This window comes from Schistocerca piceifrons, chromosome 3 (assembly GCF_021461385.2).
Source record: "Schistocerca piceifrons isolate TAMUIC-IGC-003096 chromosome 3, iqSchPice1.1, whole genome shotgun sequence".
In the NCBI taxonomy this organism is placed as follows: Eukaryota; Metazoa; Arthropoda; class Insecta; order Orthoptera; family Acrididae; genus Schistocerca; species Schistocerca piceifrons.
Genome location: NC_060140.1, coordinates 364,985,300 through 365,057,388, shown reverse-complemented (window position 1 = coordinate 365,057,388; position 72,089 = coordinate 364,985,300). Strand labels below are relative to the sequence as shown.

Here is a 72,089-nt window from a genome sequence, read left to right as displayed (position 1 = left end):
ACTTACTGCTCATTATAAATATGTCTGCTTTGATATTATTTACTGAAATGGTAAAGGAGCGGTAAATCTGTATCTTCTTAGGGCAGGATACGTAAACAGACAACTTTACCTAATCATCTCCGAACAATGAAAGTAGCTAACGCGAATGAATAAAGAAAATTCCCACTAGAACTTGGCGCTTTCCGAATATATCATTTATTAAGAGAAGGGAACAATGTTGTAACAACATTTCCCGTCAAATTTTACACATCTCAAATTAATCTTTAGCAAAGATCAATATTATGAAAAGGATAGTTGCTATTCACCATATGGCGATGATGCTGAGTCGCAGATAGGCACAACAAAAAGACTGTCACAAAATAAGCTTTTGGACAACAAGACTTTTGCCAAAAATAGACGACAGACACACAGCTATTCATACAAAAACAGCGCACACACACGTCTGCAGTCTCTGCAGTGTGGCCTCAGCTGCCAGAGACTGCAGTCATATCTGTGTGTGTTACGTTTGCGTCAATGTGTGTGTGTGTGTGTGTGTGTGTGTGTGTGTATGTGTCTGTCGTCTATTTTTGACAAAGACCTTGTTGGCAGAAAGCTTATTTTGTGACAGTTCTGCTGGACCTATCTGCGACGCAGCATCTCCACTATATGGTGAGAAGCAACTATCCTTTTCGTAACATTGTTACATTCCATCCTGGAGATTCCATTGTTTAATCTTTAGCAAATCGTATTTCCAAAATTCAGCATCCTCTACATTTGTATCTATGTGCTCTGTTAGCAACTTCCAGACCGCACAGTAGCGTGAACAACACCTTACTTACTCATCACAGTACCCTGTCGACAAGACAACGCTACTAGCAACTAAAGATTATATTGCTTATACTCAAAACCTCTGTGCCGTAACATATGATTATTAAAAACCTCTGTTTGAAAAATATCCGACTTACAGATATGAAGTATGACAAATCAGATGATAATGTGGAGCTCACATCACTTTTCTAGAACACCAAAAGTAAGCTAGAAATCTTTCGAAAAGCATTGAGGTGTGTTCGAAATTCGGCGAATATGTGGATACGATGATAAGGAAGATCACATTAGGCAGGTCTTTTAAACAACAGTGGAGGGCTATAAAGAGGCAGTCGCAGATGTGAGAAAGTCGAACATAAAAACATAGAGAGTAATTACGAAGGAACCTTGGGTAACAAAAATACTTCAACTGATCGACAAAAGAAGGAGGTACAAAAAAGTTCAAGGTACGATAGGGTTATAGCAACATAAATCACTTAGGAGTGAAATACACGGGGGTGACATAAGCCTTGGGATAGAGGTAGTTTTGGGTAGTGCAGCAACCTGACATGGCATAGACTCAACAAGTATTTGGAAGTCCCCTGCACAAATATTGAAGCAGCCATTCATAGTTGCAAACGTGTTGCCGGTGCAGCATTTTGTGCAAGAACTGACATCTCGATTATGTCCCATAAATGTTCGATGGTATTCATGTCGAGCGAACTGGGTGGTCAAATCATTCGCTTGAATTGTGTATAATGTTACTCAACCCAATTACGAACAATTGTAGCCCTGCTGCATGGCGCATTATCAACCATAAAATTTACATAGTTGTTTAGAAATATGAAGTCCATCAGTAGCTGCAAATGGTCTCCAAGTAGACGAACATAACCATTTCCTGACAATGATCGGTTCATTTGGACCAGACGACGCACTCAATTCCCTGTAAACAGAGTTCACACCATTATCGAGCCATCACTAACTTGCACAGTGTCTTGTTGACAACCTGCGTCCACAGCTTCGTGGTGTCTGCGCCACCCTCGCACCCTATCATGAGCTCTTACTGTCTCAAATCGGAACTCATCTGACCAGGTGGCGATTTTCCAAGCAGATGGTCACGAGCCCAGGACAGGCGCTTCAGGCCATTCCGTGCTGTTAGCAAGGGGCACTCGCTTCAGTCGTCTGCTGCCATATCCCACTAACGCCACGTTTTGCTGCACTGTCCTAACGGATACGTTCGTTGTACGTCCCACATTGATTTCTGTAATTATGTCACCCAGTGTTGCTTGTCTGTTAGCTCTGACAACTCTACGAAAACGATTTTGATCTTGATCGTTAAGTGAAGACCGTCAGCCACTGCATTCTCCGTGATGATAGGGAATGTCTGAAATCTGACATTTTTGGCACGTTCTTGACACTGTGGATCTGTTAATTCCCGTCGTACCGCCATAATCACGTCAGAAATCTTTTGAGATGAGTCATCTGAGAACAAATGAAAACTCCGTCAATAAACTGCCCTTTTATACCTTGCATACGAGATACTACCGCTATCCGTATATGTGCATATCGCCACCAGACGACTGGGCAACCAACGTGAAATGGATGCAGGAAAAATGTGAAGAAATCGAAAAATTAACGATCGTCCCAAGTCAAAATTAAAAGGAGGGATGGTAAGATTATGAGTGTAGTTCGAATTGCATGTTAAATGCAAATGATAGAGCCTGCTTGTATTGAAGGCCTCTGATGACTCGACAGAAGAAGAAATTGGTGTCAGTGTGGAGTACATAGGGTATACAGTATTACAATCAGAGTTTAAAGATCGTTGGAAGACTAGAGATCAGATAAGGTGGAAAGAATACGTAAAATTACATTGGCATTTCTAAAATAATTAGCTGAACTGTCCATCGAACCTCATTCAAGTAGGAATGTAGTAGACATGAGACTGGTGACATAACGTTTGTGAAATATCAGCGACGTTGTACATTGCTGTCCCGAGCACCTTATCGTTGCACCTATGTTTGTTGACTGGTTTGTTACTATAATTACGTATGTAAACTCTTGTTATTGGACGGCTTGTACTTCCTTAGTTTCTCATCTCGATGGCGAAATTTTATGATGCAGAAACCCAGGAATCGGGAACTCGTGGGCTATCGTTGGATGATTCAATGACGCCTTCTTGCCACTGACGGAGAACGGAACTACTACAAGAACAAACACGTGTGACGTAAGAGCGCACCGTACAATAGGCACACTACACGGAAGGTTACTAACAGTGCCCACTGCTCTGGTAACTGAGGAGTTGATAATCACGACCAGCGAAGTCTACTTTTTCCATTAGAAAAATATATTTTCATATATTTATTATTATTTATAGAAAGATATTTTTGTATTGTACTGGACGTAGTAATTGGTGAGATATGGTGAACAGTGCCTTGAAATAAAAAAAATAAAAAAAAACCGAAGGAGGGCGCGAGTAAACTACGACATTACAAGAAGCCAGAGGCAATGGTGTTTTGACAGCTCGCGGGAGTTGGCCCACCAAACACGGAATGCAGGGAAGCTGATGCCGGAGCACCGGACTCAAATTTTTCCCAAGGCACGCTGGGATGAAGTGCGAAAATGACACAATGATTGCCATGGTTGTTGAAATAAAGATTAATATTGTATTCCCAACGATACTACGTAACAGACGCTACAAACATACAGAAAAGCCGACAGACCAAAACAATTGGAGCGATGAGCTCATTGCAGCTTCAAGCATAATGCTATGACAAATGTTATAAAGGTGTAATTGTTTTTAGTTACAATAGATTATAAAATTAATAACAGCTTGTAACAGTAAATTTCTTTATTTGCGTCTGTGAACATAAAATAATAACAACTTGTAACAGTAAATTTCTTTATTTCCTTCTATGACACAAACTTGTTAAGTCCTCAGACTATCGGTCCCGATCAACAATGACCATCTTCAGATCTGTTTTAAAAACATATCCAGGCTCCAGATCTTGGCTGATATAAGACTACGGGTACAACTACAGGACGGCGAGTTTAGTGTTAATCTTTTCCTGTGTTTTCCTCGTAGTATAATGACCAAATTTCGTGCTTGCGTCTCTGGTTAGGTTTAATGTCACGTTTTGTAAGTGTAAATTCCTTTAGTCTGTAGCGCAATAGTTGCTCACCGAGCAGCCAGCTACGCACATCATTAACGCTAGAGCCTCCATTGGTGATACATCAGGAGGGTAGCAAGTTGTACATATATAATTGTCTGCTCTTACAGTTCACTTCTTCAGTTAGTCTTGCTAGGATTGCCAGGATACGTGCATGCTGTGTAGGGACGCAGGAGGGGGCTGCAGTTCGCAAGCAGCTGGATTTGCTTTTGGCTACGGTCAGTCGTCTTCAGGCTACCCGCCAGGGTAGCGAAGAGGGCTAACGCACTGCTTCCAAGATTCGGGTAGGCGCGCCAGCCCCGGATAGAATCCGCCCGGCGGATTAACGACTAGGGCCCGTGTGTCGGGAGCCTGGATGTGGTTTTTAGGCGGTTTTCCACATCCCACTAGGTGAATACCAGGCTGGTCCCCACATTCCACCTCAGTTACACAGCCCGCAGACATCTGAACACATTCGCACTATTCCATGGACTATATTAGACGCAGACAGTTGAGGTACTCTAATTCCAACCCGAGGGGTATGGGGTGGCGGCAGGAAGGGCATCCGGCCACCCCTTAAATTAACATGCCAAATCCGATTAACCATGGCCGACCCTGCGCAACTGCGGGATAAGGCACAAGCGATAGAATAGTCGTCTTCAGGATGCTACTTTGGGATGCAGAGGCGGGGAGAATCTGGCGCATTGCTTGGGACACCTCAGGTGTCGATTGTTTTGCCTTCGGGCTCTGCTTCCGAGGCACCTCCTAGTGCTCCCGAAGTGGTGCATCCGCCCATACAGTAGGGTCAGTGGAAGTGGCAGGTACAAACTCGTTCACGTCACTCCAGGCGAAGGGTCAATGTGTAGTCTGGCTCCCTGGCCTCGCCCATTAACCCTGTGAGTGGACAGGTGCCCTCTCCTTCAGCACGCTGTCCGAGCAGGTACACAGGGTAAGGGGGGGGGAGGAGTTATTAGTTATTGGTATTGGGGGTCCAATGTTAGGGACGTTATGGATCCCCTTATGCAGATAGGGTTCAGGGCTGCAAATAAAGCCAACGTGCACGTGGTATGTGTGCCGTGGGGTCTCATCCGAGATGTGGAGGCGGCCTTCCCTGTGGCTATCGAGCGTGCAGGGTGCAATCGTCTTCATGTTGTGACTCACGTCGGCACAAACAACCGCTGTCGCATCAGTTATGAGGCAGCTGGCGACGGTAGTGCTGGTCTCGTGTGCAAGTTGCAAGCACAGTTCGAAATTTGCAGCAACCTTCCCAGTGTTTATGAAGGTCCTTTGGTTTTTGGAGCCGAGTGGAGGGTCTCAACCAAAGGCTTCGTCTACTCTGTGGTGGTCTTGGCTGCAGACGTCTAGATCTTCGTTATCGTGTGCGGATTTGTAGGATTCCTCTTGATAGGTCAGGGGTGCACTACACAAAGGAAGCAGCTACTCAGGTAGAAGAGTACTTGTGAAGTGCATATGATGGTTTATTAGACTGGGCCGTAGTTGGAGGTACTCTGATGAACACTCGCCAGTCGATATGCAGCAAGGGAACTCAAACGGCGTCCACAACAGACACTTCGACTGTCACAATTTTATCGATAAACTGTCGAAAGTATCCCTAACAAAGTTCCTGAATTCACTGCCCTCCGGGAAACTTTTCGCACTCAAATTATTATTGGGACAGAGAGCTGGCTGAAACCTGAAGTGCAAAGCTCTGAGATATTTAGCGAGTCGTGGAATGTATATCAAAAAGACAGATTAGAGGCCACAGGAGGATGAGTGTTCATTACAACTGACAAAAATATTGTCTGTATTGAGCTCGAAGTTGAATATGAAAGTAAAGTTACCTGGTCGCGTACAACAGGTGTAGGTGAAAAAAATGGTTCAAATGGCTCTGAGCACTAAGGGACTTAACATCTGTGGTCATCAGTCCCCTACAACTTAGAACTACTGAAACCCAACTAACCTAAGGATATCAGACACATCCATGCCCGAGGCAGCATTCGAACCTGCGACCGTAGCGGTCACGCAGTTCCAGACTGGAGCGCCTAGAACCGCACGGTCACACCGGCCGGCGGTGTAGGTGAAACCAAGTTAATTGTTGGCTGTTTTTATCGGCCACCAGATTCTGCTGTGACAGTTCTAGAGTCATTCAAGAAAAGTCTACGGTCAATAGCCTGTAAATATGCAGATCATCCCTTGCTAGTTGGAGGCGACTTTACCCTGCCGAGTATAGACTGGGATGTCTATGGATTCATTGCGAGGGGTACAGACAGACAGTCATGCGAAATACTTTCGAAAATGTTTTCTAAATATTGTCTTGATCAGCTAGCTCGATAGCCCAAACGCAATGGAAATTAGACCTAATAGCTACAAATAGCTCGGACATTATCGACAACGTCAATATAGAAAAGGGGATTAGCGATAATTCTGTCATTATAGAAACTATGATTACCAAAGTTAATAAATCAGTCAAGAAGCCTAGAAGAGTGTTTCTGCTAGATAGAGCTGATAAGCAGTTATTAGCATTTCACTTAGATAGTGAATTGACATCACTTAGTTCCAGTAGAGGAATTATGAGCTAAGTTTAAGCAAATTGTAAATCGTGGTCTTGAGTGTTATGTGCCTAGTAAGTGGATGAAGTGTCGAAAAGACTCATCATGGTAATAGTGCAATTCAGTGAGTGCTGAGGAAGCAAACGTTGTTTGCACTCTCGGTTCGAAGGGGAGTGCACAAATGACGAGAACCTAATGTTAGTATAGATTCGTGTGTCTGTGAAAAGATCTACGCGCGAAGCATACAACAACTACCAATGTCGCACCTTAGTAAACGACCTGGCAAAGAACCCGAGAAAATTCTGGTTTTACACAAAATCGCTAAGCCGGTCTAAGGCTTCCATTCAGTCCCTTGTAGATTAATCGGCTGTGGCAGTTGAAGAATGCAAAACGAAAGCCGAAGTTTTAAGTTTCACGTTCAAGGAATCATTCACACAGTAGAATCGTACAAACATAACGTCACTTGACCATAAGACAGACACCCGTATGGACGACGTAGTAAGAAGCATACATGGCGTAGAGAAACAACTGTAGGATTTGAAAGCAAATAATTCATCGGTCCGGATGGAATCTCAGTTCGATTTTACAAAGATTACTCTACGGCAATGGCCCCTTACCTAACTTGCATTCATCGTGAATCTCTTGCCCAGCACAAAGTTCCAAGAGAATGCGAAAAAGCGCAAGTGATTCCAGTACATAAGAAGGATGAAACAAAGGACCGAAAAAATTACAGACCAATATCCCTAACTTCCGTTCGCTGCAGAATCTTGAACATGTTCTCTGTTCGAATATAATAAACTTTCTTGAGACTGAGAAGCTTATGTCAACGAATCAGTATGGTTTTATAAAGCGTCGATCGTGAGAAACTCGGCTTTCCCTTTTCGCACATGATATACTGTACTGAGAACGGTGGATGAGGGGCAACAGACAGAATCCATATTTCTCGATTTCATAAAGCATATGACCCAGTGCCCCATTGCAGGCTGTTAAAAAAGGTACGAGCATATGGAATAAGTTCACAGATATGTGCGTGGCTCGAAGACATCTTAAATAACAGAACACAGTATGTGTTCATCAAAGACAAGGGTATCGTCAGGAGCGCCCCAGGGAAGTGTGATAGGACCGCCTTTGTTCTATATAAAGATACATGATTTGGCGGATAGAGTCGGCAGCAACCTGCGGCTGTTTGCTGATGATGCCGAGATGTACGGTGAGGTGTCGAAGTTGAGTGACTTAGGATACAAGATGACTTAGGCAAGATTTCTAGTTGGTGTGATGAGTGGAAGCTAGTGCTAAATATAGAAAACGTAAGTTAATGCAGACGAATAGAAGAAACGAACCCCTAATGTTCGGATACAACATTATTAGTATCCTGCTTTACACAGTCACCTCATTTAAATACCTGGACGTAACGTTGCTAAGCGATATGAGGTGGAACGAAGATGTGAGAACTGTGGTAGGGAAGGGGAATGGTCGACTTCGGTTTATTGGGAGAACTTCAGGATAGAGTGGTAGGACGATGGTGCGACGTATTCTTGAGTACTGCTCCAATGTTTGGGGTCAATACCAGGTCGGATTGAAGGAAGGCATCGAAGCAACTCAGAGGCGGGCTGCTTGATTTGTTACATGTAGGTTCGATCAGTACATAGGTGTTGCCGAGATGCTTCGGGAACTCAAATGGGAATTCCAGGAGGGAAAGCGACGTTCTTTTCAAGAAAAATTGTTGAGAAAATTTAGAGAACCGGCATCTGAACCTGACTGCAGAACGATCCTACTGCCGCCAAAATACACTGCACGTAAGGACCACGAAGATGAGATACGAGAGATTAGGTCTCATTCGCATGCATACAGGCTATCGTTTTCCCCTTGCTCTTTTTGCGAATGGGACAGGAAAGGAAATGACAAGTAGTCGCACAGCAGGGTACCCTCCGCCACACACAGTACGGTGGTTTGCGGAGTATCTATGTGGATGTAGATGTAGATGGGACCGTAGTGACATCGTCAAAAGATGAACACACGATCAGCTCAGTATAGTCGCACATATGCTTGTAAGATTGTCGTATGTTTTCTGCCACTGTAAATAATTCAGCTTCACTCTAGTGGGACAAAAATGCATTAGCACGCTTCGGAGTAATGGATAAGATCCTTGATTCTGTTTTTAATGTAATCTGTGGTGTACTTGCTTGCCAGTCGGTTGTGCAGCTTTGGGGCATTTTTATTGCGGCATAGTAAGGAAAAATTTTACAGGAGATTTGGTACTTGTGAATCTGGGAGAAATTATGTGTAAAACTTCATTAAGGAGATGCAAACTTGTTTATGCAGCATTTTATTGGCTGTATTGATGGAGAAGACTTTTGGAGGAGTATTTCAAGGTAACCCATGCTTGGGAAAGAATAAAATGTTTGTTTGTCAGAACTATCAATTGACAGATATCTTTATCCCTTAGATAACTAATAATAATGATTTATGTTAATCTGATCTCTTTGTTCTTCATTAAGTCAAAAATTGTGCAATGAAAGTTACGTGTCTGTTAGAGTCTTGTTATGCTGTGCAGACTTTTTTGACTATAATCAGAGTTTAATTTTTCAAGAGCGTTCTTATTTAACATAAATCCCTCCTCTATCATTCGTAATAAAGCTTAAAAATTTTTGTCGAGTGTGTATTGCACCTTAACGCCACACGCAGCCGCAGATTTTTTCTGACAAGCAAAGAAAAATGTAGACAAGATTATTTTTCTTTAGCTGCCGCATTTGCAGATTTCAACTTGCTTTCGAGAATATCGGCACACTAGACACAAAATGGCATGCTGAGCAAGAGTTAAACTACTTTTCATTCAAGGGAGATCTCACGTTGCATTCATGTAAGTAAATACTACTTAGTGAGAATTTTCAGATGTCGTACTAAGTAAGCAGACTAATTTACAGTGAACAGTAACCGTAAATTTAAACAGTTATTTTCTTTCATGTTGAGCAGTATTTTCTTTCGTGGATATTTCAAACCAGACATTGTATTTCATGTTACGTAAATTTCATATGTACTTCAGTTAAATAGTTTTCAGTGAGGACATGGTAAGTTTCTTTTCGTATTTAATTAGATTCATTCAAATTCCTCATTACATTTAGATTTAAGTTTTGTTTCACGACAATGTTCACATGCGAAACACAGCGCTAACCAACAGTCAATTCCGCTCAGCAGTTGATTATGGTATCTAAAGCAAACGCTACACGTGAAGAAGGATTTTTTTTAAAAAAACGATATTCAGTACTTCAGATATAGGTAAATTACATAGATAAATTACAAACTGAGCTGAACAATCCAACTATATGAACCATAAACTTAAGGCTGATGGTCTCAGTAAACACCGCAATAAGCTACTTTTCAAATCATATTCGTGTATAAAGAGTTACAGAAGTGTTTATTAAAAGATGAAATGTAAAAGTTGAAATGCAAAACCATCACAGTTACAAGTAATGTGAAGGTATTATGAGTATCCTAGATGGTTACCTAATTTTCATGGTGGATAAATACAAACAATTTACTACTCCATAGTCGTCATAATTTTATATAAATTTTGTCAGTTTGAAAACAGAATATGGCATGGTTTGTGAATTTTGTTCATAATTTGTCCGAATCTGCATTGTTGTTTTAATAAGAGGTCACGAAGTGCCTGCAACATTTGTCTTATTTCCTATTATCGTCTATGTATGTTCAGTTAGCTTGAAATTCGAATGATGTTCATTATATAAGTCACATATAATTTAATAATATACACTGCCAGAAAAGATGAAATTCATCGTAAAACACTGTTGAGTGATGGTTTAATCCCGACTGGTTTCTCTGTGTTGAAGCAGCCTCTGCGGGTGGTTAGTACTGTCAGATAGATTTACACACGGAAACTACGAACGTTGGAGGCGTCTCCGTTGGCTAATCTGTCTGACAGTGCTAACCACCTGAAGACGCTGCTTCAACACAGCGAAACCGGTAGGGATTAAATCATCACTTAACAGCTGTCTGCAGTTTCTATTCAAGTTCAGTACACCATTATTCGAGTATCTAACATGAATTCGGTAGTGTCTGACGCCACGGGAAGCACTGAAGGGCGAGCAGTAGGACACACATACCCTTTAGTCATCTTCGAAACTTTCGCCTTCGCTCGGTGTTGCTTAGTGTGTTTTTGTTAACGGGCCGTGTGAGTTACATGCTCGTACTCTAACTTTTCGTTGGACTTCAGAAAATTTTTTGAGCACACGTTAAGTATCATAGCTTTTCATTGAGCATACAGCTTTTTCGGTGATTGACTTTGCTTGACTACAGAAACTTTAACTTCGCTTATAGAACATGAGGCAGCTGTGAGCTTTAATTATTCGCTGCATTTGGTAGTGACTGACTGTGAAAAAGTCCACGTTCAGCCTCTGTCTGCTGTTTATTTTCGTCATTATTGTGCACTCTGTTAGCTCATGTTTCTGTATTTGACGCTCTGATTTTACGTGCACTATATACATTAAATATCGTTTAACTTAATTTTTAAATTTGGATCTGCAGTTGATGTTAGGCCAATATTCACACATGTGTAAACGTAATTCAGTAAATATTTATTTGCTTTAAAATATAATATTCTGGTTTCGTCATCGTCATTAATCCTACGGGATATTTTCCAGTGACATATACAGGGTGTTACAAAAAGGTACGGCCAAACTTTCAGGAAACATTCCTCACACACAAATAAAGAAAAGATGTTACGTGGACATGTGTCCGGAAACGCTTACTTTCCATGTTAGAGCTCATTTTATTACTTCTCTTCAAATCACATTAATGGTGGAATGGAAACACACAGCAACAGAACGTACCAGCGTGACTTCAAACACTTTGTTACGGGAAATGTTCAAAATGCCCTCCTTTTGCGAGGATACATGCATCCACCCTCCGTCGCATTGAAACCCTGATGCAGCCCTGGAGAATGGTGTATTGTATCACAGCCGTCCGCAATACGAGCACGAGGAGTCTCTACATTTGGTACCGGGGTTGCGTAGACAAGAGCTTTCAAATGTCCCCATAAATGAAAGTCAAGAGGGTTGAGGTCAGGAGAGCGTGGAGGCCATGGAATTGGTCCGCCTCTACCAATCCATCGGTCACCGAATCTGTTGTTGAGAAGCGTACGAACACTTCGACTGAAATGTGCAGGAGCTCCATCGTGCAAGAACCACATGTTGTGTCGTACTTGTAAAGGCACATGTTCTAGCAGCACAGGTAGAGTATCCCGTATGAAATCATGATAACGCGCTCCATTGAGCGTAGGTGGAAGAACATGGGGCCCAATCAAGACATCACCAACAATGCGTGCCCAAACGTTCACAGAAAATCTGTGTTGATGACGTGATTGCACAATTGCGTGCGGATTCTCGTCAGCCCACACATGTTGATTGTGAAAATTTACAATTTGATCACGTTGGAATGAAGCCTCATCCGTAAAGAGAACATTTGCACTGAAATGGGGATTGACACATTGTTGGATGAACCATTCGCAGAAGTGTACCCGTGGAGGCCAATCAGCTGCTGATAGTGCCTGCACACGCTGGACATGGTACGGAAACAACTGGTTCTCCCGTAGCACTCTCCATACAGTGACGTGTTCAACGTTACCTTGTAAGCAGCAACTTCTCTGACGCTGACATTAGGGTTATCGTCAACTGCACGACGAAATGACTCGTCCATAGCAGGTGTCCTCGTCGTTCTAGGTCTTCCCCAGTCGCGAGTCATAGGCTGGAATGTTCCGTGCTCCCTAAGACGCCGATCAATTGCTTCGAACGTCTTCCTGTCGGGACACCTTCGTTCTGGAAATCTGTCTCGATACAAATGTACCGCGCCACGGCTATTGCCCCGTGCTAAGCTATACATAAAATGGGCATCTGCCAACTCCGCATTTGTAAACATTGCACTGACTGCAAAACCACGTTCGTGATGAACACTAACCTGTTGATGCTACGTACTGATGTGCTTGATGCTAGTACTGGAGAGCAATGAGTCGCATGTCAACACAAGCACACCAGGCAACATTACCTTCCTTCAATTGGGCCAACTGGCGGTGAATCAAGGAAGTACAGTACATACTGACGAAACTAAAATGAGCTCTAACATGGAAATTAAGCGTTTCCGGACACATATCCACATAACATCTTTTCTTTATTTGTGTGTGAGGAATGTTTCCTGAAAGTTTGGCCGTACCTTTTTGTAACATCCTGTATAAACGACTGGCAAAATTTATGATGATGAAACCAGAGTATTATACATATTACACACCTGTTTAGTTAAAAGTGTTAAGGATTAATCTGTATTAACTGTGCAGGAACTAAAACGATGGTGAGGTATATTTGTATGTATACACTCATGGAAAAGATATCACAACGTAAACGAAAGTTAGTACGCTTGTTTCTGCATCTGAAAGATGGTGTCATTTCAAATTTCGCACCAGTCGCTGTTAATACGGTCGTGAGCATCATTTACCTCTGAGACTGGGCGTGGTGAATTGATGTTAATCAAGAATACCTTTACGGCGACGAAGACGGCATTATCAACACTTCACTACGTTTGAACGAGGACGTGTAATATCGCTACAAGGAGTCATATATTCAGTCTGCGATATTGCAGAAAGACGCGGCAGGAATGTAGCTACAGCACTTGATTTCTGGAAGGGTGGTCACGGGAATGAAAGGTCGCAAGAAGACCAGGTTCTGGATGGCCCCGTGATACTATCCAGAGGGAAGACCATCGTTTTTGGCGTATGGATCTGGCTCATAGTACTGCATCCGTAGGAGCAAATGGAGCACCAGTTGGCACTACAGTGATACAAGAAAGTATTACAAATCGTTTGCTTTAAAGATTAGTTACTTCGCCGGAGGACATAGTGGACAGGATTGTTGCGGCAGCGGGGTGTCTTCGAGATACACCAGGTATCTTTGAGAGAGTGCGTCCAAGCCGCGCCGATGTCAGGCGTGTCTCTATACACGTGGATAAAACTTCGAGCATCTCGTGTACTGGGATTCCATTTGTATCATGTGAAAAAATGATTGCAATGCCATTTAGTAGCCCCGGATAGTCTTTGCGAACCCCGGTTTCTATGTGATTATTGATCCTTGTTGTATACCCGATGTGTCATGTCAGTTTGTAGAAGTTTATTGAATCACCATAACAGAACCAAAGGTCAGAATGACGTCAAATTTGAACAGCACATTATTGATCTAGGGCGAAATGTCGTAGAACAATTTAAGAAAAATTTTACTAACAGATGGCCCTGTAAGAGTTTTAACGTAAATGGGGTCAGTTAAAAATGACAGATGAATCCCAATACTACGGATACGGTTTGAGTTGCACATTAAGCCACCTGTAGTGTTCAACGCACGTGAATACTGAAGTACGGTAGTCAACACTTCTGGCACTGTAAGATTGCCCATCCACCACCGCAAGTTCGTACCACATGTCTAAAATCGCTTTTTAATTATCTTGAGAGCAAAAACCGCGCAAAAAGGAAAATGATGTCGATTTTTAATTGTCTTGGGACCAAAAACTGCACATAATAGTAAAATGACATCGGTTTTTAATTGTACTAACAATGGCGCAGGAAATCTCCAGCATTCTGCCCAGCGTTTTCTGCTAGGAACTGAAATCGAGAGACAGCATGTTCCGCAAGTGGTCGGGTGTCCTGCGGGTTGCGTTCAGAATTCATCGCGCAATGCATCCCTTCAATTGAACTACGTTGGTAATTGGAACACTGAACAGATCTGTCAGATAATCCCACAGCAAGAAGTGATGACCAGGTAATCTGAAAGGCCAGGCTGTAGGGAAATGACAGACGAAAATTCTAGAATTTCCGAAATGCTTCTGCAGCAGCCGCTTCACTGGCCGAGGAGCGCCGTCGTGCATAAAACTGATCCTACCCACACATCCACGTTACTGAAGCATTCGAATGACGTTGGTAAGCAAAAGACTCTCATAGTGTTCACCAATGACGGTACAGGTAGCGGGACCCGTAGGACTCACAACCTCGAAAAAATACATCTCTATGATCAACGATGCCGTCAACTCACCTTCGCAGAGTGAAGTTGTACCGGTTGGCATACGTGACGATTTTACGATGCCCATACTCTGTAGTTCTGCGTGTTGACATGTCCTTCGAGATGCAAACGGGCTTCGTCTGTCAACAGCAGGTTCCACCGCCATTCATTGGCCACTTCTATGAGAGCAAGAAATTCCAGAAGGAAAGTTTGTCTTGCTGGCAGGTCAGAAGGAAGCAGCTACTAAACATTGGTGATTTTGTACGCAAAGCGATGCAGGATGTTTCGTAGGATTTTAACCATCGAGGTCGCAGGCATGTCCAACATTCATGTTTACATACCATCGTTCGAACCCTCCTGCGGTGCTATGACCACATCTTCGACAGACGTCAGATCAACTGTTTTCTCGCCTCTGCCAAAATGCACTTCAAAAGAACCCGTCTTATCAAATTTGCTAAGAATTTTCTCCAGACCTTTAGCAGATATCAGACAATTGCCTTTCTTCATATCCTTGAGTATCCACAACTTCCGCAGGGCTACTGGCACGCAGTCACAGTTGTTGTAAAAGAGCTTTCTGTAGCCTTTTGAAACTGGAACTTGAAAATCATGGACACCTTATATATACAGGGTTATTCAGCTGCCCCTCCCATTGGGTTTTATCGTACCTGCAACACCTTCGAAAACCATGAGGGAGATTTTCATATTTTGTCGCTCCCTATACGAAAACTGTTAGTTTTACAGAAAACTGAAAGAGACCTTTTTGTACGAAATTTAACGTTAAATGTTATACTGGGATATGTTTTCGATAGATATCGTAGTATTTGAATTATTCAAGAAAAATGTACAAAAGTGACCTTAAAATGCGTTTGTCTTAAATAAATCGAAAACCTTGGCCTTAAGCGAAAATGCATCGCAGTACAGAAAGCTATATTAAATTCCCTACGAAAAAGTCCTGTCCATATTTTTCTGTGCGACTAACAGTTAGTACTTATCGAGCGAAAGATTATGAAAATCTAGTTCGTGGTTTTTGATGGCCTTTACGGTTGCATAAAACCTGAATCACCCCATGGGATGCCCCCCCCCCCCAAAAAAAAGCCATCGAAAAGAATTAGTATATGGTGCCCGAAGACTCTGTCTTGAAAATGGAATGCATGTCCGGAAATGCACGATTTGGGTGCTGGAGAGCATCGAAGTTTGTGCGTTCCGCATTACGTCAATAAATCCAACGTGAGTAACACATCGCGCTGTCAACATTACAAACGGGCTTCAAACTGCCTGACTCCTACATCAACGCAGAGGCTACATCGCCGATGCTGAGCCACACTCACATGAGCCAAAACGTGATCTTGTCTTAGAAGCATTTTATCGCTCCGTGGACTCGAGCAATAATGTCCTCCGCTGACGTTACGGATGTGCCATACACGATTCTCTTCATATTAACCCACAGAAAACAACTGAGATGTGTCAGATCTGGCGGCCGTGCTGGTCATTGAACTGCCCGATCCCTACCATTCATCAGCTGTAAAATGCGACACTGAGATGATTTCGCTCATCGACGTATTGTGTGCTGGAACTCGGTTGTGCTGCAGCCACATATACAACCGAATACTTAGCGACACTACATCCAACAGGATTGACAAAGCATCTGTAATAAATGCGACATAGATCGGTCCTGTTTATCTGTTTGCCAGTAGATATAGCTCAATGAGACGGTCGCCAATTACCCCGGTCCTGATATTGATACCAACCCCGTGTTGATGATTTTGAATTATCTGCTCATGCGGGTTTTCGTACACCCAAACATACACTACTGGCCATTGAAATTCCTACACCACGAAGGTGACGTGCCACAGACGCGAAAATTTAACCAACAGGAAGAAGATGCTGTGATATGCAAATGATTAGCTTTTCAGAGCATTCACACAAGGTTGGCGCCGGTGGCGACACCTACAACGTGCTGACATGAGGGAAATTTCCAACCGATTTCTCATACACAAACAGCAGTTGACCTGCGTTGCCTGGTGAAACGTTGTTGTGATTCCTCGTGTAAGGAGGAGAAATGCGTACCATCACGTTTCCGACTTTCATAAAGGTCGGATTGTAGCCTATCGCGATTGCGGTTTATCGTATCGCGACAATGCTGCTCGCCTTGGTCGAGATCCAATGACTGTGAGCAGTATGTGGAATCGATGGGTTCAGGAGGGTAATACGGAACGCCGTGCTGGATCCCAACGGCCTCGTATCACTAGCAGACGAGATGACAGGCACCATATCCGCATGGCTGTAACGGACCGTGCAGTCACATCTCGATCCCTGAGTCAACAGATGGGGACGATTGCAAAACAACAATCATCTGCACGTACTGTTCGACGACGTTTGCAGCAGCATGGACCATCAACTCGGAGACCATGGCTGCGGTTACCCTTGACGCTGCATCACAGACAGGAGCGCCTGCGATGGTGTACTCAACGACGAACCTGGGTGCACGAATGGCAAAACGTCATTTTTTCGGATGAATCCAGGTTCTGTTTACAGCATCATGATGGTCTCATCCGTGTTTGGCGACATCGCGGTGAACGCACATTGGAAGCGTGTATTCGTCATCGTCATACTGGCGTATTGCCCGGCGTGAGCGTATGGGGTGCCATTCGTTAGACGTCTCGGTCACCTCTTGTTCGCATTGACGGCACTTTGAACAGTGGACGTTACATTTCTGATATGTTACGGCCCGGGGCTCTACCCTTTATTCGATCCCTGCGAAACCCTACATTTCAGCAGGATAATGCACTACTGCATGTTACAGGTCTTGTGCAGGCCTTTCTGGATACAGAAAATGTTCGACTGCTGCCCTGGCCAGCACATTGTCCAGATCTGTCACCAACTGAAAACGTCCGGTCAATGGCTCGTCACAATACGCCAGTCACTACTCTTGATGAACTGTGGCATCGTGTTGAAGTACACACCATCCAAGCTCTGTTTGACTCCATGTCCAGGCGTACCAAGGCCGTTATTACGGCCAGAGTGGTTATTCTGGGTACTGCTTTCTCAGGATCTATGGACCCAAATTGCGTGAAAATGTCACATGTCAGTTCTAGTATAATATATTTGTCCAATGAATAGCTGTTTATCATCTGCATTTCTTTTTGATGTAGCAATTTTAATTGCCAGTAGTGTACACGTTGTGCAAGTTCAATTTACCATCTCTAATAAACGTGCATTCCTCCGTGAATAGCACCAAGGTCGGGAATTGTGTCTGGTGTACTCACTGTTACCACTGCACAAGTCGTACCCGTCGTGGGTAGTCTTCCATCCACAATGCCTGGATTTTCTGCACATCGTATGGATGGAGCAGGTGTTCATGGGCAAAACGCCACATGTCACTTTTACCCGTGTATAGTGCCTCCGCCAGCCGAGTGTTGGCGGCTGGATCCTTTTCGAACGTTGTCAGAATTTCCTTCTCAACTGTGATGATCGAGCCGAGCGTGGACGACCCATACCACGTTTTGACCCCTACCAGAGGACAAACAGTAGACACTGGGGATAGTATTCACAAGTACCAAGCAGAAGTCGCTACTACTTTACTGTAGAATTGGCACACCTAAACTTTCCGGCTTCTCTGAAGCGTCTCTCGATGGCCGTGAACGTGAAATGATGTGGGGTATGTCTGTTTGGAAAACGTTTCACGTACACTCTTTCAAAAGGTCTCTAACTCCAGTCCGCTTTCCCGTATGCAAGCACCATCTCGGTCATTTCCGTAGCTGTACTGGCACACGCCGCACTGCTGTCAACAATGTTACTGCCCTGGCGGACCAGAAGAGCTCCACTACGGGATGCTCACAAGAGCTATGTGGAAGAGTGTAGCACATGCGAAGGAATGTTATTAGGCGCAAATCGTCCATCTGAAGTACACAGTTCAATAAAGGGTTGCATAATTTCCACATTCAGGCACCAAAACGAATCGGAACAAACAGTTACAACCCTTCGTTCTCAGACTTCGACGCTATCTAGCGTCCAAGCTGTGAGTTTCCGGATATGGGTTCCTTCTTGAAAACCGAACATTTGTCTTCCCGCACGACATAGTAAGTGTCGTTGGTGCTTGCTGGGACCACCTGTGTATTTGTGTGTGTATTCGTTTACTTACACTATATGATCAAAGGTATCCAGGCCACCCTAAAAATGTACGCTTTTCATATTAGGAGCATTGTGCTGCCACCTACTGCCAGGTACTCCATATCAGCCACCTCAGTGGTCATGAGTCATCGTAAGAGAGCACAAGGAGCGTTCCGCGGAGCTCACAGACTTCGAACGTGGTCAGTTGATTGGGTGTCACTTGTGTCAGACGTCTGTACGAGAGATTTCCACACTCCTAAGCATCCCTACGTCCACTATTTCCGATGTGATACTGAAGTGGAAACGTGAAGGGACACGTACAGCATAAAAGCGTACATGCCGACCTCGTCTGTTGACTGACAGAGATCGCCGACAGTTAAAGAGGGTCGTAATGTGTAACAGGCAAACATCTATCCAGACCATCACACAGGAATACTAAACCGCATCAGGATCCACTGCAAGTACTATGACAGTTAGGCGGGCGGTGAGAAAACTTGGATTTCATGATCGAGCGGCTGGTCATAAGCCACACTTCACGCCGGTAAATGCCAAGTGACGCCTCGCTTGGTGTAAGGAGCGTAAACATTGGATGATAGAACAGTGGAAAAACGTTGTGTGGAGTGACGACTCACGGTACACAACGTGGCGATCCGATGGCAGGATGTGGGTATGGAGAATGCCCGGTGAACGTCATCTGCCAATGTGTGTAGTACGAACAGTAAAACTCGGAGGTGGCTGTGTTATGGTGTGGGGGTGGTTTTCATGGAAGGGGCTTGCACCCCTTGAGGTTTTGCATATCATTATTACAGCACAGGCCTAGGTAGATGTTTTAAGTACCTTCTTGCTTCGCAGCGTTGAAGAGCGATTCTGGGACGGCGATTGCAACTTTCAACACGATCGAGCACCTGTTCATAAAGCACAACCTGTGGCGGAGTAGTTACACGACAATAACATCCCTGTAATGAACTGGCCTGCGCAGAGGCCTGACCTGAATCCTGCAGAACACCTTTGGGATTTCTGGAACGCCGACTCCGTGCCAGGCCTCACCGACCTACATCGGTACCTCTCCTCAGTGCAGGAAAATAAAACTTCCAGTACCTAATTGAATGTATGCCTGCGAGAGTGGACGCTGTCATCAAGGCTAAGGCTGGACCAACACCATATTGAATTTCAGCATTACCGATGGAGGGCACCACGAACTTTTAACTAATTTTCAGCCAGATACCCGGGTACGTTTGATCAAATAGTGTACCTGTTTAGAGAAAAGGGTTAATAATTTACTCAGTATCGACTGTATAGGCTTTAAAACGATGATGTACTTCCGGCCCCTCTGACAATAACGAATGAAGCCAACAAATTAGGGCGTACACTAACCATGCCGATAGCGGCCAATAAAACCGCGAGAGTGCTCGTAACGAGATCTTATTTGTATTGCAGCAGGAAATATACAAGAAAGATACTAACCCTTAATGTCAAGTGCCGTGGATATTTTCATGGTAGTGTGATTAAGACTCGCTTGTGAACTGACAGTTTCGACGAAACATAGGTTGGAAGATAAAACAGAATTTATAATAGCGCCTATCACTTGACAGCGAGCGTGCGCTTCAACGAGCACATCAGGTGTTTGCTGACACGTTGGTGGAAATAAGGACAACTACTAGGTCTTAATGATGGAGCTAGTGGCCTCGCAGGAAAAACATATCACATGATCCAAATATATATATATATATATATATATATATATATATATATATATACATATATATATACCATAGTTTTAAGTAGAAGTGAACGGGCAAAGATATGTCTTCATCCGAATTGTGCCCGATGACTGGCAGGCATAACATTCATTATGCGAGCTAACAGGGAGACTGTACTGCAAATATGATAAAAAAACAGTTCGTCGTGAAGATTCATAGCCGGTGGAACCAACATAGTTTTGCCTTTAATTAATTCAGTGATCTTGCACAACACTCGGAGAGATACGTTTCGTTAGTATTACACTTGTTTCGTTTTTCTTTCCCCCTTGTGCAAAACACGTGGCGCAGTTTTTCATGCACTGTATGCGGTGTGCTGTATCTATATATTATGCATAGGGATGTTATTATTCTCTGAGCAACGTAAAGCTAATCTCAGTCCGCTGGATCTTGCCCTAATATAAGGATATGTTATCCCGTATGAGTAAGCACCACATATTTAAGAAATTACGAAATAATGAGACGAAGAAGGAACTGTAGCTACCACCTCAGAATTTGATGGACAGCTTTATTCTCGATCAACGTCTTGAGTATTTTTCTCCAGGCATCGTGTTTACGCATCTCTTAACTCTCCTGAGATATAAAGTCAACTAACGATGATGCAGATATGTTGAAACATATTTGGATATAACGAATAAAAATTTTGCTTGCAAGGCTGACTTACAGATGTTAAATTGTCCTTAGTTTCCACTTCTGTATCAGTAACAGAAGTCTTTCAAGACACACTTTAATTCTACTATCGACAAAACCTAAAACTGTTTTATCTAACTTCTTTGTCTGTTTTTACTTAATGTGACTTCTGTATGATCATGCTTTCTGATGTGACATCTAAGTAAATGTTTTATTCATTATTTACGCTAACTTATGCCAGTGTAACTTATCTATGGATGCAATTTTAAAAAATAATTTTTTGCTAAATAATGGAAATCTTAAAACTCTACTTGCAGTATTGGTTCATGTATAGGGAAAGCAGATTTGTGATCATATAAAACTTGGATGGAGGTCCCTCCACAATGAAACTGGGTAGGCGAGAAAAGAAAAGATTGAACTGGCGGTCGAACTGCAAGGCTCCTTTGTGTCAAGAGTCAGTCGGTGGCAAGCAGACTAAAAGTGTTCACATCTTGTGGACTGAACGAGGCGAGAAGAGCAGCAACAAACGTATCATAACCTAGGATGTGGAAGTAATGCAGCTTATTGATCATGGCATACTTGGGCTATTGTGCACTACAAAAATCCGATGCGAAGAAGAGAATCTTGGAAACTTGTCACACAACATTTTTTGAATAGCCACAGCGGACTGACACTGCCATCTCCTACATCTCAAATTATCAGTTGAGTATTGCATAATTGCATGGACCATTGATGCAATTTCTATTTCAATAATAGGTTTGTGTGCTGTTGAGCATCCACATTTTATTCTTTGTCGTTTACCTGGTTCTATCCCAACTTCAACCTTATTTTCGAGTATCCTGTTTCATTGAGCTGAAAAGTCATTTCAGTAAATTTTCGCCACAGAGAATAAACTTTGGGGAGTAGTAAATTTCATAATTATTCAGTGAGCATAAGTTTTGACATACTTCACGTATTTTGCAAAACAAGATAGTTAAATATTCACCAAAGTTCAAATGCCAAGGAAAGATTTAAAGTAGTGCAGTTACCTGCAAAAACGTTGATGATTCATAGTAATTACTGGCTAGCAAACTTTGGAGGGCCAGCATAAGGATTAATTATTGAGCAGGTTTGGAAGTAAAGCGTTTAAATTTCATAATTATATAGTAAGTAGTTTTTCTCGTATAGTGCTGTGATTAAAATATTTGGCCTCGATCTATGTCTACTGAGAGATTAGTCCCTGGGTAGCTAATTGTTGAGCTAGATTTAAATTTCCTGTAACAATTACAGCATTAATGACGTACTCTTACCAGCTACCTAACGTTTGTTGCTATAACAAGCTGCTGGTTACATCTATCCAAACTATACTTGATCTAGGTACCGCATGTTCCATTTGAGCTAAATAGAACAATGATGTGAATGGCCTTTGAGAATACAAATAATGATAGGACGAGAGAATGTAATTACCTGACAACCATGTCAAGGACGGTATTTTTCAATTATTAGGCTGACAAAAGAGCTTCTTATGCAAGTTAATATAACTCCATCATTACTAATTATTTACCTTTAATTATCAGTAGTTTTATGTTTTAGTATAAAGATAGTAAGCCCTAATGAGAGCCAGTTGTTTCAAAAACGGTTGATACTTCTTCTGTGTGCTTCATTCCAAACTATCGTTACCTCCCTTGATGGTATCTTATTTGCAAAACATAATTTCAGTAGTTAACTTTCAATATGAACTGTGCTAATACATGAAAAACTACTCTGGCGACCGTTTAGTTTCACTTAATTACAGTTTATCTTATTAATAATAGAGCTTTGGTTCGATTTCTGTTTATTCTGCTACTGCTTCAATAGAAACCCTTAGAGAAATGAAAGTAGTCTGATACTTTAACCGTGACACTCACGAACACATTCATAGGAGTAACATAAACGATGTACTGCTAATCTAGTAGTGGGTGGTAGTGTTATAAAACGATAATTTATCTTAAGTTTGGAAAGTCAGTTTTAATTGAGTGTATCGTACTATTTTAATTAATATCGATCTTCGGAAAATTTACACAAAAATTGAGAGTAGAGAAACGTACATCTTTGATTTGCATTTTCATGTAGTTGCTACATCATGTACTCTTGACTACCTGTTTGAATTACAGATAATTCAATTTTTGTTTAAAATAAATGCCAAAGTGTAATCAGACCTTATCTCATTTTGATATTTCGATGTATAGGTTCATGAAAACAAATTATTATCGAAAATTTATTTCCACATATGAATTTGCATAATATTTTAAATGTATAGGAATTATTGGATGATTATACGTTAGAAACTACATGCAAAACACTATATCTGCTCCTATATTGCTAATGTACTATCCATTTAGGGATTACCATGTACGTTGCTTTAATATTTCACCAAATCTCGTTTCCATCTGAAAATAAGATGACAGTAATCGTATTAGTAATTTGACATCTCAACAATAATATAGATAAAATTCTATTTGACTGAAAACTAAACAAAAATTTCTCAGTAAAGTGCCTGGGACAGATGTAAAAAGAAATTTTTTCTGATAATTACATCTGTAGTATTACATTACCAGCTACTTAAAGTATTTCACTGATGAAATCTTCTCAGTTATCAGATGAGTGGCATTGCCATCTAGAAGAAACGATTCAACGAATTTCCCCTGTGCGTGAAATCAAAGGCATAAATACAGTCACGGGGGTCACCTGGCAACGGGGGTCACCGAGCAAAAGACAAAAGTTGGCCTCCTCGTCCACGACTGTCGCAATTCCAAACCCACCAGAAAGTTGACCACAGCCTGTCTTTCACAGCCCCCTCCATTCTCCTTCCCCCCATCTAGCTCAACACTCCTCTCTCTCCATTTAACCTCCGCGCTCCGCCACACACACACACACACACACACACACACACACTCTGCGCCATCGCACTGTCCGCACTTAGGTAAAATGGTACATTATCCAAGGACAAATTTTTCAGAAACATGGTTTATTTATTATCCCAGGCTAACTGAAATACTGCCTTATCAATATATTCTCTGATATACAAATACTTAAGACAAATCTGCTTGCAATAAAATTTGCCGTAAAAAAATGCACACCAACCACATAAAATCCAAATGAAAATCGAAATTAAAATTTTAGCTATATAACATCTGTTTTCAATTAGAATAAATACATTGAGAATTGCTTCATTACCTCTCATAATAACGTTACAAAACACGTAATACTGTATTGCAAAAATACTACAGTTAAAAAATTATTTTCGATGTCCCGTGTCATTTTATATTCTGTCAGTGGTGAGATCTGCCCGCAGAAAGCGTTTTTCTTGCTGATTTACGTGAATTTTTGCTGTCCTGGGTGCTGGACTGCTTCATTGCTACCGGCGTGTGGTTCATTGGAGAAGGGTTTTGATTCCTCCTTGTGAATGTAATGTGTGTAGTTAGTGAACTAATACTTTTTAATTTAAAAATTAATTTCATAGTTTTTATAACTGGAAAACCGCCTCTTAATTCAGAAATATTTATATTTAGTGTTCTTTCACTTCTGACGACCATGTCACACTGTACCAGATAAACGTTGTTTTTTGTTGCATAATGTATTTTTCAATTATTTTTGTCTTGGATAAAGCAATCTTAGCTTTCCATACAGTCAGTGGTACCAGTACATACATGAGGATGTTTGGTATACGTCAGGGGAATTATCTTTTTGCTAATAGCATCTCTGACAAGTCTTGTACACGAGACAGATTCAATACCTTCCCAAACCACTCACACATGTTGGAAGCTTCGTGAGATAATATCACGTACGGAATCTGTTTCTGTTAGCACCTTCCTGTCTACAGATCCAGTTATCTGATATTCAAGTGCAAATGAAGATTGATGTTTGATATGGGAAAACGAAGTAAATGATCCACACTTTCTGGTGGATTGCCTGAATCATCTTTCATTATTTTATCATATCGGACGAGTTAACTTAACCCGTAGGAGTTTACTGATGTGTTACATCGCAGCAAATACTGGTGAGCCAATGTATATTGGCGAGCTGCTTCATAGCGTGTTTATCCAGCTTTGGGCTCGTCATGTGCTAAACCCTCTGCCAGGCACTTAAATGTGATTTTCAGAGTATCCATGCAGATGTAGATGTAGAAGTAGGTTGCTGGAAGCATGCGCCACCACATGTCTTCGGAGAGGCGGCGCAATTCTCATAAATTACGACCGATTCTACATCTACATCTACATGGTTACTCTGCAATTCACACTTAAGTGACTGGCAGAGGGTTCATCGAACCATTTTCATACTACTTCTCTACCATTCCACTCTCGAATGGCGCGTGGGAAAAAGGACCATTCTTTCCATTCGAGCCCTGATTTCTCTTATTTTATTATAATGACGGCTAACGGGGCTCTGGTGAAGCTGCGATAGGCCTAGCAAGCCAGTAGTGGATAAATCAACTGCTTTCAAAAAGGGAACATGCCTCGGATCACGGAACGGATTTAAAGGAAACGGACCAAGCAATGGAAAAGGATTACGAGATGGTTTACGGCTGGGCACCTTAAACGTAAGGACTCTAACTGGGAAGTTAGAAGAAATTGTAGAAATGATGGAAAGGAGGAAGTTGGACATCTTGGGACTTGCTGAGACTAGGTGGAGAGGAGTTGGTGAAAAACCACTAAGTAAAGGATGTAAACTGTACTGGATAGGGAATGAGAGGGGAAGAAATGGAGTGGCAATAGTGGTCAGAGAGGGCCTGCAGGAGGAGGTGGAAGGTATCAATGATCGAATGATAAAAGCCAGAGTACGGGTGAAAGGAAAAAGCATTGAAATCATCCAAGCATATGCCCCACAGGTGGGGTGTACAAAAAAGGAGAAGGAGGAATTTGAAGATGACATGCAAAAGCAGCTAAATGGAGGAAATCAGATTATAATAGGGGACCTCAATGCACATGTTGGCACAGACAGGAAAGGATTCGAGGAGATAATGGGACCAGAGGGCTGAGGGAACCGAAATAGAGAAGGAAAATTGTTGCTGGAATTCTGCAAGAGGAATGGGCTGGCGATCGCAAATTCGTGGTACAAGAAGAGGAGTAGTCACAAAATAACTTGGTACAGTGGGGACTGGTCCCAAACTTCAGTAGTAGACTATGTACTAGTGGATAGGCAGATGATGAGCAGCCTCACAGATGTTAAGGTCATACCATCTGAGGCCTTAGACAGCGACCATCGGCTGTTGGTAGCCACCCTAAGAGAGAAAAAAGATAGGAGGGCAACAGATATACAGGAGAAAAGGTTGAAGACATGGATGCTGAAAGAGGATGAACGGAGGACCCAGTACCAGACACTGATCAGGAAGAAGCTGCCAAAGGAAGATCAGAGAACAGTGGAAGAAGAATGGGGCGATTTTAAGAGGGCTCTAGTTGAGGCAGCTGAGACTGTGTGCGGAAGAACTAGCACAAAGAGGAGAAGTAGGGAAACCCCATGGTGGAACAACATATGTAAAGAGGCAGTACTTCGAAAGAACAAAGCCTTCAGAGAATGGTTCCAGACCCGAACAGAGGAAGCTAGGGTAAAATATAAGGAAAGCAAGAAAGCGGCACAGACCATAGTAAGGGCGGAGAAGAAGAAGTGGATGGAAAAATGGACAAGAATGTTAGAAGAGGACAGTGAAGGGAACAAAAAAGTACTTTACACCATGGTAAGAAATAAGAGGAATGACAGAAGCGAGTGCCTGAGGATCATGGATAATAATGGAAGAGTTGTGGAGGAAATGCATGAGCTCAAAAAGATTTGGAAGGAGTACTTGAAGATCTGTTGAATGCTGCCAAGCAGGTAACTAACAGCGATGGAGAGCCTAAGGCAGCAGACGATTATAATAGTGGGGAAATTGATGATCTAACTTGGAATGAAGTGGAAGAAGCCATAAAGAGGATGAAAGGGGGCAAGGCACCAGGTTGGGACGAAGTAACAGTGGATATGATACGAGCAGCAGGAGAAGTAGGAACCCAGTGGCTATACAGAGTGCTGAGGGTGGTGTGGAAGGAGAACAGAATTCCTGAGGATTGGAAGAAAGGAATTATAGTCCCGATCTTCAAGAAAGGGGATAAAAGGAGATGTGAGAACTACAGAGGAATCACCCTGCTATGCCACTGTGGAAAAATCTATGAAAAGATGCTGGAGAAGAGAATAAGAAGCAGTATTGAAAGTAGACTGCAAGAGGAGCAGTACGGTTTCAGACCGGGAAGATCAACAACGGACCTCATATTTGCGGTAAGGCAACTGCAGGAAAGGCACTATGAGTACGGGAAGGACTTAATCATGGCCTTTTTGGATATTGAGAAGGCGTATGACAGTATCTGTAGGGACAAGCTCTGGGATGTGCTGAACGCAAAAGGGATAGATGAAGAGATTACACGAAAAGTCAGAAAAATGTATGAGGGAAGTGAGAGTTGTGTGAAAGTGGGGAGGGAACGTACTGCATGGTTCAAGCTGGAAAATGGGCTGCGACAGGGAAGTGCACTTTCGCCTTTATTGTTTATTATTGTTATGGATGAAATCCTACAGCAAGTATCAGATGCAATTGGAGATCATAAAATGAAAGCAGTGCTTTTTGCCGATGACCTGATGTTATGGGGAAATTGCGTGAAGGAGGTGCAAGAGCAGTTAGATGCATGGGAGGCAACGGCAGCACAATATGGAATGCATTTCTCTGCAAAGAAAAGTGAAATAATCGTCACAACAAGGAAGAAGAATAGGCCAAATGTGGATATAACTTGTGGAGGGGAAAAACTACAAGTGGTAGAGAACTTCAAGTACCTGGGAAGCGTGATTGAAAGTAAGGGGGGAAACGCAATGGAAATAAATGAAAGATGCAGAAAAGCAGGGCAGTTCTACAAATGCATTAGGGGGCTTATTTGGAGCAAGGAGGTGCCACAGAAATCCAAGGGAATTATATACCGAACCTACTTTGTCCCCATATTGACATACGGAAGTGAGACATGGGTAATGCACAAAAGCGACAAAAGTAGAATACAGGCTAGTGAAATGAAGTTCCAGAGGAGCAGGTTGGGTGTAACAAGACGAGACAGATTGCGAAATTTGTATGTGAGGGAAAGACTAAAGGAGGAACCAGTACAGGACAGGATAGAAAAATCAAGACTGCAGTGGTATGGACACATGAAGAGAATGGATGAGGGAAGAATTCCAAAGAGGATGTTTGATCTGCAACTGGAGGGGAAGAGGCCCAGAGGAAGACCAAGAGATAGATGGGTGAAGGGAGTGAAGGAATGTGTGATGAGAAGAGGAGAGAACTGGACGAAGGTGGAAGAGGGGGAATGGTGGAAAGACAGAACACGGTGGAGAGGCTTGTGTTCCCGACAGACCCAGCCAGTGGCTGGAAACTGTCCAAGATGATGATGATGACAGTTTCTCCCTACGTAGGTGGGTGTCAACAAAATATTTTAGCATTCGGAAGAGAAAGTTGGTGTCTGAAATTTCGTAAATAGATCTCGCCACAAAAAAACCGCCTTTGTTTCAGTGACTGCCACCCCAACTCGCGTATCATATCAGTAACACTCTCACCCATATTGGGCTATAACACGTAACGAGCTGCCCTTCTTTGTACATTTTCGATGTACTCCGTCAATCCTACCTGGTAAGGATTCCACACCGCGCAGCAATATTCCAGCAGAGGACGGACAAGTGTAATGTAGGCTGTCTCTTTAGTGGGTTTGTCGCATCTTGTAAGTGTCCTGCCAACAAAGCACGGTCTTTGTTTCGCCTTCCCCACGATATTGTCTATGTGGTCTTTTCAATTTAAGTTGCTCGTAATTGTAATTCCTAGGTATTTAGTCGAATTGACAGCCCTTAGATTTGTGCGATTTATCGTATACCCAAAATTTATCAGATTTGCTTTAGTACCCATGTGGATGACCTCGCACTTTTCTTTGTTTAGTGCCAATTGCCACTTTTCGCAAAATATAGAAATTATCTCTACATAATTTTGTAATTGGAATTGATCGTCTGACGATTTTACTAGACGGTAAATTACAGCGTGATCTGCAAACAATCTAAGAGGGCTGCTCAGATTATCACTTAGATCATTTATGTAAATCAGGAACAGCAGAGAGCCTATGACACTTCCTTGCGGAACGCCAGCTATCACTTCTGTTGTACTCGATGATTTACCGTCTATCACTACGAACGGTGACCTCTCTGAGAGGATATCATGAATCCAGTCACACTACTGAGACGATACTCTATACGCATGCAATTTGATTTATAGTCGGTTATGAGGAACGGTATCAAAAGCCTTTTGGAAATCTAGAAAATTGAAATCGATCTGAGGTCTCTTGTCGACAGCACTCATTACTTCATGGGAATAAAGAGCTAGCCGTGTTACACAAGAACGATATTTTCTGAATCCGTGTTGGTTATGTATCAACAAGTCATTTTCTTCAAGGTGATACATAATGTTCGAGTACAGTATATGCTCCAAAATCCTACTGCAAATTGAGGTCAGTGATATGGGTCTGTAATTCAATGGGTTACTTCTATTTCCTTTCTTGAATATTGGTGTGACCTGTGCTACTTTCCAGTCTTTAGGAACAGACCTTACGTCCAGTGAGCGGTTGTTTATTATTGCTAAGAAAGGAACCTGATTGGTATACCATCTGGATCGGAAGACTTGCCTTTCTTAAGTGATTTGAGTTGTTTCGCAATACCTGAGATATCTACTTTTATGTCACTCATGCTAACAGCAGTTGTTTGTGAGTGAGGAGCTGGCGCCAGATAGCGCCCAGTATGTGTTTCATCGGGTTCAGATCATGTGGGTGTGTTGGTCAAGACATCAATGTGATGTCACCGTAATTCTGTCAAACCAGGCTTGTACTATTCTGCCTTTAAGGCATGGACAGTTATCCTAATGAGAGATGTCAAGCATGAGGGGGCGAAGGAGGTCTGCAGTAACGTTCACGTTGACCACTGCTATCAAGGTCTCTTCAGTTACTGCCACAGGGCTCACCGGCCTTTGTCCGTGACTCGCTGCATGTTTGACCAGCGATTCACCTGGACGACGTCTTATATGTACACGACTCACTGCCTCGTGATTCATGAAATGTGGTGCGCCCGACAATACGACATCTGTGCCTTGATCTTAGCTCCAGTCTCGGAAATTCTGTCCACAATCCAGTCGTTATTGTCAATGTTATCGGGTCAACTCGCAAATACACACAGATCGTTCTATGTTCAGCAACGTACGCGGGACGGTGCGCTCATAAACACTTGCGTCTGCAACAGTATTGTTCTCTCTCCTCACTTGTGCCACAGATCACCGAAAATCCTGCTTTATTGAGATTGCAAGCCTCCGACTACCAAGTTCTCTGACCGATATCTACATAGATACTCCGCAAGCCACTGCGCGGTGCGTGGAGAAGAGTACCCTGCACGACTCGCAAACAGAGCGAGGGAAAAACGATTGTCTCAGTTTCTCCATATGAGGAGAGTTAAGGTAAGGAACGTGCAGGTCCTGCAAAGAATCGGACAGGAAAGGAATATACGGAAAACACAATAAGAATGAACAGGATGACAGGACATCTGTTAAGGCATCAGCGAATGACTTCCATGTACTAGAGGAAGTTGTAGAGGGCAAAAACTGTATAGGAAGACAGAAATTGGAATACATCCAGCAAATAGTTGTGGACGTAGGCTTCAAGTGCTACTCAGAGATGAAGAGGTTGGGACAGGTGAGGAATTAGTGGCGGGCCGCATCAAACCAGACAGATGACTGATGACTGAAAAAAAATATATATGAAAAAGGAGCGGTAATTTCTGGTATCTTATCTTCGTGGTCCTTACACACAATGTATGTTGGCGGCAGTAGAATCGTTCTGCAGTCCGCTTCAAATGCCAGTTCCCTAAACTTTCTCAATTGCATTTCTGGAAAATATCGCCACCTTACCTCCAGGGATTCCCATTTGGGTTCCTGAAGAATCTTCATAAAACTAACGTGTTGTTAAAATACACAGGTAACAAATCTAGGAGCACTCCTTTGAAGTGCTTCGATGTCTTCCTTCAGGCCGAACTGGTACGAATCCCAAACACTCGAGAAGTACTCAAGAACAGGTCGCATCATCGTCCTATACGCGGTCTCCTTTACAGGTGAACGACTCTTTCCTAGAATTCTCCGAATAAACCGAAGTCGACCATTTGCCTTACCTACCACAGTTCTCACGTGCTCGTTACACTTCATGTCGCTTCGCAACGTTACGCCAACATATTTTAACGGCTTGACTGTGAAAAGCAGGACAACAGTAAAACTGAATCCGAAAATCACAGGTTTGTTCTTCCTACTCACCTGCATTAACATATATTTTCCACATTTAGAGCTAGGTGCCATTCATGAGGTGGACATTCAGCGTCTTGTCGTTTGCACGTGATTTCGCCGTCCTTATATTATTTTCCACATATGTTATGAGGAAGGCCAAACAAAGGTTCCGTTTTATAGGCAAAATAGAAGATGCAAAATATCTACTAAAGACATTTCCTGCACTATGTTTCTCTGTCCTCTGCTACAGTAATGCTTTGCTTGCCAGATGGAATTTATGGCGGGCATCGAAAACTTGGAAAATAGGCAGCACGTTTTGAACTTCCGCGAAAAAGGAGAGAGCCTGTTATAGATTAGATGGTCGAACTGTGCGAAAATATCCTGTTAGGGTCCACCTGTATAGGGAGCAGTGATCGTCGTAAAAAAAGAGAAATCAGATCTCACACGGAAGCAATTAAGCGTTCGTTTTTCGAGCGTGTTTTTAGCGAGTAGAACGGTAGTGAAATGGTTCGGAAGTACGTCGATGAACTATCTGCCAAGCACTTAAGTTTAAATAGCAGTGTAGTCATGTAGATGTAGAATTATATGTAGATCACTTAAGGAACACGACCAGCTTCGCCTGAACTGGTCCCCAGGGACAAGACCATGACCATGAACAATTTGTTAAAGTCGCTTTGGTCAGTGACAGTTTCCAATTGCGGCTATCATCATAGCATCAATTATTCCCCAATTGTCTCTGTTCATCTTATATACTTTCCTTGCGTGTCACGTGACTGCAAAGTCACGATGCTGCACTCAGTGGTCTCGTTAGCTGTATACCACAGAGAAAAAAGCAGTGCTTTTACAGTGCCTTCACTTATTATGTTAGCGACTTTTCCTGTCATCAGTGACATACGTTACCTTTTATTTTGAGGAATTACATACTTTGGAGATCACTGTGGCTATACGGTCCCTAACGCAATTCATTTAACACTGAATGGCTGTGGGCAAGTAGTTCAATGACGGAGTAAAATTAACGTTTCCAGAACGAGACTTTCACTCTGTAAATGAGTGTTCATTTTCTATTTTTTTAAATCGGCCTGGATGTTTCAAAACTAATGTAATTTAAAAACAAGATAGCTCTGCCTTTTCAACGAATGAGGGGATTGTTTTTTGCTAATGTTAATGACAGGCAATATGCTAAGACACTAAGTTGAAAATTGCTTTCTTCTCTTAAACTGCCGGATTTTATCTTTCCTTCAACTTTTTCATACCTTTGCTGCTGCACATAGATAACTCAGAAATCTCAGTATTCACGCATTTCAGTCATTTCGAATTCGAATAAACATGTTCAGTCTCTTACTACCTTACCACAAAATACGCCCTCTAATACAACCAACAACTTTGATATTAAACAGCATTAAGTTACTCGGAATACTATACTCGTTTTTCTTTAATTTTAGAACTTACTGCTTTAAAACAATATAGTTAATACAAACATGTGTCATTCTTTGGCCTTTTGGAAAATATTATTTTGCCTCAGGTCTCTTAGCAGTTACGCTCTTTTTAAAATCAGGGTCAGTTACATATTGTGGTACTTACTAATGGAGTCACTAGGAGTGGATGTAGAAACCAATACCGGTCGAAATCTGTAAAGAAGACGTACATCATTAAAGTCAGTTACTTTCTGGTGTAGCGAACGAGTGTTATGGCAAAGTGCTTCATTATACGTAATACGTTGTCCTATTTTTTTGCACGTATTCGTATTACAGCATCAATAACTAATATCTCTGTACAAGAAAGTAAAACAGTAGAAATAATTACACATTACTGAAGTAAGTGGTGACAATCCTTTGATTTTTAATAGTCAAAAATACTCGTTTTTGCAGTAACAGTCGTGAAAACGTGTTCACTTTGCTTTGCAAATAGCAATTTATTGCTTGAGTTCAGCACATCTGTAGCGTCGTCAGTGGGTTAGCCGTTTTACTAAACATCTGAATTCCTTTGAAATTTTTGATTAGTTGCGTTAAAGCTTGGGAAAATAATTTCAAACTTTTTTAAAATTGTAACCGCTGTAATACTTTTAGGTCAAGTAGTAATTCCACTGGGTTCATATGCTTTTGTTTGTTTTGTCTATGCATCACGTGTCCGATGGCGGTTGAAATTTGTTACAATTACTTAAACCGTATATGTTTAGACATTTTTACTGTTATTAACGTTCTTGAGGAAATCAAGCGCTGGTCCGTAGATTTACTTAAGACACACAACGTTTCGCTCCCATCTTCGGTGTTTATTTTCATAGGGGCCTTAGATATACTTCCGATTTGTAAAGTTGCTCGTTACTGTCTACAGTTAACATTCACTGCTACGGATATTCAGTGCTACGGCTAGAAATGTGACTGTGCTCAAAACGTGGTGACTGGCAGTAGGACGTCATGTGTGATATGCGTGTCTGTTCTCATTAACTCTGTGGCGGTTTTCGAAAGGTTATGAATGTCTGGGCTGCTTGCGGATTTGCAGAGGATTCGAGACAGAGCGGCAAAAAATACTTTTGCTGAGTAGGTCGTGACCGGTGTACAAGACCGCAGCCTCTGTGAGGAGAGATTCTAGGAAGCGAGGTCGGGCCCGAATTAACAGGGTGTGGCCGCAACTGTCGTCACACAACGACTGCTGATGAGACTAAGGACCGTATTCGGACGCCCGCGTGCGGGAATCGGGGATGACTTTTCCATGTGTTTCTGTCTTCCTTGAAGATTAGTATCTGCAGCTTGCAGATATCGCAGGTCACTGTATGTCTACACCGCGCAAATCAGCACATCACAATCTTACTTACGGTGAGCACCGGCAGAATAGTTACATTCATTTCACATTTGTGGGATCCAGGACGATGTCGTGCTTCTTCTCATTTGTACCCGTAATAAATGTGTCGTCTTCTGGATCTTTCATCACCAGCTTCCAAACACTGTTCCAATCTATTATTAGTTGTCATTGAACGTCAGAAGGGACTAAACTATTACGAGGGCAAGAAGTAATAACTGATAGTAGTGTGTCATGTTACTGCACAGTGTTCACTAGGCTTATCGACATTATTTCTCGAGGAAAATCAATCTATAATGATAAAGAATTTTATGCTTACCAGTGCGAGAGCAGAAACGAGTCCAAAGCGCACCATGCTGCCTTCACCTGACTGAACGGCGCCAGACATCACTGTAGGGAGAGAAAACTTTCAAGCATAAACTGTTCTCATTTTACAACAATCACGAGTTTTTTAGTTGAAATGTTTGTGGAATGGAAATTCAAGGCAGATTAAAACTATGTGCAGGACCAGTACTCAAAACTGCTGCCCTCACCTTTCGAAAGCATGTAGTCTACCAACTGATCTACACGAGCACGACTCCCGACCATTCGTCATTACTTTACTTCCACCAGGTACGTCATCACCTACGTTCCTTGGTTCGAATTCTAGACGCACACAGTTTTAATTAAGCAGGAAGCTTCATATCAGTGCACACTCTGCTGCAGAGTGAAAATTCATTCTGGATATTTCTAGAAGCTTTTAGTGTTAATGGTGAATTAGAAAGAGAAGCGAATTATCATTACGGTCTAAAATCTCTAGCAGGCAGCCAAAATACGGTTTAGCAAGTAAAGGAAAGGGTGGAATGGAACTCGCGACTTCGTATCCACATCGCACAATGCATACCACTGGTTTTTCCTCTGACTCTTTCTTCGTCATCTTTCTTCTTCAGACAGATCGGTTCTGTGCAGATGTAGCATAGCATCCTTTCAGACTCTGTTGATGAAGACCTTGAGGTTTTTTATATTTAATTTATAATTTTTAGGTGCACTACAGTACCAAATACTAAAGCATTGTCATAGATCGTACAGTGTTGCCAGATAGAATTCTTAGTGATTTATTGTCGCCCTAAGTGAACGACTCGAATTACAAGGACATTGCATCTACACGCCATAACCGATTTCGTCCAGATTTTTGAAACAGGCAGGGATTGGGCAGAAATGAAAGCGACAGATGTAGTAGCTCCAGACATACATCGAGACTAGAAAATAATGTATTGATAATGATTAGGCACTAGACGAAATCTTGATGCCAAAAAAAACCTGCAAAAAGAAGACAACTGAATGCTACCCTCTATAATTTATAAATCATATCAGAGTCGCTGAGTGCACCCACTTTCCTAATGGAAGGTAACCTGATGATTTCTAAGGTTTGTATAGATTTAAATGTCAAGAAGTCGTTTCTGAAAGTATTTGTATGGAGTGTAGCCATGTATTGAAGTGAAACACGGACGATAAACAGTTTGGACAAGAAGAGAATAGAAGCTTTCGAAATGTGGTGCTACACAAGAATGCTGAATATTAGATGGGTAGATCACATAACTAATGAGGAGGTATTGAATAGGATTGGGGAGAAGAGGAGTTTGTGGCACAACTTGACAAGAAGAAGGGATCGGTTGGTAGGGCATGTTCTGAGGCATCAAGGGATCACCAATTTAGCATTGGAAGGCAGCGTGGAGGGTAAAAATCGTAGAGGGAGACCAAGAGATGAATACACTAAACAGATTCAGAAGGATGTAGGCTGCAGTACGTATTGGGAGATGAAGAAGCTTGCACAGGATAGAGTAGCATGGAGAGCTGCATCAAACCAGTCTCAGGACTGAAGACCGCAACAACAACAACAACAAATAGAATACTCAGTAAGTAATATAGGTGGCAAACATCATTTAAAGATACACGTCTTTATATTAAAAAATATTTGATATTTAGAGCAGACTTGTTCGTTTATTGGATTTGGAGATTCGAAAAATATATGTTTAGAAATTTCAAAATCTTTTTTCAAATTTGGGGGCCGATGGCAAGAAGATTTGAGGTGCTGGACGAAAGGGGAAGGTTTTTCACCTGACCATTTTCTGTCAGTAAATTCTCTTTAAACCTAACAGTGAAAAATCTCCCTGTTCGAGCGATATACTCGGTGGGACGTTCTGTACAACTACTTTTGTAGACACCTGACTACTTGACCTAGAGAATAAGTTCCTGACAGGGGGAGGGTGTGACGCATGGAAGATCCCTTCGAAAAAACAATATGAACTTTAGTATGCCGAAATATCTCAGCCATGTTGGATGAAAAAGACCCAAGAAATTGGATAGCTACACGAGTGCTTTCGCACACCCCAGACGCAAGCGAAGAATTAGTGAAGAAATCATTGTGTACAAGAGATATGTGGATGATATTTTGATTATTTTCAGAGACACTCGTGAAGAGACGGAGTCACTGATTGAGGAGTTTAATCACTTGCGCCCTAAGTTAATCTTCACTTTTCAGTTCGACTTGCAGGTGTGATGACTGAACAAGAGAGTTTTCATAATTGTCCGGTTTCAGTTCGAATGTGCCGAACTGTTTAATTATTTGCGCTCACTCACACTGTTCCTACTTTGTAGGAACAAGCATGGGTTTCGAAAAAGACTGTCGTCTGAAACCTAGCTCGCGCTATTCGTCCGCGAGACTTAGAGGGCCATAGACACGGGTTCACAGGTAGATGCCGTGTTTCTTGACTTCCGCAAGGCATTCGATACAGTTCCCCACAGTCGTTTAATGAACAAAGTAAGAGCATATGGACTATCAGACCAATTGTGTGATTCTATTGAAGAGTTCCTAGATAACAGAACGCAGCATGTCATTCTCAATGGAGAGAAGTCTTCTGAAGTAAGAGTGATTTCAGGTGTGCCGCAGGGGAGTGTGGTAGAACCGTTGCTGTTCACAATATACATAAATGACCTTGTGGATGACATCGGAAGTTCACTGAGGCTTTTTGCGGATGATGCTGTGGTATATCGGGAGGTTGTAACAATGGAAAATTGTACTGAAATACAGGAGGATCTGCAGCGCATTGACGTATGGTGCAGGGAATGGCAACTGAATCTCAATGTAGACAAATTGTAATGCGCTGCGAATACATAGAAAGATAGATCCCTTATCATTTAGATACAAAATAGCAGGTCAGCAACTGAAAGCAGTTAATTCCATAAATTATCTTGGAGTACGCATTAGGAGTGATTTAAAATGGAATGATCATATAAAGTTGATCGTTGGTAAAGCACATGCCAGACTGTTGTGTGATGTCCTTAGGTTAGTTAGGTTTAAGTAGTTCTAAGTTCTAGGGGACTGATGACCATAGATGTTAAGTCCCATAATGCTCAGAGCCATTTGAACCATTTTTAGATGCCAGACTGAGATTCATTGGAAGAATCCTAAGGAAATGCAATCCGAAAACAAAGGAAGTAGGTTACAGTACGCTTGTTCGGCCACTGCTTGAATACTGCTCAGCAGTGTCGGATCCGTATCATATAGGGTTGATAGAAGAGATAGACAAGATCCAACGGAGAGCAGCACGCTTCGTTACAGGATCATTTAGTAATCGCGAAAGCGTTACGGAGGTGATAGATAAACTCCAGTGGAAGACTCTGCAGGAGAGACGCTCAGTAGCTCGGTACGGGCTTTTGTTGAAGTTTCGAGAACATACCTTCACCGAAGAGTCAAGGAGTATATTGCTCCCTCCTACGTATATCTCGCAAAGAGACCATGAGGATAAAATCAGAGAGATTAGAGCCCACACAGAAGCATACCGACAATCCACGAGCAATACAAAACTGGAATATAAGGGAAAACCGATAGAGGTACTCAAGGTATCCTCCGCCACACACCGTCAGGTGGCTTGCGGAGTATGGATGTAGATGTAGATGTAGATTGCTTAGAAGGTTCCCGTGAACTTAATTGATTCGTAACAGAGGATGTATTGCGGTTTCTCTCTTGTATGTTCCGTCTACGAATATGTGCCGTTAGTATGGTTCCAGCAAGTGTGCCGGTGCAGCATGTATTAGTTAACTGGCGCTTTTGTGACCGAGAGAATTCGATGTACATTCGGGAGGACGATGGTTCAATCTCGCGTCCGGCCATCCTGATTTAGGTTTTCCGTGATTTCCCTAAATCGCTCCAGGTAAATGCCTGGATGGTTCCTTTCAAAGGGCACGGCCGACTTCCTTCACCATCCTTCCCTAATCCGATGAGACCGATGACCTAGCTGTCTGGTCTCCTTCCCCAAAACAACCAACCAACCATTTCGATGTACAAATTTTCTTCAGACGACGGCATCTGCTGTGACACTTGGAATATCGAAGCCCGTGGGTACGGAACCGCACGGATATGGTCGCATGTTTTAACGTGCTGGTCTGTTGGATTGTGTCAGACAAAGAGGTCTCCAATGGAACCTAGCTGGTTCGGTTTGACGGCGAAATTTAGCCAAATCTTGGTATATTATACAGACTTCGAATTATGTAAATACCGATAAAGAAAAATGGATACGCGTTTTGTCTCACTCTTCTCTAAAGATATCGTCAGCGGCAGCTTAGCTTCCCACCGAATGTTCGTTTCCTCTGCATGGCGTGATTAAAGTGACAGGAATTTGAAACCCTATCTAATGTCAATCGCTGCCTTCCCGTCATATAGCTCACGGAATTTTGTCTAATATAAACATTGTTATACCCAATGTGTCAGAAATGAATGACTAATACGTCCGAACTGCGGCATCTCGAGTCTTATTGCTGTATTTGTTCACTGAAATTTCAATATCAGAGATAAGGATTGTATCAGTGTTGAAGAGCTTTAAACATTGTGAGAAAAGTATAACTTCTCAGCAGATCGAAAATCCGTTAAGGTGGTCCGTATCGTGTTTTACAAGAAAATGGACATCACAAGGAAAGCTAATGGCGGCTGTGATGATCGCAGAGGACTATTTCATTTCCATGCGTTAAGAGAGAGGAAAATTGATCTTTTTGTTAAACTGTTTTTCCTTGAAGTCCCACAAAAGCAAAACTGCAGTGCACTGCTTAGGGTGTAATATCGAGCACTGCTACGCTTCACACAGGCAGTCAGTTAAAATAATCAGTGCTCACCGACCGAAAGACGCAGCGCCATTGATGAAAAACCCAAAGAGTCTGCTGCCTGTTGCACACAACCTCCAACGAAAGCTAAGATCTCGACCAAGGCGAGCAGCAATGACGCGATACGATAAACCGCTATCGCGATAGGCTACGATCCGACCTTTATCAAAGTCAGAAACGTGATGGTACGCATTTCTCCTCCTTACACGAGGCATCACAACAATGTTTCACCAGGCAACACCGGTCAACTGCTGTTTGTGTACGAGAAATCGGTTGGAAACTTTCCTCATGTCAGCACCTTGTAGGTGTCGCCACGGCGCCGACCTTCAGTGAATGCTCTGAAAAGCTAATCATTTGAAACAAGATCCCTTCGCACCTTTGGTTCAGCTCAAAAGTTGGTTCCTTAAAACACTTGAGATGAATATCTACTCGTTCTGTGTCGTTAGCTTCGTCTAAAACGAACTCGATCTTAACGGCTGGTTTAGAAACTTTTTCGTCATAGAAGCCGGAATTGATATTGCTTGCTTAACTTTGATATTGCACGGGGTGAGGGAAAATATTCGGTTTGAAATAGTTATTGTGATTTAATCTTCGATGCAAATAACACTTGTCGATGTGTCAGTCGTGGGACGTATTCTTCTCCATGCCCTGAGGTGATTTTACACCGATTCTACAAAGAGGGCTGCAATGACCAATATAGACAGCTTACATTTCTAGACGGTGCAGCGCTATTTAGAGGTTGCTGCAGGATATGTGTGATTCACTGAAATGTTGAATTGTCATCGTTTATGCCAGCGTCCAGCAGAGTTTCAGAATATTCTTTGCAAAGCTTCCCACTTTAACATTTCTCATCCTACGTGTTCTAGAAGGTCACTGTTGTCTTTGCGTGCAGTCTTTGACAAAAGTTTCTGTCCCCCGGGCTCTACCTCAAGATTGAGCAGCCAATACAAGTCACTGCACTAAATGTACATAATGCGTGTAATGTGTATTTCCAAAATTCATATCTCGAATGCGGAGATTAGAGTAAGATTAGTAACCCAGTAAAAATGAAACATTCTGGGTGTTGGATCTTGTAATGTTGGATATCTGACTGTCTTAGGGTGGATAAGAAATGCAGGAGCTCAATTAAAGATATAGAATGCGTCCGTAAAGTAAATTAGAACAAAATATTTCTGGCCACACAAATATAGGATAATATCAACACCAGAGAACGAATAATGCTTCTAGTAAAATTGGAGAGAAATATTAGTTATTGCCATGAAATTATGTAGCCAAGTGCGCAGTTATTTAGTTAACTAACCCCTTTATTTGCTCCTTCGAAATAGTACATTTAAATCTTATACAGATTCTTACAAAAGTGTTGGACTTCTTGTCAGTGTCAGTTCCAACAACAGAGGGACAGATGGAGAGAGAGAGAGAGAGAGAGAGAGAGAGAGAGAGAGAGATATGAATGCTCTTAATCGATTTTAAACTACGTTATTAGAAAAGAAAATACTGTAAATCAAGGAGGTATATGGACAAATTTTCTTCGAACCTGTGGTACCACAACATACGAGATTATGGCGTGGTGAATTTGAAAATCAGAAATCCCACACAGGAATGTGATATGTACCCAGGAGACGATATATCAGTATGTAAAGAAGAGGGATATTGAAATTTTCGGGAACGATTATGTGCTTCGAAGATACTGCGGTAATGAATAACGTAGTAGGCCGTTAATTTAAAGACAAATGGGCATCACTATGAAGTGTAATCACAGAAGATGGACGGTGAGTTATAGGTACAGTCGGACACTGAACTGCAGAGCTCCGCTGGTAAGGAGATGTGTAACTACCAACACACGGCCAAGTTATACTGCTGGGCATTAAAATTGCTACACCAAGAAGAAATGCAGATGATAAACGGGTATTCATTGGACAAAATATATTATACTAGAACTGACATGAGACTACATTTTCACGCAATTTGGGTTCATAGATCCTGAGAAATCACTACCCAGAACAACCACCTCTAGCCGTAATAACGGCCTTGATACGCCTGGGCATTAAGTCAAACAGAGCTTGGATGGCGTGTACAGGTACAGCTGCCCATGCAGTTTCTACACGATACCACAGTAGTGACTGGCGTATTGTGACGAGCCAGTTGCTATGCCACCATTGACCAGACGTTTTCAATTGGTGAGAGATATGGAGAATGTGCTGGCCAGGGCAGCAGTCGAACATTTGTTGTATCCAGAAAGGCCCGTACAGGACCTGCAATAGGCAGTCGTGCATTATCCTGCAGAAATGTAGGGTTTCATAGGGATCGAATGAAGGGTAGAGCCACGGGTCGTAACGCATCTGAAATGTAACGTCCACTGTTCGAAGGGCCGTCAATGCGAACAAGAGGTGACCGAGACGTGTAACCAATGGCACCCCATACCATCACGCCAGGGGATACGCCAGTACGGCGATGACGAATACACGCTTCTAATGTGCGTTCACCGCGATGTCGCCAAACACGGATGCGACCATCATGATGCTGTAAACAGAACCTGTATTCATACGAAAAAATGACGTTTTGCCGTTCGTGCACCCAGGTTCGTCGTTGAGTACACCATCGCAGGCGCTCCTGTCTGTGATGCAGCTTCAAGGGTAACCGCAGCCATGGTCTCCGAACTGACAGTCCATGCTGCTGCAAACGTCGTCGAACTGTTCGTGCAGATGGTTGTTGTCTTGAAAACGTCCCCATCTGGTGACTCAGGAATCGAGACGTGGCTGCACGATCCGTTACAGCCATGCGGATAAGATACCTGTCATCTCGACTGCTAGTGATACGAGGCCGTTGGGATCCAGCACGGCGTTCCGTATTATCCTCCTGAAGCCACCGATTCCATATTCTGCTAACAGTCATTGGATCTCGACCAAGGCGAGCAGCAATGTCGTGATGCGATAAACCGCTATCGCGATAGGCTACAACCGACCTTTATGAAAGTCAGAGACGTGATGGTACGCATTTCTCCTCCTTACACGAGGCATCACAACAACGTTTCACCAGGCAACGCCGGTCAACTGCTGTTTGTGTACGAGAAATCGGTTGGAAACTTTTCTCATGTCAGCACCTTGTAGGTGTCGCCACGGCGCCAACCTTGTGTGAATGCTCTGAAAAGCTAATCATTTGCATATCACAGCATCTTCTTTCTGTCGGTTAAATTTGGCGCCTGTAGCACGTCATCTTCGTGGTGTAGCAATTTTAATAGCCAGCAGTGTACATGCGTACCTAGTACACGTTACGGAAATCAAGAACTCATATGGACTAAATAATATTAAGAGATCCTTGAGTTAGTTTTCTAAATTTCTTGTTTGTAATTTTAACAGTGTAAGTTTTCTTTCTTAGCTGTCTCAGAACGATATACATAGACTTTTTCAGTTGCACCTCTTACAAGCCATAGAATATGTTTACAACTTAAATCCCCGAATCTTAGAACTCGGAAAAATAAAATACCGCAAGTAAATGAATGAAACAACTCACACTTGCAGTTTAAGAAGTTCAGCGTGTGACGTAGAGTGCAGTCAACACTTGATAATAATGTGAGCTGGTGCATTGTGTTTCATACGACTAAGGGAACGGTGGCAGACCTATCCAGAGTCCGTCACCCGCAGTCGAGCACTGCTGACGGAATACGGCAGTCCAAGGCGACGAAGCCGCGCGGGATTAGCCGAGCGGTCTTAGTCGCTGCAGTCATGGACTGTGCGGCTGATCCCGGCGGAGGTTCGAGTCCTCCCTCGGGCATGGGTGTGTGTGTTTGTCCTTAGGATAATTTAGGTTAAGTAGTGTGTAAGCTTAGGGACTGATGATCTTAGCAGGTAAGTCCCATAAGATTTGACACACATATGAACAAGGCGATGAATTCAATTCCAGTTATTGGCCCCAAGTCTGCACCTTGCACTTTAACAAGACTTATGAGAGCTTTCCTACTGCTTTTTGGGACTGCAGCCGCCTATCCTATACAAAAATGTTCAAATGTTTGTGCATTCCTAAGGGGCCAAACTGCTGAGGTCATCGGTCCCTATACCTACACACTACTTAAACGAACTTATGCTAAGAATAACACACACACCCATGCCCGATGGAGGACACGAAACTCCGGCGGGAGGGGCCGCGCAGTCCGTGACATGGCGCCTCAAACCGTGCAAAACCGCAAGTTCGCTACTGTCGCAGGTTCGAATCCTGCCTCGGGCATGGATGTTTGTGATGTCCTTAGGTTAGTTAGGTTTAACTAGTTCTAAGTTCTAGGGGACTAATGACCTCAGCAGTTGAGTCCCATAGTGCTCAGAGCCAAACCGTGCGTCCACTCGGCGCGGCCTATCCTATACAGAAGGTAAGTGCGCTAGTCATTGATAGGTGACGAAGCTTCTCGTGTACCTGGATCACTGGGCGATAGGGAAGTCCGATGTAAAACTTGGCATGTTTGTTGATGGATTTGGAGGTAATTCGAAAGACTACTGTCGATTGCGCAATATGCGTCCGACTCTGTATCACTGTTTACGTCCCAACTATTGGCAGCTGTCGCCTGGATTTGCTGGTCATTCTTGACTGATCATGAGAGGAGTACGAGCCTCGCACGTGGAATGGAAAGTTAATTAGAGATTTGAAGCGTTGTTCCTACAGTGATCATGCTCCTCAACAGTCCATGGGTGACTTAGGCCTGGGGCTCATCAGATTCTGTGACGTCGATAGTCGCATATTCCCCATTAAACTTTCAGTCGAGCAGAAGAAATAGACAGAGAGAGCAGGTAAATTGAGAGTAGTATACATGTGGTGTTCTCGAATTGGGTTTGTAATTTTTTAAGAGATCAATTATGTATAGTTTCTATTTATTTGCAGACGAGTAAAAAGGAAGAGAGGAACACTACATTGCTTAGGTCTGTGAGCCATTATGATGAGATACGATAGTTAACGCTAATGCTGAGCGTGTTATAGAAAAAAAGTTCGCTGAACCAGAAGTAAATATAGGCATGAGTGGTTTGTTTCAAGACAAAACTGTTGATTATTTAATTCCATAAAGAATACGATCATAACTGGAAGCCATTATAAATTCTGAATGCTACATAAATGTGGTGCAAATAAACGTCCAATATGGTAATCCGTTGCTTTAGTGCCCTACCAGTCTCAGGGGCCGTTGTGGCAGAATGTTTGAAGTAACACTTGGTGAATGCTGTGCAAAAAAAAAAAAAAAAAAAAAAAAAAAAAAAAAAAAAAAAAAAAAAAAAAAAAATGCATGGGAATGTAGTCCGGCTGCTTCTCAGTGCGAGGTGACACGCAGTGTAGCAGAGAAATTGTTGGAATGTGCTCGGTCCCCAAAACAGCGACCCTTACGTCTGGTGGTCAGACGTGGCTGACCGGAATCTCGATGACGAGTGTTCCTATCTTCAATTTCCCATACAGTCCAACATCGGGCCACTGTCACCTCTGCATGTCCCAAAAGTCTGGATATTACACGAATGTAACAGTCGGTAAAATGGAAACCCAGCCGTGTCTTACCCGACTACATCGTATCTCGATATCCATCACAGCTTTTACTCCACATATAAGACTATTTACGCCCCTTATGTACCCTAAGAGGCCTGTTAACGAGACTAAGCACGAACAACACTAATCCACTCTGGTCACAGAGAACTGCAACTCTAATAATTTACATAGCCACCGCCAGCAACCGTGGCCGAGCGGCTCTAGGCGCTTCTGTCTGGAACCGCGCGACCGCTACGGCCGCAGGTTCCAATCCTGCCTTGGTCATGGACGTGTATGATGTACTGAGTTTAGTTAGGTTTAAGTACTTCTAAGTTCTGGGGGACTGATGACCTCAGATGATGAGTCCCATAGTGCTTAGAGCCATTTAAACACAGCCACCCATGGTGTGTACGTGTACGAAATTTCATTGACATCCTACTATGTCTTATGAGTGCTTCAATTTCTTTGCCAGGAAGTGTACATGATACAGGAATTAGAACACGGGCGGGCACTGCATTAATAGGTAAATATATGCTTATGGAAAATGTTCTTGATCACGTAGTATACCGAGTCATGAGGGTAACGTCTCAGACTTTCAAGTAACACACTAGAACTGTTCCATTTATATAAGGCAAAAATAAATAGAAAAAGGCACCAGATAAAGTAAAACAGTAACAGCACTAGTTACTACGGGCTATGTTTGTCGTCATTGGAAGTCAGGTGGTGGAGATTAATGTTGTTGTTGTTGTTGTTGTTGCTCTTGTGGTCTCCAATGAAAATACGAATGCAAGCAACATCAGTAACAACCGGTAATGTGATTGTGGTAGGAAAATAGTGTTGATAGTGCTAGCTGCACACTCGTTTCAGTTTAGAGCGTACAAAACTACAGTGATTTGCCACCACGTCTTTGTTTCAAAGACGTTTGTAGCAGAAATGATAACTACTTTCTCAAGAAAGTATACGGTAACTGTTGTTGTGGTCTTCAGTCCGATGACTGCAGCTCTCAGCTCTCCATGCTAGCTCAGCACGTGCAGGTCTCCTCATCTCTGCATAACTACTCCAACGTACATCAGTTTGGTTCTGCTTGCTATATTCAAACCTTAGTCTCTAAAATTTTTGCCTCTCCCACTCCCAACGTTTCCTTCCATTAGCGCACTGGTAATTCTTTGATGCCTCAGGCTGTATCCTATAAATCCCTTCTTTTCGTCAAGTTGTGCGACAAATTTAATTGTTTTCCAAATTGAATCAATACCTCATCATTCGTTATTCGATTTACACATCTAATAGTAGAATTCTTATGCAGGCACGTCTACATTGCCTACCGTCTGTATTTCACTTTCACACAAGGTTACACACCAGACAATTACCTCAGCTAATACTTAATAATTTTAAATTTTATATTAGACGTTAATATAAACTGAAGAGCCAAAGAAACTGGCACACCTGCCTAATATCGCGTAGGGCTTCCGCGAGCACCGAAGAGCCACGACAGGACGTGTCATGGACTCAGCTAATGTATGAAATAGTGCTGGAGGGAATTAACACCATGAATCCTACATGGCTGTCCATAAATCCGCAAGAGTGCGGGACCTCTTCTGAACAGCACGTTGCAGGGCATCCCATATATGCTCAATAATGTTCATGTCTGAGGAGCTTGGTGGTCGGCTGAAGTGTTTAAAGTCATAAGAGCGTTCCTGGAGCCACTCTGTAGCAATTGTGGACGTGTAGGGTATCGCATTGTCCTGCTGGAATTGCTCAAGTCAGTCGGAATGCACAATGGACATGAATGAATGGATGCGATCAGACAGGATGCTAACGTACGTGTCACTTGTCGAGACGTATCAGGGGTCACATATGACTCCAACTGCACACGCCCCACACCACTACAGAGCCTCCACCAGCTTGAACAGTCCCCTGCTGACATGAAGAGTCATGGATTCATGAGATTATCTCCATACCCTACAAGTCCATCCGCTCGATGCAATTTGAAACTTGTCTCGTCCTACCACGCAACATGTTCCTAGTCATCAACAGTCCAATACAGGTGTTTATGGGCTCATGCGAGGCGTAAGGCTTTGTGTCGTGCAATCATCAAGGGTACACGAGTGGGCCTTCGGCTCCGAAAGCCCTTATCGATGATGTTTCGTCGAATAGTTCGCACGCTGACATTTGTTGATGGTCCAGCATTGAAATCTGCAGGAATTCGTGGAAGAGTTCCACTTCTGTCACGTTGAACGATTCTCTTCAGTCGTCTTTGGTCCCGTTCTTACAGAAACTTTTTCCGGCAGCAGCGATGTCATAGATTTGATAATTTACCGGACTCCTGATATTCACGGTGCACTTGTGAAATGGTCGTACGGGAAAATCCCCACTTCATCGCTGCCTCGGAGATGCTGTGTCCCATCGCTCTTGCGGCTTCTATAACACAACGTTCATTCTCACTAAAATATTGACAACCTGCCATTGTAGCAGCAGTAACCGATCTAACAACTGCGCCAGACACGTGTCGTCTTATATAGGCGTTGCCGACCTCAGCGCCGTATTCTGCCTGTTCACATATCTCTGAATTTGAATACGCATGCCTATAATAGTTTCTTTGGCACTTCAGTGTATTTCTCCTTTTCAGAAACGCTTTTCGTTATGTTGCCTCTCTACATTTTAAATCTTCCTTACTATCCGACTTGATGCGTCCACGGCCACGGATACTAGCGTCAAGGATAATTTAGCCTTCTTCTTCTTCCTTCTTCTTTTTCTTCTTTTTGCGTGGTGTGGACGACGACCTAGCGGATATGATTTCGAAGAAGCACACCGCTGCAGGTACGCATGTTTTGGAAGCGGTCGAAATTGCATCTGTAGGAATAGAAGTCACTTGGGAAAAGTTGTTTTCCGCAACCACAGACGGAGCACCAGCAATGTGACGTAAAGTAAAAGGGTTTATCAGCCTACTGCGGAAAAAGCCTAACAAGACGATTTTAACTTCCATTCATTGTCGTGCACACCAAGAGGCTCTTTGTGCAAAAGTTATCAGTCTTAAGGAGTGATGTACGTAGTGGTGCGTTTCGTTAACTGTATTTGTTCTCATGGACTCATTCATCATCAGGTCAAAGAATTTTTAATTTCTTCTGAAGAAGAGCATCCAGATATCTCCTACCATTCTAAGTTACGTTGGCTGAGTAAAGGAAAAATAATTTCCTGAGTTTTTCTACTACGCCACGCCGTGGCTTAGTTTTTACAGAACAAAAGACGTCCCGAGCTACTTTTGCATGACTGAACGAGTAGCTAATTCAGAATTTTTAATAGATAATACAGCTCTCGTAAACTATTCAAGTCAAAAACTTCATAAATTATGACAACCTCACCAACGATATGCCCGGCAACATAAAAGCTTTCCAACGTAAACCTCAGCTCCTCAAAAACGTTTCAGAGAAAAGTACGCAACATTTTCCTGAACTGTTTAAGCGACGTACAAATTTCATCTTTAATAAGGCATCCGGTTTTTTAAAAGTCCTTTAGATAAAACGTTACTATGGTTTTGTCTAATACAGTCTGTGTGGGAAGAGGTACAGTTTGAAAAATAAGTCGAGGTGCTATAGCCCCTTGAAAATCAGTTTAGCGACAGATTGTAGATAATGTACCGGCTTGTCATAGCAAAATGAAATCGATTTTGTAAAAAGTACAAGCATAACATTACATTAACACAATAGTCCACAGTGCATCACTCTTTACTGTTTCAAAGTAACTTTATGCATTACATTCGTACATTAACATTTGTTTTTGTTTTTGTAACAGTAAATTACTAATTTGCAGCCAATAACTGATGTGTTTGTAAAAGCCTTTTCGATCTGAAAGTGCGTCTTCACATCAACATTTCGAACTAATAGATTTGCAAACCGATGATCACCGAAAGGATTTATTTTGCAGTACCCAAAGATTCGCTCGAATTCTACCAGAATGGTCGAAAAAAGAATTTCCTAAGCCGCGTAGAGAAGTAGAGAAGATTATTTCTATGTTTGGTTTCATTTGCATATGTGAAATGTTTTATTAGGTTTCGACTTGTACGAAGACTAGATTGCATGCAGGTACTGTAGTTTAAAAAAATGCTATTAGAATTGCTGTCAGCCGATCTGATGTTCTAGATCTTGGTAACGTAATTGGAAACAGAAAAGATTGAAGTAGAAGAGATAATTATCTGTTTAAACCGAATTTAAACTTATTATTATTATTATTTATTTAAATCTCTTTTGCACCGTTAATCCCGTCCCACCAAATTAAGCTTTGCGCCAGCTGGACGTAAGCATTTGACAATTATAAAGGAAACAGAGGTTAAGTTTCATGCAAGGTCGAGACATGCGGAGCGAGTGGTGTAAGCTTAAGGAAACAGGAAGACAGCGCCATTGCGCCAAGTCGAGGAGTGGGGGTTTGTACCGTCGTGGACATAGCAAAACCGACTTCTGCGTTCTGCGCTTCGCGATGAGCTCACGCAAACTCTGTGATAGGCCCTGCGATAGACAACAGTGACTCTCCGACGTATCTTAGAAGGTTCAAATGGTTGTGAGCACTATGGGACTTAACATCTGAGGTCATCAGTCCCCTAGAACTTAGAATTTCTTAAACCTAACTAACCTAAAGACATCACACACATCCATGCCCGAGGCAGGATTCGAACCTGCGACCATAGCGGTCGCGCGGTTACAGACTGAAGCGCCTAGAACCACTCGGCCACAACTGCCGGCTATCTTAGAAGGAAGGCGAACCTACAACTACAGCATTTGTAGATTTAGAGAAAGCTACTGGCAGTGTCCCTGATTCGCTGATATATTGTCGTGCTGGCAAATAGTATTCTGCTATAATTGGAAGCTAACGTGGGGTTCATTGTCTCTACTACGTCCTACAAAACATTTCATAAAGGATTCCTAGATCTTGCCAAACGTAGAGCAAGCTTATAACTAGTTATATGAGTCCTTTCGCAGCAGACTTCATCTTCTTCATCCTAAATTAGAGAAAAAGATTACATTAAGAATTTTTATTGTATTTTATTGTGTGTTAACCGGGGACCTAGAAACGACGGAGAGGCTCCGTCCACACTGCAGCCACAGGGTCCACAATCCCACGACGACTACCGCAGTCCACCCCTCCGCCGCCCCACACCGAACCACTGTTTTAGGGTTATTGTGCGGTGCGGCCCCCGATGGAGCGCCCCTCCCTCCCATCTCCCCCCCCCCCCCCAGGGAATCGCCGACATAGTACAGCTAAAGTGGAATAAGGGGAATCAGCTCGCGTTCGCCAAGGCAGATTGAAAACCCCCTAAAAACCTCCCACAGTCTGGCCGGCTCACCGGACCTCGACACATGTCCGCTGGACGGATTCGTGCCGGCAACCAGGTGCTCCTTCCAAATCCGGAAAGCCATGCGGTCTAAAGCATGGCTAACGTTAAGAATTGCTACAAGCGAAAACGGAAACAAATACACATTTTAGAGAAAAGTAAGAATATTTCATTTCCTTTCGCATGTCCTTTAACTAAAATAAACGTGTAGTGGTACAAGCCTCATTTGTGGATACAGAATTATTTTCTGCAAGTGTTTGCAACTTCTCCAACTCGTCCTCTCTTGGGTACCCCCATGACTTCCCTATACTTTTCTGAATACTGTTTGCTTTAGTGTCTTCCGATAGACGATTTTTTCACGCGCGTAATAATTCCTTCCAGGTTAGACATTTGGCTTTATCGTCACAACTGGCAAACAAACAAGAACGTACACACTCCTATTTAAATGGGCTTTAGGAAATCTCTTTCCTCGGAGCAGGTTGATCGGTTATTTAACTGTCTTAAGCGTATCTGTCTCAGTATCGAATAATCCGTCTATTAACGCACTTGGCAGTGTACCACGGCGCTTTCACCGTGCGAGCCGAGTTGAGGCGAATTAAGCCGAGTTTGACCGATGCACCGTGGAAACACCCTGCACCCCGCTTCGCACGACCGAAATTTTCCTTGTGTGAGAGGCACTGGCCTAGTGTCTTCTTATATTTCTCTAGAACCCAAACAGATCTCCCACGAGGTTGGTCTCTATCAATTTTTTTATTCTTCATAACATAATTCGTGGCAATATTTTACATCCATGAGTTATTCAAATGGCGGTTCAGCAGTATTTACACCTGTCAGCACTTTCCATCTCTGAAATTGGAAATATTACACTTATATTGTAGTCTGGCAACGGCTTTGCCGCAGTGGATACACCGGTTCCCGTGAGATCACCGAAGTTAAGCGCTGTCGGGCGTGGCTGGCACTTGCATGGGTGACCATCCATGCCACCATGCGCTGTTGCCATTTTTCGGGGTGTACTCAGCCTCGTGATGCCAATTGAGGAGCTACTCGACCGAATAGTAGCGGCTCCGGACAAAGACAACCATCATAATGACTGGAAGTGCGGTGTACTGACCACACGTCCCTCCTATCCGCATCCTCAGCTTAGGATGACACGGCGGCCGGATGGTCTGGATGGGCCACTTGTGACCTGAAGACGGAGTGCTATATCGTCGTCTAGCAGACTAGCTAAGGCAAAAAAGGCATTACTGGGCAAGAGAGGTCTACTGACATCAAATGTCGGCCTTAATTTGAGGTAGAAATTTCCGAGAATGTACGTCTGGAGTACACCATTGTATGATAGTGAAATATGGACTGTGGGAAAACCGGAACAGAAGAGAATCGAAGCATTTGAGATGTGGTGTTACAGACGAATGTTGAAAATTAGGTGGACCGATAAGGTAAGGAATGAGGAGGTTTTACGAAGATTCGAAGAGGGAAGGAAAATGTGGAAACACTGATAAGGAGAAGGGACAGGATGATAGGACATTTGTTAAGTCATGAGGGAATGACTTCCATGGTACTAGAGAGAGCTGTAGAAAGGAAAAACAGTAGACGAAGATAGAGATTGGAATATATCCAGCAAATAATAGAGGTCGTAGATTGCAAGTGATACCCTGAGATGAAGAGGTTAGCACAGGAGAGGAATTCGTGGTGTGCCGCATGAAACCAGACGACTGATGTGAAAAAAAAAGAAAAAAAATAAAAAAAAAATAAAATGTAGTCTGATGGTGTTATATATCTAGCATACATGGAGGGTAGAGGGGGGGGGGGGGGAGGACAATCTTGTCATGGTTGGCACTCACAACGATTTCAGTGATTCTGAAGGAATGTATTTTACTCCAGGGGCCTTGCTTTCATTAAGGTCTTTCAGTCCTGACTGGAGTTACTCTCACAGTGTCGTCTTTTATCTCCTATCTAATCTTCATCTGCGTCCTTTTCTCTTTCTGTAATATTGTCGTAAAACTTATTTTCCTTATATAGCCCCCTCTTGTAGCCGTCAGTAAACAGTTAAAGATGTAGAAGTAGTGAAAAAAAAGAAAGCAATCCAACAACTACAAGCAGTATCACGACTAGGTGCACTGAAACGAGTAGGAGGGGTGTAGCAAGTAGACCCATGTTAACAGTCGGAAACAGTGTTACAATTATAATAAGTGTAACAAGTACAAACAGAGCAACACTTGAAAGCAGCAACAGAAGCAGAAACAATGAAACAGGTAGAAACATTGAAACTATTGGTACTTTAGGCACTGAAGAAAACTGGAAGGAGTGAAAGAAATAAACAAGACGTACCGCTTGAAATCTAGTACACTAAAACTGTGTTAAACGGGGGAAAACAGGAAGTTCTCTCCAAATGCTGTTTGAGTACTGGAGTACAGTACACTTTACTACTTCTGTAGATTGCAACTGAGCTGCACAATGAGGAAGATTACTTTCTAGGTTTCAAAAACATATGCAATAAACGGAAGACTGCTTAAGCCTTGGCGAATAAGTCTAAGAGTAAGAGGATTTAGATCCATATTTTACAATTTTTTATCGTCCATGTAATTTTCATTTCAACCAGCAATTCGAAGGGGTATCCCTGTACTGACATTGTCCTCACGAACAACCTTCCCGGGGAATTTGCGTTCTACCTTGAACTGTACGCAGACCCGATAAAAGTGGAGTAGAGGCTTAATATACGTCAGATTACCGCCGTCTGTTATTCTCAAAGTGTTTATCAGGCTGATGGACAGAAATAGTCAGCAGAGAAGATTCTTCATATTATTTAAGACATTTCCGTTCTTATGCGAGACAAACCTGCAGTAGACGATGCAGAACAATCCAAACGGTTGCTCATGTGAGGAAACTTCTCAGCGCTGAGGAAATGTGATAAGTTTTATTTCGTCCATCTCATTTGCATGAATACACAATTTTTGCTGTAGTGGTTACCGATTTCTGCTTGACATACCCATTCCCGAACAACACGTCTTGTTATTAAGTGTAAACAGCCATACAACGTGGTGCCAAAAACTTCACGAATAGCTTCTGTACATAAAGTCAAACTATGAGCAACAAGTAATCTCATAGATTAATTAGCCTATGTGTTACTGTTGCACCTGAATGACACATACAATGAACAAACCAGACCCTTCCACAAATACATGGGAAGAGGTGTCCTTTCTGTCAGGTAGCAGGAGAGCTTGTAGACCAGGGGACCTTGCAGAGAATTCAACCATACCAGGAAGGAATAAACTATGACACAATGCACCAAATATTGAATGGCATTTCAAAAATACCCAGGAGGAAAATCAAGTGCGTCTTGCCAATGAATGTCCAGAGAAATTAAACATAACGATCACTCACAAGAATGGGAACTGAGCATAATATTCATCTGCATAACAGAGTAAAGGATAATTTTACTGAGCTTCTGGTAAAGATAATAATGGAAAAGGGGTGTGGCGACATTTCTGTCACACTAGTTCCTTGATAATAGCGTCATAAACTGAGTTTCATAAGATATACTACGGATACAAACAGGAAATTTTGAAATAAGTTTTATGGTAAAAAATTACTACATATTATGTAACAACAGGTCAAAAATAAGCATTAATTCATTTGATCACTATACCAGGGGATTAAAAAATAAAGTAGGCAAGCTTCTTGTTAATTTGAAAGCTTTAGAAAGTGATGAAACGGTAGATGTAATGCGTCAGTCCGATCTCAGTATGAACACAAGGGTGGGTAAGTCAAAGATAAATGGTTATGGATTAGCATCTATCTCTTGTAGCATAAATGAGGAAAAGCAGGGAGCTGACACATATACCGGGTGATCAAAAAGTCAGTATAAATATGAAAACTTAATAACCACGGAATAATGTAGACAGAGAGGTAAAAATTGACACACATGCTTGGAATGACATGGGGTTTTATTAGAACAAAAAAAAAAAACACCCCATATTGCTAGAAGCGTGAAAGATCTCTTGCGCGCGTCGTTTGGTGATGATCGTGTGCTCAGCCGCCACTTTCGTCATGCTTCGCCTCTCAGGTCCCCAGACCTCAGTCCGTGAGATTATTGGCTTTGGGGTTACCTGAAGTCGCAAGTGTATCGTGATCGACCGACATCTCTAGGGATACTGAAGACAACATGCCTCACCATAGCTCCGTATATGCTTTACAGTGCTGTGCACAACATTATTCCTCGACTACAGCTATTGTTGAGGAATGATGGTGGACATATTGAGCATTTCCTGTAAAGAACTTCATCTTTGCTTTGTCTTACGTTGTTATGCTAATTATTGCTATTCTGATCAGATGAAGCGCCATCTGTCGGACATTTTTTGAACGTTTGTATTTTTTTGGTTCTAATAAAACCCCATGTCATTCCAAGCATGTGTGTCAATTTGTACCTCTCTATCTACATTATTCCGTGATTTATTCAGTTTTCAAATTTATACTGACTTTTTGCTCACCCAGTACAAAGGCAGGTGGCACACTAGTTTAGAAGCATTACAGAGATCAGGATACAGAGGTGTATACTGATGACCTGCCACTAAAGAAAATTATAATATAAAAATAGTTGTATACAGATCCCCACAGCGAATTTTTGCACTACGTAGCACGTTTCTTCATTCATTGTAAGTTATCTGCCAGACAAGAACAAGGAATAATGTTGTGTGGTTATGTCGGTGTACGTTTTATTGAGCACTGCGAGAGAAAAAAATAACCTATAAACATATTTCATATCAAGTGATCTGATTATAGTAAGGAATTATCCAACGCGTTTTGATCAAGATAGCACTCATTCTATCTTTACACACGTTCGAAGAAAGCAAATAAATTTATACTCAATAGTTAATAGACTCTCTGACGTTAGATACGTGCTTGAGAATAATGGTTTGGAATTAAATTCATAGCGAAAAAATTGAAACGAAAAGTTACATATTTTTTTGCTTTTAATTTCGTAAATTTAGTAGAAACAATAGATTGCTTGAGTTCATCAGAAAAAGCAAGGGGAATGTTAAGAAACCGTCTTCTTTAAAATTTAGTAACCTAGAACACTCATCCAATTTTCATCTATAACAAAGAATGTAATAAACTCTCTAAAAAGTCAAACTTCACACTGAGCTCATGGTGTGTACAATGCTGACACAAAATAGGTATCATCTTCCCTGAAATACATAATATTTCAGTTAATCCAGGCATCAAACCAGAATGTTAAAAATGCGGTAGTTAAATTTCTCTGTGAGAACGGTGATAATGACTACGTTAATAATTACTGACGTGTTTCACTGCTGCTGCCAGTTTCTAAAATGTTTCATAAAGTGAAATGCCGTAGAATCGTGTCTCATATTTAAACAGTGATATACCTAGCAATTCAACTTAGAAAAAAAGGATTGCTCAACTAGTAAGGTTATCTATACATTCAGTCGTAAAATTATACAATTATTAACAAAACAACATGAGTCAGCATCTTCTGTGACTTATCCAAGGAGTTTACCTCTGTAAATCAAAAACTGTTTCACAGAAAATGAAGTTTTAGCACATTAATAACACAGGTAACATATGGCTCACGTCATGTGTCACAAAGAGGCGCTAAGAAACGCACCACTTCGTGAGTCATCAACTGTATATAGCGCAGTTTTTTCTGTTGTATCTTATATGTGCTAATGGCCTTCTATTTATAGCACATCGAGCAGTATTAGTTCTTTTGGCAGATGACAGAAGTCTGTCAGTTCAAACACACATGTACAAAGATAAGATACTCCAGATTATGAGTTTAGGAGTATCAATGACTGGTTTTCTGCTAATGGTTTCTCCCTCAGTTTTCAGAAAACTCAGCGTTTGCGTCTGCACATCAGCAGGTACACCACTTCTTATAACTTTAAAGCATGAACATTAGTCAGCGAGCAAAGCACAATTTTTTGAAGTTTTTGGTGAGAATTTAAATAGGAAGAAAAGCATTGTATAATTCTTACATAATACACTTCATTTAGAACAAGGAAAAACCACTTCATTCACTTTTACACTTTTCATTATCAAAACCGCTCAAAGTGAAAAATCAGTAAGCTAATATCCTTTGCTTATTATGTCCCAGTGACGTGATGTGGAACTGAATTCCTAATTTATGGGAATGAAAGTCTGCGTTACGCCAAAGTGTATCACAAGTGTGATAACTGGTGATCAACTTCAATCATTCTGTAGGCATTTGTTCGATGATTTAGATATTTTAAGTGTGTAATCACACCACACATTTTCTATCTTACTTTTTTTAAAAAAAATAATCCATTACAGCTCAAAAAGAATAATTACATCCGAAATTACAATACTGTAAGAAAAAATGTCCATAACCTAAATTGGCTTTAGTTGATAAAAAGTGTGATTAATGCCACTTCAAAAATATTTGATCAGTTATCTAGTGATATTAAATGTCTGGCAGAGAGGAAATTTACATTAACCTGAAAAAATTTACGGCTGGACAACTACTGTTTCAAGAAATAATTTTTATTGATAAAGATTGAAAATTATTTTGTGAGGAAGTGTTAAATTCAAATTTGTGTTATTAAAGTATATGTTGATATTTGTAATGTGACATCGAGAGTAAATAGCATCCAACCATATTTTAATACCAATTAAGATAATGTTCTGCAAAATGACCTTTCCACGATATTGTAAGATATAATGCAAAGAGACTCGTTGAGCATGGACCGACATTTCGGTAACGTGCGCACGTGTGTGTGTGTGTGTGTGTGTGTGTGTGTGTGTGTGTGTGTGTGTAAATACGTGTGTGGTAAATAGCTTACAGTTTTATTTTTTCTTCTCATTCGGTTTCTTGCGCATGCGTACTTCCCCAGCGAGGTAGTGTGTACAGTATCTCCATCAGACTTTGGCGAATACACGTATATTTTAAGAGTATTTTAAATAAGTTGTTTTCAAATAACTGTTGCAAGAACGTATTTGAACGCCCTAACACAAACTCACTTGCTGAAAACGTCTTAGCGAAATTTTAGAACTGTCAGGGTCAAAGAAGGTGCTCAACATCCTTATGGGAACAGCTGAAATATTTGTAGGATACCAAACGATATTAACGACTGATAACCTCAAGAAACGTACCACTTCTTCTGCATTCACCATCATGGACCTCGACGTAACCGTACATGCAGCGGTTCGGCAACGCCACTATCGTTTGTATATTCATCTGTCCGGAAGCGGACATCCCCCGGTAACCGCTGTCATGGGAAGCCCCTAGCAGGCAGAGGAGCACTAAAACAGCTACACCACGCGTCATCACTTGCTGCTAACCTCGTTCTCAACTGCAGCCTTTATATACTGGAAGATAACAGGCAATGAAAAATATAAGGCCACTCATGACCTCTGAAAGTCTACAAGGAAAACTGAAATGAAATGTTTTGTTATCGCACTGTGCTGACGGGAATAAGTCCACTGAGTTAGCAACATACATTTGTCTCCTTCTCGATAGAAAATAAATTACCGTGAGTGATATTTTCCCACAGAGGTGAATTTCTGTAGACAGTATACAGAGTGTTCGATCTAACTTGAGTCAACTAAATGTATCGGAACCAACATATAGATAAAAAAAAGAAAAAAGTTGTAGATGGAAAGATAATGTTAATGAAGGAGACATTTGTCTGAGATACATCTGGCCCTCACCAAACTACCCCTCCTGTGTGGATAAGGTCAATTTTGTATTTCCAAACGGGGATCACACATTTTAATTGCCAGTTCGGATTCAACGCCAAAAAATACTCTTGGCTTACTCAAATTGGTAGATGGTGCTGTAATCGGCTAATATCAAGTGAGCCTGTTTTGTAATTGAGACTCGACGTATTTGATTATAGATTTCATTCGCGATGTAAATGTAAACATTTGTGTTCTAACAGTTGATATGCATGTTCGAAATTTACTTGAGTATTGCAAATTTGATTGTACAGTACAATTTGATTAACTGTTTCGATGTATGGTTAGAAATTTGGTTCAGCGTGATCTAGGAACAACGACGTGGATGTAATAGTCTCCTGTTCTATCGGGATACGTGATATCTCACCATAGGGTTACTCGATTTTGGTGAGTATCCATGCCAGGTGCGCCTGTCACTATCACACTGTGGACACTTTACCTTGTTACAATGGTTGTGGTTCGTATCCTGCCGGTAGCCACGTAGCGACCAGCACAAGGGTTACGGCGGCTGGATGGAAACACACACCGAAATCTTTTACCCTGGTGTGGCTATTCGAGGGTGGCCACCAAAATTGCAATGGTTTACGAATTCACCGGTATCAATCCCGCAGGAAACAAAAAATTACGTTACCGTATAAGTAGCTTATTTGTCAGAAATGTTAGTGTCTAGCCATATTCTTTGAACTGCACAATCATATTGGCAACACTAATGTAACCTCTAAACATCTGTATCAACCGTTAGCACACGAAGATTTACATTTACATCTTAAATGAAATGTAGAAAAAATGTGTCGGTTCTCAATTGCAAAAACAGGCGTCCTTGATATTTGTCGATTACAGTGCCATTGGCCATGAATGATTTCAGTAATCAGTACCAATTTTTTGGTGTAAATTCCGAATATGCAACAATAACTGGGGTTCCTAATTGAAAGTGCAAAGTTGACCCCGCCGACGCAGGAGGGGTAGTTAGGAGGTGGTCAGTTACAGTAGAGACAGATGTTCTCTTTACTAGTATGAACTTTTCATCTACATAATTTTTCGCACATTGGGTCGTTTTCGAGATATTTAGTTGTCTTATGTAAAAACAAATAATATTCCAATTTACTGCAAAAGTTAAGTCATGGTGCAGCGTAGGATTTGTTCGTAGACCTTCGCTTGAAGCTGTGACAGGTTAAATACAGTGGCCTTTCGTTTATTTGCGACATGTGTCATATCGGTATTTTGACTACATAGTCTTCCGTGACCGACGTCATGATGATTAACATTATTCTGCGTGTTGTACCACGTTGTTGTATAAAATACTTTAAACATAAATATTTCTACCGTATCGCAACTGCCTTCCTCAGGGAACATTGATGTTGCGGACGGAATTGAGGAAAGGTGCAGCGCAGCTGTTGTAAAATTCATTACTTTTCTGGTACAGGCAATGCTATTTAAAAGCACTGTGTTTCACATGCTTCTCAGAAATTTGTAGTCTACGTCTATAAATCAGAACTTCGTTTCTGGAGTGCACAGTTGTTTTATTATTTATTGGCCTTTGTCATTAACCGTTTAGCCAGAGAAGTGAATAACTACAGATCTTTTATACAATATCACATATACAGCATACGTATTAGAAATTAAGATAATTCCAAGTAAATGTCATTGTTCAGCCTGTACATTCACGCATTCACGCTAGCAACAAAATCTGTATGTGGCAGGCAGGTGTGGTAGGGTTGGGCATCAGTCACACTTTGTTTTCCCAGGTGGTCCGCTATCTCGTTACATGAGATACCTCTGTCCCTTGATCCATAATAACTGGACACCTTTATGATGACTTTCACACCGGTAGAGTAACTTAATTACATCGAGTACATGACGGTTAGTGTTGGAGCCACATTGCTCCTTTCCCAGTTATTCCAGTGCACCTCTCGCTTCCGTGACAATAAGGATGTCGTTGAAATGGTTTGTCGCATATTGAAGAGCTTTCCTGATTGCAAGGACTTCGACTTTGGTAGAACATAGCCAAAGATAGTAGATCACCGTAGAAGTAAGCAAAGCCAGTGCCCTCTCTTGTTTTGGAACCGTCAGTGAATATTTTGAGCGATGAGGGCCACGTTGATGGATTCAAATGGGAAACGCGATCAGAAGTACTGAAAGATCGATCTCACCCTGTGGGCTATAGAGGATCGTGGACTAGTGGTTTAGTACGTCACATTCCAAACTAAATGCAGGAGTCAGGATAGTCATCCGGAAGACCTCCCTGGCAGTTTCCTCTATAACAGTTTGTTTGGATTGGCGGCCCGTCAGACTGGGATAGTCAGCTAGTCGGCAGCCAGGATGCTGCAAGTTTGTAACCAAACTGTCTATTAATGTTTTCAGGCTGCTTAATAATAACAGGTATCTCTGGTATTTTGCACTGGCGCGTCCAGGATTCTTTCGCCAGCACACGAGCTTCCTAGAACATTACAGTTTGTTCACAGTCACGGTGGTATCCCACTGTCGCCGATCTATCGTGTTGTGCTAATTGCACATAGTGTTCATGTTCCGCTGATGGTGTGCTGACTGGCCTCCCTGTCCCCTGTATGTAGGCAGCCCCGCGCTCTCAACGTGGGTCATACACTCTTGCACTATTAAGGTTGTTCACTGCATTCTTGAAGGAACTTATGTCGTGGATCCTTTTTGGCTGCTGCGGAAAATACGTTTGGGACGTCACCGGCGGAGGACGTTACCTTGCCATTCACAGACACCCTTCACATACAGAAAGTGCACTAGCCATCTTCCTTGCCTTCTTCTCTGGTTTTGTCGCGGTTGGTCTTGGCCGCCTTTGTTGTAATGTTGTTATGTAACCGCACGGAATACGTTGTGGAGTTGCTCATTCATTTCTTCTTTGATGTTATTAGTATCATTTATCCAGTAGGCACGGCAGTCAGCGTGTTCGGAACAGAATTCTGAGCTGGTTAATGGCGACTCTCTGCTGTCCTTAGGTTAGTTAGGTTTAAGTAGTTCTAAGTTCTAGGGGACTGATGACCTCAGGTGTTAAGTCCCATAGAGCTCAGAGGCATTTGAACCATTTTATTTGAGCGAGCTGGTGCCAGTGCGATAAAGACTCGCCACTTGCGCGAGTTCCACCAGCGCCACGGGCGGCGCTGAGGTTGAAGGTATTGACTTCTCTTCGGTCACTTGCCGGCCAAGTAGAATCCGCTAATGACCGGACGACAACGGACAGAAGCCTACTCGGAAAATAGAAGAGCGGCTCTCACCCACTTGTTATAGATCACCGTCCAGGGCTGATTTAGACAGGGAACGTCCTTCCAAAAGGCCTCACCTTTGCCCCACTACCAAATTCAATCACGCAGGACTTGTTAAAGACCTTCTCTCCTTCTCCCTACAGTGAAAACACTTTTTCGCCACCAACTCTACCAATCAGACTAAACTAAAGACCAATATTGAACCCTGCCTAACTCAGTTCACTCCTCCATCCAGTCGTAAACCATCCCCATTGCCCCCAGATCTCCCCTGTTAATTATCCAGAATTTCTTAACCTTGAACTTGCCTCATCATCATTCCAGAAATCCCTAAACATGAAAACTAACCTTACATCCACAGAAGAACTTAAGTCCACCATCTAAAAACTGATCCCAACCTCATAATCCTACCTGCAGACAAAGCCTCCACCACTGTTGCTTTGAATGGCAAGCGACTACGCCAGCTGTCAGTTACTTCCGCCTAAAAATTCTGCCAGAGCGACCCCACATCAGAAATCCAGTCACTACTCAAATCCCTACACCTATCCCAGAACCTCTCCCCGGAGTTCATGTCTCTACTCACCACTACCACACCCTGCACTCCTACCTTCTACATGCTTCCCAAAGTCCATAAACCTGACCACCCAGGGCGCCCCATTGTGACTGATTACTGTGCCCCCACTGAAAGAATCTCTGATGTCGTGGACCAACACCTTCAACCTCTTAGCCAGAACCCACCCTCCTACATAAATGACACCAACCACTTCCTCCACCGACTCTCCAAACGTCCTGTCCATTTACCACATAGTGCCCCGCTCGTCACTATTGTTGGCACCTCCCTTTACACTAACATTCCTAATTCCCATGGCCTTACCACATTGAACACCACATTTCCCAATGCCATGTGGAATTTTTTCAGAGGACGACATGTCTTGTGATACTTGGAAAATCGACGACCGTGACTACGGATCCACGCTGATAGGTCGCATGTTTTGACGTGCCATTATGTCGTACAGTGCCGGGGGAGGATGTCTCCTATAGAATCTAGATCGTACGATTTTTCGACCACCTTTAGACACAACTTCGTATGTTATGCAGACTTACTATAATGTTAATACCGATAAAGAAAAAACTTAAGGGTTTTGTCTCATCCTTCTCTAAAGATATCTTAGTTGAAAGCTTAGTGACCCATCGAACGTCCGTAGCAGAAATTCGAGACCGTAGCTACTGGCGATCGCTGGATTCACTTCGTATAATTCACAGATATTGTCTGATGTAAACAATGTTTCCCCCACTATGTCAGGAATATGTCAGATTTGCAGAATTTCAAGTCTTATAGATGTAGTTGCTCTCTGAAACGTCGATAACAGAGATGAGATAATGAATGTATCGATGGTGAAGACCCGCAAACGTTTTGGGGAAAATATAATTGCTCAACAGTTCGAAAAACGGTTAACAGAGTCCGCATTGTGTAGTACAAAAAAGCTAGCTTAAAAAAATTTAATGGTGTTAGAGGTGATAGCAAATGACTATTTCTTTTCTATGCGCCAAACCAGAGGAAAATTTACGTTTTTGTTAGACTGTTTCGCTTGAAATCCCACAAAAGCAAAACAGCATTTCACAGCCTAAGCTCTGACACTGAGAGCTTCTGCAGTCCTCATAGGCAGTCAGTTAAAATAATCAGTGCACACCTAGCAAGAAACGCAACACCATTCATGAGCTGTCTAAAAAGTCTGCAGCCTGTTGCAGCGAAAGCTGTTTTCTTCGTCCCTTGCTCTTCATGTAAGTTGCTTCCTTAAAACACCTGAGATGAATATTTACTCGTTCAACATCCTTAGCTTCGTCTATAAAGAATTCGATCTTAAAAGCGGTTTGGAAATTTTTCTCTTTATCATACAGACCGGATTTGCACTACTGGCCATTAAAATTGCTACACTACGAAGATGACGTGCTACAGAGCGAAATTCAGCCGACAGGAAGAAGATGTTGTGATATGGAAATGATTAGCTTTTCAGAGCAATCACGCAAGGTAAGCGCCGGTGGCGACACCGGCAAAGTGCTGACATGAGGAAAGTTTCCAACCGATTTCTCATACACAAACAGCAGTTGACCGGCATTGCCTGGTGAAACGTTGTTGTGATGCCTCGTGTAAGGAGGAGAAATGCGTACCGCCACGTTTCCGACTTTGATAAAGGTCGGTTGTAGCCTATGGCGATTGCGGTTTATCGTATCGCGACAATGCTTCTCGCGTTAGTCGAGATCCAATGACTGTGAGCAGTATGTGGAATCGGTGGGTTCAGGAGGGTAACACGGAACGCCGTGCTGGATTCCAACGGCCTCGTATCACTAGCAGTCGAGATGACAGGCATCTTATCCGCATGGCTGTAACGGATCGTGCAGCCACGTCTCGATCCATGAGTCAACAGATGGGAACGTTTGCAAGACAACAACCATCTGCACGAACAGTTCGACGACCTTTGCAGCAGCATGAACTATCAACTCGGAGACCATGGCTGCGGTTACCCTTGACGCTGCATCACAGACAGGAGCACCTGCATTGGTGTACTCGACGATGGACCTGGGTGCACGAATGGCAAAACGTCATTTTTTCGGATGAATCCAGGTTCTGCTTACAGAATCATGATGGTCGCATCCGTGTTTGGCGTCATCGCGGTGAACGCACATTGGAAGCGTGTATTCGTCATTGCCATACTGGCGTATCACCTGGCGTGATGGTATGGGGTGCCACTGGTTACACGCCTCGGTCACCTCATGTTCGTACTGACGGCACTTTGAACAGCGGACGTTACATTTCAGATGTGTTACGACCCGTGACTCTACCCTTCATTCGATCCCTGCGAAACCCTACATTTCAGCAGGATAATTCACGACCGCATGTTGCAGGACCTGTACGGGTCCTTCTGGATACAGCAGTTCGATTGCTGCCCTGGCCATCACATTATCCAGATCTCTCACCAATTGGAAACGTCTGGTCAATGGTGGCCGAGCAACTGTTTCGTCACGCCAGTCACTACTCTTGATGAACTGTGGTATGGTGTTGATGCTGCATGGGCAGCTGTACCTGTACACGCCATCCAAGCACTGTTTGACTCAATGCCCAGGCGTATCAAGGCCGTTATTATGGCCAGAGGTGGTTGTTCTGGGTACTGATTTCTCAGGATCTGTGCACCCAAATTGCGTGAAAATGTAATCACATGTCAGTTATAGTGTAATATATTTGTCCAATGAATACCGTTTATCATCTGCATTTCTTCTTGGTGTAGCAATTGTAAATGCCAGTAGCGTAGTATTGATTGCTTAACTTCGATATCGTGCAGGGTGAGGGAAAATCTTCAGTTTGAAATTACTCATGAGATTTAATTTGCTCTTAGGATGGCGTCCACTGTTGTTCTTGAAGTATCCGCTCTTTTTTTGTTTCTTTTGCTAGACTGATAGTTTAGTAGGGGATCGATAACCGTATAACTACATGCTTCACGGCCATGGGAGCATCCCAGCACACCGACGTTGGTGTGGTGGTGTTAACGTAAATCTGTGCATTCCATAGCTCGGACTTGTTTCGGACGGCAGGCGCAGGTGTGAAATGGTTAGTGTGCTTGCTGTACAATACAGCAACCATCAATTCAGAATCGACCGCGGGATCTTGACGACGAGTTTCCATGTCCTCACGTTCTGATACAGGCCAACATTTGGCAACCGTCACATCCGCATGAACCACAAATCTCTATATTGCACTAGTAGACTAGACAGTTAATTGAACGCCCACAATAAGACCACTTTCAGAGCCTTGTTACGTGCTGACAACGCTGTTACACACGATAACACGGTATCTCCATGTTCTTCTCAGTGTTTACTTCATTCCATTCCGTCGGTACCTTCCCTACATCATTATTTGCGAACTTTTCGCACGTTTTCTATGTCCACGCTTACGAAGATTAATGTCCGATGTGTGTTAGTGCGTATATACTGATCTTTGTGCTTGTGTGTGTGTGTGTGTGTGTGTGTGTGTGGGGAAGGGGGGGTGGGAGGTTGGGTGAGTGGGTGGTAAGACTGTTTCGAGCCAGTCATGATGTACCATATTTCCATCAACTGTTCCAAGAATGCATTTGAACGGCCTAACACAGACTCAATGTCAGAACAGATGTAAACCACTGCCAAAAAGCACGTTACTCAATTCGTAGAACAAATCAGGAGCAAAGAAGTTGCTCAACATCTTTAAGGGAAAACCTGAAATATTTGTGCAATACCTCGCAACGTTATCATTTGATCATATCAGGAAACGTAGCGCTTCTTCTGCGTTCACTATCATGGACTTCGGTGCAACCGCATCAGCAGCGGTTCGGCAACACCAGTAACGCGTGGAATTTGACTTGTCCGGAAGCAGCCAACCCCAAATAACTGCTGCCGTGGAAATCCCCTAGCAGGCAGATGAGAACCAAAATGGCTACGTCGCGTGTCATCATTGTATGCCACCCTCTTTCTTGACTACACCCTTTATGTTCTGGAAGATAACAGAATAGAAGGCCACTCATGACCTGTGAGGGTCTACAAGGAAAACTGAAATGAAATGCTTGGTTATCGCACCGTGCTAAGGGGAACAGTTTCACTGAGTTAGCAACAGACTTTCTCCCTCTTTCTCGAGAGCGAATAAAGTACAGTGTATGGTGTTTTCCCTTAGTGGTGGAATGTACATGTAGTGAACAGTCAATAGCGCAGAATAGAACCTCTGTAGCCAGTATGCAGGATCTTTGTTTTGACTCGAGGCAACTAAATATCTCGAAAATGACACATCATGCAAAAGGTGAAAGTTTAATGTTTGTTAATTTAGTTGGACTTATTAAAGAGGGCATTTATCTGTGATACCTCTGATCACCTCTTAACCATCCCTCCTGCGTGTGTGCGGTCCACTTGGCATTATCCAAAGGGAACCTCATTTTTATTGCATATTCTGATTCTGCGCCAAACAAATACGCAAGGTTTACTCACGCCATTGTTCCCCATTTCTTGGCAGATGGCGCTGTAGCAAAAATATCAAGTCTTCTAGTTTTAGCAATTAAGAAGAGACGCATTTGATTTTAAATTTCAGTCACGACGTAAATAATATATCTTTGTCTGCTAACGGTTGATATTTATGTTCGAAATTTATCTTGAGTGTTGCGAATTTGGCTGTGCAGTATACCTTTCAAACCCTTGTCAGGGTATGACTACACTGTCTCACTTGACTACGTGGTACCTCAGCTGACGTCAGTCGCGCTCCTTATATCTCTTACTAGGCCTGTTAACAATAGTAAACGTGAACAGCAGTAATCCACTCTGGTCACGGAGAATTGCAACTCTAATAATTTGACCAGCCGCCGGCGGTGTGTTTGTGCAATGAGATACATTGGCAACTGACCGTATCTTATAGGTGCCACACTTTTGTCACGGGGTGTACGTACTGGTAAATAAAGGTGACTAGAATAAGGGCAGAGACTGGAGTAATGGGAAACAATACGCGTGACGAAAATATTATTGAACACTTAGGATAACCACTCATAAGTAGTTACAGCACTGATTGCAACAGATAAGGTTTGTCATCAGACACTTTTCAGTTAGAATAATGTACACTGTAAGTCAGAGGTTGGAAATTCAAAAAATTAATAGCACCGCCAATGTAACTGGTTGTACTGTGTTTGTAAGAGCTAACAGGCACTATTTGTGTATTTTGACTAAAGTTCAGTCTTGATCACAACATGTATGTTTTAATGATATAGGTAACCGGTTTCGGTTCTTTCTACAAAACCATCATCAGACCCATGGCTCCCTTAGGATGGTAGGCGGAGCTTTCCTCGCTGCTACGCAGTCAACTGATCAGGGATCAAGTCGGTAGAAAGACGAGGGCTGGTAGAAATCCTTGGGTAACAAAAGAAATATTGAATTTAATATAAAAATGCAGTAAATGAAGCAGGCAAAAAGGAATACAAACGTCTTAAAAATGAGATCGGCAGGAAGTGCAAAATCGCTAAGCAGGGATGGCTAGAGGACAAATGTAAGGATGTAGAGGCTTATCTTACTACGGGCAAGATAGATACTGCCTACAGGAAAATTAAAGAAAGCTTTGGAGAAAAGAGAGCCACTAGTATGAATATCAAGAGCTCAGATCTAAACCCAGTTCTAAGCAAAGAAGGGAATGCAGAAAGGTGGACGGAGTATATAGAGGGTCTATACAAGGGCGATGTACTTGAGGACAATATTATGGAAATGGAAGAGGATGTAAATGAAGAGGAAATGGGAGATAAGATACTGCGTGAAGAGTTTGACAGAGCACTGAAAGACCTGAGTCGAAAGAAGGCCCCGGGAGTAGACAACATTCCATTAGAACTACTGACGGCCTTGGGAGAGCCAGTCCTGACAAAACTCTACCATCTGGTGAGCAAGATGTATGAGACAGGCGAAATACCCTCAGACTTCAAGAAGAATATAATAATTCCAATCCCAAAGAAGGCAGGTGTTGACAGATGTGAAAATTACCGGACTATCAGTTTAATAAGTCACAGCTGCAAAATACTAACGCGAATTCTTTATGGACGAATGGAAAAACTGGTAGACGCCTACCTCGGGGAAGATCAGTTTGGATTCCCTAGAAATGTGGGAACACGTGAGGCAATACTGACCCTACGACTTATCTTAGAAGAAAGATTAAGGAAAGGCAAACCTACGTTTCTAGCATTTGTAGACTTAGAGAAGGCTTTTGACAATGTTGACTGGAATACTCTCTTTCACATTCTAAAGGTGGAATGGGTAAAATACAGGGAGCGACAGGCTGTTTACAATTTGTAGAGAAACCAGATGGCAGTTATAAGAGTCGAGGGGCATGAAATGGAAGCAGTGGTTGGGTAGGGAGTGAGACAGGGTTGTAGCCTCTCCACGATGTTATTCAATCTGTATATTGAGCAAGCAGTAAAGGAAACAAAAGAAAAAATCGGAGTTGGAATTAAAATCCACGGAGAAGAAATAAAAACTTTGAGGTTCGCCGATGACATTGTAATTCTGTCAGAGACAGCAAAGGACTTGCAAGAGCAGTTGAACGGAATGGACATTGCCTTGAAAGGAGGATATAAGATGAACATCACCAAAATCAAAACAAGGATAATGGAATGTAGTCGAATTAAGTCGGGTGATGCTGAGGGAATTAGATTAGGAAATGAGACACTTAAAGTAGTAAAGGAGTTTTGCTAGTTGGGAAGCAAAATAACTGATGATGGTCGAAGTAGAGAGGATATAAAATGTAGACTGGCAATTGCAAGGAAAGCGTTTCTGAAGAAGAAAAATTTGTTAACATCGAGTATAGATTTAAGTGTCAGGAAGTCATTTCTGAAAGTATTCGTATGGAGTGTAGCCACGTATGGAAGTGAAACATGGACGATAAATAGTTTAGACAAGAAGAGAGAATAGAAGCTTTCGAAATGTGGTGCTACAGAAGAATGCTTAAGTTTAGATGGGTAGATCACATAACTAACGAGGAGGTATTGAATAGAATCGGGAAGAAGATGAGTTTGTGGCACAACGTGACAAGAAGAAGGGATCGGTTGGTAGGACATGTTCTGAGGCATCAGGGGATCACAAATTTAAAATTGGTGGGCAGCGTGAAGGGTAAAAATCGTAGAGGGAGACCAAGAGATGAACACACTATGTAGATTCAGAAGGTTGTAGGCTTCAGTAAGTACTGGGAGATGAAGAAGCTTCCACAGGATAGAGTAGCATGGAGAGCTACATCAAACCAGTCTCAGGACTGAAGACCACAACAGCAACTAATGATATTGTGATATATGTCATGTCGCAACCCCACAGTCAGAACAAAAATGTTCCACTTAGGAGATTTTAGGACCCTGTGACACTCTGGCAAAAGACGCAACAGACAGATGGGTTCTATTCGGCTGAATTGTTTGCTTAATCCTGGAGTCCATTTACAGTACTGAGAGTTGAGGGTCGCCTTCGGGTCTCGAATGACTAAGAAACTTGAACGAGGCCATAACATTAACGTTGCAATGAAATGGACTTGTTGCCAAGCTGCGGCCTTCTCAATAGCTCGGGAACACTGAGAAACATCAGAAAGAACTGTCAGCAGTTGGCAGAAGAAAGTCTAGCATGTAAGCCCCTAAAGTAACGGCGGCAAAACGGTATCAGAGCAACAGCGAGACACGGTACGAAAACAACGTCAAAGTTCCCTGTCATTCACCAGCTGCCGCGTAGGGAGTATTCAAAAAAGACTGGAAAATCTAGTACAGTATTCGTAGACTGGCACGGATGCCTACCCAAGTCAATAATTAGTTGAGTGACACTGACAATTGAGGCAACCAATGACAAAGATGATACGACGGGAAATTTAACACTCTGGAGTACAAAGTGGGGGAAAGTGAACAGAGCTGCCTTACAGGGGAAGTCTTGGCATCTGTCAGTCCATACAGAGATCAATGTGAGACTCTTTGGGGTTCTCACACACAACTTTATGATAAGCGGAGCCGCAGCACTTGAAATTTATGGTTAACTGAACTTGAATAAAATCGCAAACAGCTTTCAATTTATTCACTACCGGTTTCGATGCATTAAAGCAACATATAAAGATGGATAGTAGTACGAATCTCTGTAACACTACCAACCACCTGAAGATGCTCGCATGTCCGAAGGAAAATTGCATCGTACTTCTGAACACGACAGGCACCGCTATATCGTAGTTATTAGCCGATACCGCGCAAGCGAATTTCAGTTAAGATGTCTCCCCTACATCGGAGTATACATAAAGGACGTAGGAGTGCAGGTTGCACACACATGAATGACGACATATGGAAGTTTGGATCTGGCCGTGAAGCGTCCTCGGACACCCCAAACGTAAGGTTACCACTCGCGATAAGCGGAAATTCTTGGCTCGAGTCCCGGTCCGGCAAAATTTTTCATTGTTTTCATTCCATTATATAGATGATGGGTCTCAGTTGCAACATAGTTCTGAGGAAAACAGTCATTGCAATATCGTATTTATCGCAGTGTGATAGGGAGCTTACAGTTTTATTTATTGATTTATTTGTCTCTCCCTTTTCTGTTCGTGAGTACGTTTCGAGCCAGATAGTGTATCATATTTCCATCAACCGTGGCTAATACATGTATATTTGTGTGTTTTGAAGAAGTTTATTTCAGGTAACACAGTTGCTGCAAGACTGGATTTAAACGACCTAACACAAGCTCACAGTCGCAAATACTGCAAACCACTGCCATAAAGCATCTTAGCCAATTTTTCAGAATAAGTCAAGAGCAAAGAAGTTGATAGACATACTTAAGGGAACAATTGAAGTATTTGTACAATACCCAAAGGGGTTAACGACTGATCATATCAGGAAACATACCCATTCTTCTGCATTCACCATTGTGGACCTCGACATATCCCTCTCTGCAGCGGTCCCACATCACCACCATGTTTACGTTTTGAAGTTCTCCGGAAGCCGACATCCCCTGATAACCTCTGTCATGGAAAACACTCAGCAGGCAGAGGAGCACTAGTACAGCTACGCCGCGAGTCATTGCTGTCAACCAACCTCGTCTTCAACAGCGCTCTTTATATTCTGCAAGATAACAGAGTACAAAAAATTTAAGGCCACTCATGACCTCTGTGAGTCTACAAGGAAAACTGAAATGAAATCTTTTGTTATCGTACTGAGCTGACGGTAAAAATTCTACTTATTTAGCAACTGACCGTTTTCCTCTTTGTCGAAAGCGAGTGAATTACCGTGTGTGGCGTTTTCCTATAGGCGTGGAATATACATGGAGCGAGCAGTCAGTAGCGCAGAACAGAATTTCTGTAGCCAATATACAGGGCTTTTGTTTCAAGTTGAGACAACAAAATATCTCGAAAACGACGTGTCGTGCAAAAGATTAGAGAATATTTTTCTAGGTGAAAAGTTAGTTTTGGTAAAGGACATACCTGTCTCTGCAAAATTGGCCCCCACCTAACCAGACCCCTGCTTGGGTGCGCTCAACTTGGTATGTTCCAATGGGAATCTAAAATGGTATTGGGTATTTGGATTGCATGCTAAAAAATAGGCAGAGTTTACTAAAACCATTGTATTCGACTAGTGGTACATGGAGCTGTGATCAAAAATATCAAGTCTGATCTCTTTTGCAATTAAGAACCGACGTATCTGACTCTAAATTTCATTTACGACGTAATTGTAAACCTTTGTGTTCCAACAATTAATATTTACAATTGAAACAAAACAGCCCTCGGTCACTATTTTTAACGAATGAACCGGGTTTCAACACTGCTAGGAGTGTCTTCCTCAGAGTTTAAATCAAAGAATGGTCTATAGCATGGTCACAGAATTACGACTAAAAACTTATGATACAGAGTATAAGTACAGAATCATCATGAAAGACTGGCAGTACTTACATGTAATTTATAAAATAATAAATATGCCAAAGGGCATTAGTCACAAAGATATTTAAGATAAAAAATTGTGATGGCGAGCCACTAAGGGCTGCTCGTTACTTGCGCGGTTACAGGTTGAAAACGGACTGAGGTGCCCGTGTTAACAAATGCGGCCAGGTGAATAAGGCACTGCAACGAACGCGCCATCTCGTAGCCGTAGATACAATTAGGCTACTTCATGTTGAAATATATGCAGAAATGATTATAAAAGAACAGTATTTGGTACATAATGGAAAGCAATGTTTGTTTGGTAGTAGCATACAACGTATCATTTCTCTACATCAAAGCCTATAACAGTAAGATAAAATATGAAAAACATCATTATGAAAATGTAGATCGGACTGAATGACAACTTGTAGAAAGCAATATTGACGTGAAATACAGGCAAGAAACATTTGAATATTAGAAAACATAGGACTACCTTAGAAGGAAAAGAACATTTCGGCAACCTGCACAAGGAGACCCGAAGTCAGATATCGAGTAACGTCTTTATACCGTTGAAAAAATTTTTGTTACGTAGCTGTAGCTGTTCGCTAAGGGTGAGGCTATCCTTTCGAGCAATATGTTTGAAAATCTATAATTCTTCTAG

At 42.3% G+C, this 72,089-nt stretch overlaps 1 long non-coding RNA gene and 1 pseudogene across 1 annotated transcript; one reads left to right on the top strand and one right to left on the bottom strand.

Moving 5' to 3' along the window:
• Nucleotides 1-23,044: 23,044 nt before the first annotated feature.
• Nucleotides 23,045-57,409, bottom strand: LOC124789963. Its single transcript, XR_007016191.1, has 4 exons — nt 57,215-57,409; nt 34,457-34,527; nt 32,923-32,969; nt 23,045-23,431 (listed from the first exon to the last, which is right to left on the bottom strand). It is a non-coding gene; the product is annotated as an uncharacterized LOC124789963 (long non-coding RNA).
• LOC124791185 lies at nt 50,968-51,085 on the top strand (annotated as a pseudogene).
• Nucleotides 57,410-72,089: the final 14,680 nt, after the last annotated feature.